A 72,089-nucleotide genomic window follows, 5' to 3' on the forward strand; every position below is an offset into this window, starting at 1 on the left:
CTAGGGAGGTTGAAGAGCGACCTAGTGTGGGCCATTTTAATATTCGAGGCCATTTGGGTAGTCAAACGAGCGAAACGACATGATATGGCATTTTCGAGCAAAGTTGGTGTGCTATATCCAGTAGTTCTGAGGGTGGGCCTGGGATTCGGGAATTTCACATAGGCTGAGTAGCAGTCTAGTGTGGGCCGTTTCAATATTTAAGGCCATTTGGGTGGTCAAATGAGCGAAACGACGCGAACAAGACATTTTTGAGCCAAATTGGTGTGCTATAACCCATAGTTCTATGGATGGGCCTGGGGTCCGAGCGTGATGTGGGCCAAAAATCAATCGATGCATGCCAGGTAGCTGAGGAGCATCCTAATGTAGGCCGTTTCAATATTCAAGGCCATTTTGGTGGTCAGACGGGCGAAGCGGCGCGAACAGAGTATTTTTGGGCCAAATTAGTGTGCTATAGCCCACAGTTCTGGGGGTGGGATGATACAAGTGCGACTGAAGATCAATGTGTGTACAAGTGCAGTAAATGATCATCCTAGAAAGTGCAATGTTGAGACGTGAGAAGGATCAAAGATACACCAAAGCCGCCCCATTTGCTCATTTGTTACACTAGAGGGGCGCCCCTTTTTCATTAAGGGTCTTTTGGGCATTTCATCGTTTATGTAATAAGGAGACTATATATAGTTTAGTATTAGAGATTTTCATTACTTAGTTGATTATTATAGTAAGTATTGACATTTGAAACACCAAAGTCCTATCTCTGCTTGAGGTAAATCAAAACTTGTAACTAGGATAGCAATTCAAGGGTGGAATCTCTTGTGATTGCTTGTTTTTAAGAAACCTTGGCGCTTGAGTGGTGGAATCCTCTCTTGTGTCATTGTAAGAGTTAGGTGATCGCGTGTGGAGGTGTTAGGGGTCTAAGAGTTTAATGTACTCTTTGGTTACTAGGATTTACACCACCTTTGTCTATCTATCCCTTTACTTTTGTTGCCATCTTGTAGTAGTTGTGTCTTGTCCTCTTGTAATCGTTGGTTGTTGTTATTGGAAGCTTATTGTTCATCACATTAATGTAGTGCTGTTGTTGTTTTGGTGTGGTTATACATGTTATTATCTCTCCATTGTTGAAGCATTCTCGGATTTTCTTTTCATTCTTGTGTTGTCATTCTTGGCCGAGAGTTGGTTCCTTGGGCTCTCGGTTTGTGGTGTGTTTTGTGATGTTTTTGGGGGTTGTTTTGTGTCTTCTTGGGGTTGTAAGGTATCATTTGGTATCAAAGTTAAGGCTGGTTGTGTTCCTACACTACCAATCTTGGGCTCTCTTAGTCAAAAAAATAAAAATAAAAAAATAGTGTTGAAGTGTTCTTGTTCTTGGCCGGGTGTTCTTCTTGTTGTTGTTGTATTTGGCCGAGATTGGTGTCTAGATTTGAGTATGTTTTGTTGTATTAGTTTGTTTCTAGTGTTGGTTATCTTTCTCCTCAACACTTATTGAGTCTACAACCCAAGTTCTTGAGCAAGATTCTTGTTGTGTTGTGGTGTTAAGTGGACGGTTTCTTGTTGGTGGTGGTGGTGTTCATCTTGTGTTGTGTTGAAGAAGTTGTTGTTTGATCTTGAAGAGAGAAAAGCAGTATAAGACTTTGTGTTTGTCTTGAAAATAATCCAAGACAACACCAAAGTAGAAAAATAAAAAGAGTCCTCCAAAAACCAAGTTACCATAAAGGAATAAGGCATTTTGCAAACTTAGACAAAAAAGGAAAGAGACAAAACTACCCCAAAACGTTGTCTTGCCAAAAGAGTGCAAGTTTGTAGAAAGTTGGTGGAAAGCTTTTGAATCTTGAAAAGAGAGTCTCAAGTCTTGTAAGCCTATACCATAGCCGAAATATCTTCCTCAAAGGTGTATTATTGAACGTCAAATTCTTGGAACAAATTCTCTTCAACAACAAAGTGTGTTTTTGTCTTGTAAACTTGTTTAGTTTTCTTGTTGCCATTTGTGTGGTGTTTTTGCTTGTGGTTCAAAGACTTGAACCTTTGTTGGTGTGTTGTGTGTAAAATTGTGGACTGTTTTTGGTACAATGGAACCCGAGACCTCACAATCTCAACCCACAGGGGAACACAATGCTACTAGTATTATTTTGGCTCGCCCTGAAGCTATGTCCCAAGACATGGCTAGGATGACCGAGGGTATTGAAAAACTAGACTCGGATGTGTTATCAATGAAGGGTGAAGTGTCAATTATGGGTGGGAGATTGGAGAGAGTGGAAAGCCAAAGAAGCCGACCTTCTACCCCTCGACATATTTCACCAACTAGTACTCCCGAGGTCATGCACCAAATATTATATCCATCTATTGCCACAAATCAAACCAACCCTTACTCCCAAATTCGAGATCATGATAGACCAAGCCACCCTCCACTTCACCAAGTCCAATAAAAAGGACTTGGAACCCAAATACCACCACCAAACCCAAGCCCTCCCATCCAAACTCTACTTGACCAAAGACCTCACTATCCAAATCCAATCCCACCGCTACAAGCTCCACTTAACCCAAATAGACCTGTCCATGTTGAGGAGTATGGTAGAGGAGAAAAACATGTTGGTTATGGACCTTATGATGATGTTTACATAAGAATGGAGGAGATGAGGGGTAGGCAAGGTGATCCAAGGGAAGTTCACAGCCGAGAAGGAAGAGTTGGTCTTTGGAACCAACAAGGGAACCAAAACCGTGATGTAGGTCTAAATACCATCAAGGTGGGGCTTCCAACATTCAAAGGTGAGAGTGATCCAGAATATTTTCTAGATTTGGAGTCCGCTTGTGAGAGAATCTTTCAAGTTAATGACCTTACCGAGGAGAAAAAAAGTTGTTATGAAATTAGACATTTTGAGGGTTATGCTACTATGTGGTGGGAGTATGTGAAGCGATTTGGCAATTTTTTTACTGAGGGGCAGCCCCCTCCTTGGTTTAGGTTAAGGTACCTCATAAGACAAAGGTACTTACCCGAGAATTACCATCAAGAGCTCCTTGCTAAGTTGTATAACTTGAGGCAAGGGAACAAAAACGTCGTGGCTTACTATGATGAATTCCAACAACTCATTTTGAAACTTGATCACCGAGGAGAGCAAGTTAGCCATGACATCATTCGATTCAAGGTGGTGTTGAATAGGGACATTGCCTCACGGTTGACACTTCACAACTTTGACACCATTGATGCCATCTTCCAAGCCACCTTTGAAGTTAAGAAGGAATTATGGGAGAAACCGAGTGTCAAGCTCAAAGGGAAATCTCCCTCGGGTTGGCACAAGGACAAAAATGACCCATCTAATATGGATAAAATCGAGGACAAGGCTACCCAAGCTGAAAACAAGGCTCACCAAAGGTACCCTCCTAGAAATGAAGGTAAACCGCATTCTTTTTCTAGTTCTAAGGGCTTTCAATGTTTTAAATGCCAAGGTTGGGGACACAAGGCTAACGAGTGTCCAAATAGGAAAAATATGATCCTAAAGGACGAAAAATTATACTTTTTTGGGGAGGATATAGGACTTGAACCGAAGGATATTGATGATCAATCTCAAGATGGAGAGAAGGTAGAACCCGAAAAGCCAAATGAGTGGGATGAGAAAAATGTTTAGCTGTGTGAAGGTGAGATTATAGTGCCTATGTATATGGCAAGGAAAGTCATTCTTAGTGAGGGTATATAAGAAGAAGCCGAAAGTGAGGAGGATGAAGAAGGAGAGAAGCCGAGAGTTGGGATTGTGGGACTTGCCCACAAGGACTCTTTGTTGATTACTAACCGAGATACTAGCACTTTGCCTAGTATCAAATCTTCTTATGTGCAGGTTACAGAACATATAAATCCAAGGAGAATTCTTGATGATCTCATGGGACCCTTGTTTGAACATCCAAACCTTAGGAAGAGAAATACAGATATGATGCAAAGAGGAGAGCTTGTCGGTGATGATTGCTTGAATTTGAGGGCAAATTCCTCTCAATATGGAGAGAATGATACAAGTGTGAATATGAAGATCAACGTGTGTACAAGTGCAGCAAAGTACCATCCTACTAAGTGCAATGTTGAGACGTGAGAAGGATCAAAGACACACCAAAGCTGTCCTATTTGCTCATTTGTTACACTAGAGGGGCGCCCCTTTTTCATTAAGGGTCTTTTGGGCATTTCATCTTTTATGTAATAAGGAGACTATATATAGTTTAGTATTAGGTATTTTCATTACTTAGTTAATAATTATTGTAAGTATTGACATTTGAAACACCAAAGTCCTCTCTCTACTTGAGGCAAACCGAAACTTGTAACTAGGATAGCAATTCAAGGGTGGAATCTCTTGTGATTGCTTGTTTTTAAGAAACCTTGGCGCTTGAGTGGTGGAATCCCCTCTTGTGTCATCGTAAGAGTTAGGTGATCGCGTGTGGAGGTGTTAGGGGTCTTAGAGTTTAATGTACTATTTGGTTACTAGGATTTACACCACTTTTGTCTAACTATCTATCCCTTTACTTTTATTGTCATCTTGTAGTAGTTGTTTCTTGTCCTCTTGTAATCGTTGGTTGTTGTTACTTTAAGCTTATTGTTTATCACATTAATGTAGTGTTGTTGTTTTGGTATGGTCATACACGTTATTATCTCTCCATTGTTGAAGAATTCTCGGATTTTCTTTTTATTCTTATGTTGTCATTCTTGGCCGAGAGTTGGTTCCTTGGGCTCTCAGTATGTGGTGTGTTCTGTGGTGTTTTTGGGGGATGTTTTGTGTCTTCTTGGGGTTGTAAGGTATCATGGGCTCGGGGTTCGGGTATCCTGTTGGCCAAAAATCGTCTAGGGCGTGCCAGGAAGGCTAGAAAGCAACCTAGTGTGGGCCATTTCAATATTCGAGGCCATTTGTGTGGTCAAACGGGCAGAACGACGCGTACGGGGCATTTTCAAGATAAACTAGTGTGCGATAGCCCACAGATCCGGGGGTGGACCTGGGGTCCGGGCTTGCTGTGGGCCAAAAATCGATCGAGGTGTGTCAGGGAGGCTGGGGAGCTGCCTTATGTGGGTCGTTTCAATATTCGAGGCTATTTGGGTGGTCAAACGGGTGAAACGGTGCGAACGGGACATCTTTAGGCCAAATCGGTATGCTATAGCCCACGGTTCCAGGGGTAAGCCTGAAGTTCGGGCGCGCTATAGGGAAAAAATTGATCGGGGAATGCCAGGGAGGTGGGGAGCGGCCTCGTATGGGTCATTTCAATATTTGAGGCCATTTGTGTGGTCAAATGAGTGAAACGGCACGAACGGGGTATTTTCAAGCCAAATCAGTGTGTTATAGCCCACAGTTTCAAGGGTAGGCCCAGGGTCTGGGTGTGCTGTGGGCCAAAAATTGATCGGGGAGCGGCCTAGTATGGGTCGTTTCAATATTTGAGGCTATTTGGATGGTCAAACGGGTCAAATGGCACGAACAGACAATTTTTGGGCTAAATCGATGTGCTATAGCCCAAGGTTCTGGGGGTGGGCACGGGATCCGGGCGTGCTGTGGGTCAAAAATCGATCGGGGCGTACTAGGAGGCTGGAAAGTAGCCTAGTGTGGGCCGTTTCAATATTCGAGGTAATTGGGGTGGTCAAACGGCCGAAATGGCGTAAATGTGGCAGTTTTGGGCCAAATCGGTGTGCTATAGCCCACGGTTCCAAGGGTGAAACTGGGATCTGGGTATGTTGTGTGCCAAAAATTGACTGAGGAGTGCCAGAGAGGCTGGAAAGTGGCCTAGTATGGGTCGTTTCAATATTCGAGGCCACTGGGGTGGTCAAACGGGAGAAACGGCGCGAACTGGATGTTTTTCAGCCAAATCTGTGTGCTATAGCCCACGGCTCCGGGGGTGGGCTCGGGATCTGAGTATACTGTGGGCCAAAAATTGATTGGGGCATGCCAGGGAGGCTGGAGAGCAGCCTAGTGTGGGCCGTTTCAATATTCGAGGCCACTTGGGTGGCAAACTAGCAAAACAGCGCGAACGGGACATTTTCAGGCCAAATCAGTTTGCTATAGCCCACGGTTCCGGGGGCAGGCCCGGGCTCTGGGCATGATGTTGGCCGAAAATCGATCGGGGCCTGCCAGGAAGGCTAAGGTGTGTCCTAGTGTGGGTTGCAGGGGTGGGCGGGGCCATTTGAGTGGTCAAACGGGCGAAACAGCGTGAATAAGGCATTTTCGAGCAAAATCAGTGTGTTATAGCCCACGGTTCCGAGGGTGGGCCTGGGATCTAGGCATGATGTGGGCCAAAAATCGACCGGAGCATACCAGGGAGGCTTGGGAGCGGCCTAGTGTGGGCCGTTGGGGTGGTTGGGGCCTTTTGGGTTTACAAACGGGCGAGTGAAGTATATTAACAAGGAATCAAAAATACAAGAACATTATTCATAATGAGGGTTGCCGATTATCGATTGCTTGATCCTCATCATCTCGACTCATCGATTTACAACGAGGGTTTAGTTTGTGATTTGTGAATACTGAATAGTCAATAGTGAATATCTTTTGCAATGCTATTTTAAAGTATTAACTTAATACTTTGTGAATAGTGAGTAACATAAACATATATAATATGAATATGTAATATAAATATTTTTATATATAATATATATAGGGATAAAACAGTAATTTAGAGTATCATATTGGGTTATCGATTTAACCGATAACCCAATAAGCTAAAATCAAAAACAAATCGATTACCTAATAAAAATTTTTATCAATAAAAAAATGTTAACCCAATATTAATAGCCCAATAGCATTTTTATCGGTTCAGTTTATCGGTCGATTCGATTTTTGCATACCCCTAGCCAACAGTTTCGGGTATGGGCTCGGGGCCCGGGCGTGTTTTGGGCCGAATATCAATTGGATGCTCCCAAACAGGCTGAGGAGCAGGAGAGTGTGAGTCTTTGGGATCGACGAGGTCGTTTGAGTGGTCAACGAAAAAAGGGCGAAACGGCATGAACGGGTCATTTTTGGGACAAATTAGTGTGCTATAGCCGACGGTTCCAGGGATGAGCCCGGAGTTCGGCGCAGCCATAAGTCCTCGGTAAGGAATCATTCTGATGCACCTATTTCGTAAAATTTATTGGCTAACACCTCGTAATAATCCATAATTCCTTTTTTTTCGCTCGTTTATCCTAAAACAGGCTACGTCCTCCTCTGCGAAGCAACCATTATCGTTTAATAGGTCGTTACAAACGCATAAAATCATTCTAACGCACAACACACGCAAAAAAAAACAAAATAATCCAAAATTCCTTTTTTGCTCGTTTGTTCTGAAATGAGCCTCATCCGCCTCTTCCAAGCAGCCCTTATCATTTAATAGAAGATCGTCACAGAATCATCCATGAGTTTTCGGCAAAAAATATTCCGACGCATCTATCCCCCGAAATTCATAGGCTAACACACATGAAAGAAAAAACGCAATAATCCGTAATTCTTGGTGCATATTAGAACATGAATATTCCAAAAAGTATTGACTGATGGTCCCAAAAAATTTTCATTAAGATGTATGATCTCAAAAATAATGTTGAAAACTAAGCCTCATAAGTTTTCTATATTCTAAATTGAAAAAAAAAAAATTGAACTAAATGGGCAGTTGAAGTTGCACTATAAGGGATCTGTACATTTGGTAAAATTACCTCAAGCTGCTTCAAGAATGCCCTCAACAGATTGATTGAGGGTCAAGACATGCAACTTAGACAAAAAAAAGCATGGAGGATCACTGGAGTTCTCTTCTGGGGTAATGCCATCCAAGCATACCGCGTGAAAAGAATGACCGCATGACAAAACAGCAACATTTGGGAGAACTAACGGTACAAAATCATCATAATATTCGTCTTCAAATTCATCTGCATAGTCATCAGGCATGTCGTACAGATCATTTTCGCATAGCGGGCAAGTGATTCCGGAGGAGGAATGAAATGTTTCATCTGGACCTTCCCAAACAATATGATGGATGGGCTCTTCATGTTCTACGCATCTCTCTCTACTTCTTGAAGGCTCCTTGGTACTTGTGGATGATTTAGACTGCCTAATGGGGGTCGGAATCCTTGTCTTTCCTGACAAAGCCTGTGGAGCAACTGATGTTTTCTGGGTTCCAGACCTTCTAACATACTGTTTAGATGGCTCAGACTGACTTAGAGAATTCTGGTTGCGGATCCTTTTCTGCGAAGGCTGTGAAGTTGGAGACTCTAGAATTCTGGATTGAAGGAGGGAAGCCTTGCTCTGCATCTTTTGATGAGAAAGCTTAGATGACGTCTTCTGAAGTTCAGAGCTCTTTGTATGTGGAGCTGTTGGTTGTGATGGATGGATACACGTCTCAATTGGCGTTATTATTTCCTTTAAGACCTGCGGTGGAGCTGAATTCTTAATCTTCTTTGTATCTTTCGGTGGGCTTGTCTTGATTGCTTCTGATGCCGAATCTTTTTTTAACCTTGGCGTGGTTTGCTGGACTTGGACTGCATGACCTGTCGGTAGCAATCAATGTTAGAAATCTCATGAAGCAATAGTTGGAACGAAAAGTATATGGCGACTCTTAAATGAGGGAAACAAGTATTTTCATGCCGATCCTACAAAAGCTATTTTTAGGGATAACACAGCATTTATATTCCGAAAAAGTACATGTTTCCAAATGTGTTATGTAGATATCATCAGTAAACTTAAAATCTCGGAGGCAGTATAAGTCCTTGGGGTAACTTAAAATATTTCCAAATAATCTCATCCCTAGTTTGGCGCCCCATATTCATTCATGTGGCCCCCTCAATGTATGTTGCCAGGCGCCAGACATGAACATTCCGTAGACTCCAAGGGATGAAAAAGGAACATAAATCAAGACTGGATTATGTGAATGTCTGTGTTTATCATTCCTATCGAGAAAAAAAGGACTCTATGTTAACTTGCGGAGGCTAAAATAAGGGGAAAATTGTTCATATAGGCCATTTTACACTGAAATGCTCACAAACTCTGATGTAGGTCTTACTGGAATCTCTTATACACAAAATGAGTATGTGCCTTTTCCGCTCATCTAGTTGGCTAGTGGCTAGCACATGGAAATTAGCGAAGAAACAAGATGGTCAAGACAGTAAAACCATGAGGAAAATGTAAGAGCACATCCAAAATCAGAATATTTAATAAAGAAAACTAACCCGATTATCAACAAAAGCAAAGGGCAGCCCGGTGCACTAAAGCTCCCGTTATGCGCAGGGTCTGGGGGAGGGCCCCACCACAAGGGTGTGTTGTACGCAGCCTTACCTCACATTTCTGCCAGAGGCTGTTTCCAAGACTTGAACCCGTGACCTCCTAGTCGCATGGCAGCAACCTTACTAGTTACTCCTAGGCTCCCTTCAAACTAACCAGATTATCATGAATGCCTATTTCATTAATTTTTTTTCTCTGAGCAGAGGGTCTCCCGAAAACAATCTATCTACCTCAGTGGTAGGGGTGACAAACTAGATGCAACACGAAATGCTAGTACGGAAACTAGCACCCAATACGATGGTGTGATTATAAAATTTCAGCTGATTTCAACAGATAATATATTCATGTAACCTAGAGCACTACACAGAGTCAATTAGAAAAAAACGAGAAGATGTCATCTCGAATGATACAGGAAAGCTTCATGAGAAAATGAACAAATAAGTAAATCTGAAAAAAAATAAAAGAAGTCGTGCTTTATCAAAGTATATTGTTCTCCATCCAATATGAAAGAAAAGAAAGGAAATTTACTCTTACCTTTTTGCGTTTCTGTATTAATTTTTCCAGAAGAACTAATTGTCAGAGAGGAAAATGAACTTCTATTCCTTGTCTCGGTACTCCTCGACTTAGGTGTACTTTCAGTTCGTTTTCCACGCAAAACTTTTATGCTTAAAGCATGTGATGAATTCTCCTTTAAAATTTGGGCGTCCTTCTTGCTACATTTCCGACCTAAAGGGCTGCCAACCATGTTTGACGGTCAGATGATCTTGAAATTGCTTCGTTCAACAAAGCAGCTAACGTAAGCTACAAACCACGGTCCGCCAAGAGTGTATGGACAAGATGGATCCACAACAGACGTATTTCTTGCTACTGCATTAACCACAACAACAGGTCACATTTTGCTGGAATGTAAAACCATGATAGCATCTACAACTCATGCATATTATTCATTACTAGACAAATTAATTGTCCATAAAAGATAGTAAGTTTTTCACTCTGTTAACTTCACTCACACTCGGTGGTTACACCAAGTCAATAGATTCAGCACTAAACGGCATTAATTAACATGCATTTTCATCTCACTAAATCATGTAACTATAGTATGTGTATATGGTAAGTATTTACCCTTCTTTTTCCTAGTTTATTACATCTAAAACTGACGGCAATAACCAAAAGGATCACTGTGAAAACCTATGAGAATTAAACAGGACCTATCTGGCTGTCTCCGTTAACTATATCCACCAATTACTCTTATTCTTAGTTCATTACACTTAATCCACAAATAACCAATAGGTTCACAAACAAAAACCATTCCCATGTCGTAACGTTATAATATATGATTCAAAGTAATATACAATTGATAACAACTACGAATAAAACTAAATAACAACTTGATTATAGAAACTACAGTAACAAACCTTAAAACACAGAAATCCTATTCTCTTAAACTGCACATAGAAAAAACTTCAACAAAGCCATATAGGTGTCTAGAAAATACCATAACAACAAACTCAGTGTAGTCCCACAAAGTGGCGTCCGGGTGTTGCCTTGGGAGGGATGAGTGTACGCAGACCTTAACCCCAACCTCAGAGGTAGAGAGGTAGTTTTCAATAGACCCTCAGCTCAAGAAAAACAATTCAAAAAAACAAGTAACGGAAGAAACAAACAACAAACAATTACAAAATAGCAGATAGTAACAGAAAAGAAACTACAACAAAACCATACAATAATTGAGGTAAGGAAACAACATAGTAAACTCAAATACCCAGATCACAACACTCGACAAATTCTCAGATAAAGTAAACCCCATAACAGAAAACTACCAATATCAACAGCGCAATCAGTTAATTATCAATAAAAACAGTATAATCAGTTCATAAGTCACCTAAAATATTCAAAAAAAAAAAATTAAGAAAAACAAACCACGAAAAGTCAAAAAGCTCTAATACCCAGAACACAATACACAACAAATTTCCAGATAAAGTAAACCCCACAACAGAAAAATACCAAAATCAACAGCATAATCAGTTCTTGATTAATCTAAAAATTTCAAAAAAAGAAAGCACCTTTTTGCAGACTATTAATAAAGGGACTGCAAAGAGTAACTAGGAGACACTAATAAATGCATTAAATATGAAATCATCTACATATTATACATACATGATACATCCGTCAGATACTTTTAGTTTAACCAGTTGCGTGGACGGCTATTTAGGTTAATTCTCCAAAAATTAAGAAAGACATATGGGCGTCAGAAAAAGTAAACCCCATAAAAGAATAATACCAATATCAACAGCATAATCAGTTCTTGATTAATCTAGAACTTTAAGGGGCCGTTTGGCTGGTAAACTAGTTATCCTGAGAATAACTATCCCATCCAAAAAATACCACAAAAAGTCAAAAACCCAAACACCACAACCCAATACTCAACAAATTAATCATATAAAGTAAACCCCACAACAGAAAAATACCAAAATCAACAGCAAAATCAGTTCTTGATTAATCTAAAAATTTCAAAAATTTCAAAAAAGGAAAGCACCTTTTTACAAAGTGTTAATAAAGGGACTGCAAAGAGTAACTAGGAGACCATAATAAAAGCATTAAATATGAATCTTGAATTGCCAAATTGCCAGAACAAGTAAACCCCACAACACTACAATACCCATATCAACACCATAATCAGGTAAAAACATTCAAGAAAATGCCATATGGGTATCCAAAAATCACCACAAAGCATCAAGAATTCAAATACCCACAACCCAATACTCAACAAATTAATCATATAAAGTAAACCCCACAACAGAAAAATACCAAACTCAACATCAAAATCAGTTCTTGATTAATCTAAGAATTTCAAGAAAGCACCTTTTTGCAGACTGTTAATAAAGGGACAGCAAAGGGTAACTAGGAGACCCTAATAAAAGCATTAAATATGAATCTTGAATTGCCAAATTGACAGAATAAGTAAAATACAGCATAATCAGTTAAAAACATTCAAGAAAATGCCATATGTGTATGCAAAAATAACCACAAAACATCAAGAATTCAAATACCCACAACCTAATACTCAACAAATTAATCATATAAAGTAAACCCCACACCAGAAAAATACCAAAATCAACAGTATAATCAGTTCTTGATTAATCTAAAAAATTCAAAGAGAAAGCACCTTTTTGCAGACTGTTAATAAAGGGACAGCAAAGAGTAACTAGCAGACCCTAATAAAAGTATTAAATATGTATCTTGAATTCCCAAATTGCCAGAACAAGTAAACCCCATAACACTACAATACCAATATAAACATCATAATCAGTTAAAAAAATCAAGAAAATACCATATGTGTATCCAAAAATTACCACAAAACACCAAAATTCAAACACCCACAACCCAAAACTCAACAAATTAATCATATAAGTAAACCCCACAACAGAAAAATACCAAAATCAACAGCATAATCAGTTCTTGATTAATCTATAAAATTCAATATACATGCATACATACATATATATACACACATATATACATATAAGATATAGATATATATTATAAAAAAAAATTAAAAAGGTACCTTTTTGCAGACTGTTAATAAAGGGCGGTGGATTGGGAAGAAGGAAAGAGAAAGGGTTTATTTTTGGGGAAAAATTTGGCTTATAAAGGTTTTGGTTGTGGGCTCCATTTTGTCCTTTTTTTTTAAGGGGGTTAGGGATTTTATTTTATGTGAAAAGGTATTTTCTATAATTAAGTTAACCTAATCAATAAAAAGAAAATAAAAAATAAAATTAATGAATTTCGAACACAACTTGTAGGCATAAAATAAAAGTAATTTAATTTAGCTTGTAAGAAAATATTGAATACTGAGTGAGAAACAAAGATAAAACAACTAGAATTTCTCTTTTTTGTTCCTTCAAAAATGATTTATTTTTTATTGTTGAAACGGAATGAAAAGGTTCAACAAAAAAAATAAAAGGGAGTATAGGTCACATAGAACTAGGGTTGAGACGTTCGGTATTCGGTTCGGTATTCTCAAAAGGTAAATTCAATAACCGGTAATTGAAAGTAGATATCAATGGCATATTTTTAAGTTTCGATTCAATAGTTCGACTAGGTATTTAATAGTACCAATATTAAAGTTGGACCAACTTCATGGCAAAAAATAATTAAAAATAATCCTCATTAAGGTTATAATAAGACAGTTCGATATTTGGTATTCATATGTAAACCTTCGTAGCAAAATATTGCTTTCTGACGCACATTCAAATTATTCGGGTTTTAAAACAGCATCAAATATCGAGTAGAAAGCTAGAAAAAATAGATCAACAAGTCTCTCACAACAGAGTCTAACAGACACAGAAGGTAAAGACATCAATCATCACGGAGTACGACGGAACAGAGACACTCTCTCGCAGGAAGCGCTTCCCCTTCACTAGGCTCTATAAGTCGCGTATCCAGACTAGGCAAACCAATAAGTCTCGAACACCAAATGCACTGCCCCCAAAGTATTACTTGATGCAAATTCAGATTAATCGAGTCTTAATGCAGCATCTAGCATCGAGTGGAAAGCCAGAAAAAATAACTCAACCAGAGATTTAACTGTCAATCACCAAGGAGTATGGCAGAATAGAGACACTCCTCGCAGGAAGCGCTTCCCATTTAACAGGCTCTATACGTCGCATATCCAAACTAGGCAAACCAATAAATCTCGAACACCAAATGCACTGCCCCCAAAGTACTACTCAACACAAATTCAGATTAATCGAGTTCCAAAGCAATATCGAGCATCGAGTGGAAAGCCAAAACAAATAACTCAGCCAGAGATTAAGACTGTCAATCACCAAGGAGTATAGCAGAATAGAGAAACTCCTGGCAGGAAGCACTTCCCCTTTACTAGGCGCTCTACACGCCGCATATCCAGACAAGGCAGACCTAAGTAGCTCGGAATCTCCAATATTATTGCCTTACCCGCATCGGATCCTTCAAAAATACACTATTTTTGAAATATCCGACATCCACCTGTCAACATTTACACGCCACGTATCCAGACAAGGCAGACCTAAGTCGCTCGGAATCTCCAAAATTGTTGCCTTACCCGCGTCACATCCTTCAAAAATACACTATTTTTGAAAGATCCAACATCCACCTGTCGACATTTACACGTAGGCAGACCTAAGTCACTCGGAGTCTCCAAAACTGTTGCCTTACCCCTGTCGGAACCTTCAAAAACACAATATTTCTGGAAGATCCGACACACCTGTTGACATGTTTGAAGAGTTCAAGCAGCATAGAGGCGGCAGACTAATAAATTTCAAACACCAAATACATTAAAAAGAGAGATCAAGAAAACCATGAACTATCATCAAACATGTGATCAAGAAACTAATAAAAGAAAGATGAATATTCACAGAATTTTACAAGTCTATAAGAAAAAAGGCATTATATACACAAAGAGGAACAAGTCTGATTGATTTGCATCATCAGCTGTACAATAGGAAGAAAGAGTACTAGTACTAGTTAAAACTATATAAAATCATTCTGTACATTTTCGATTTCTTCCCTCATTTCTTTGTTTTTACCATTCATGAGATCAGGAAGGTGGTGGTGAATGAATAGTAGTATCAGGTAACATGGCTACAGTCACGACGAAGTATTCACAGCCAACAGGGAGACCATATGGGTTCGTCGTAGTTGATCCTGAATTCAAGGACAAACGACTGGTTCCTGTGTCGGAAGTCAGTATATCTAAAAGATCTCTATCATGGTCAGCTCGAACTGATGTTGTTGTTGTTGTTGAGGGTGTCGACGACCTCACAGTCTGTCGTTCAATATGCACAACCAGCCCTACGATATAGCTTGGACGACTTGGAAGATGGTCGGTGAATAGAGCAACAGATTCTGCAGAGAGGTAGTAATGAGGGCAGTTTCGATTTATAGCTTCATAATTTCCACTGGAATTGAGAACAAATGCTGCAATCTCGTGGACTTCTAAACGCCCGAATGATATCTTCTCTTTGTTTGTCTGATGAACAAATAGAAAAGAATAAGTAGAGCATAAATAAGGTAATGAGGGCCTTGGCGTAACTAGTAAAGGTTGCGAGTTCAAGACGTGGAAAATAGCCTCTTGTAGAAAGGCAGTGTAAGGCTGAATACAACAGACCATTGTGGTCCCGGCCCTTCCACGAACCCCGCGCATAGCATGAGTTTTAGTGCACGAGCTGCTATATAAACTAAAGATCAATCAAAGAGGGAACACACTTAACAAAACAACAATCAATCCAAAGGAAGAACATGAACACTAAGTTCGTAAAAGATATCAAAATAAAAAGAGATCCATCGCATTTCCAAAACCGTTGCTTTAACTTAAAGTAATTCAGGTGTTAATGAAACTGAAAAGCGCAAACATAGACCAACCAAATAAACATTCAGCACTCTAACTTTACGGGTAATGCTTTACCCCCCTTAAACTAGTTTCAAGTGAATTTAAATGCTCCCTTTGACATGGCAAAGAAAGTGAGACTACTCTCCTATACGGGCGCGATGAATGAAAAATATAAAAAGAAACATTCCAACTACACACATGGCATATTTTAAATGGACTTTATTAATTACTTACCTTAGTGGGACCCCTTCTCTTTCATTTTTTTTTTTCCCTTTTTTTCTCGTTCTTCTTCGTTCTTTCTTTTCCCCCAAAGTGTACATATCCACCAAATTTTCACTTGAACAGAAGAATTACCAGACATTTTTTCCAGTGAACTTCTCGATTTAATTTGCTTCATATTTACTTTTGTCATCCATAATTTCAAAATCAAATAAAGATGCTTTCTTATTCTAAAAAGCAAATCACCATTAATATCATCTAAATCTCTCACCAAATTCACCACTGTAATAACAAATTCTGACCTTCACTGGAAAAATCTTTGGCAGCGTAAGGGGAGGAGGTAATGAAACAACAAATTAAAATGTATGAAATATGTGGAGAAAGAAGCCATAGGTGCAATCTTTGACGGCAAATAAGAAAGGAACAAACAGACGGTCGGTGAAATGGATATTTGGTAGCAATGGCGAAATTTCTGTTAAAAAAGGTATGAAATTTATGGAGAACTTTGATATTTTGGTCATCAATGGTGAAATCACTGGAGCAAAGATGGGCATCCTTCACGGAAAATCTCAATTTCTCTAATGTTTCATTCTTCAGAGCATAAATTTCGAGGCAAACCCAGTTATGGGTTTTCCGATCCTAAAAGGGCTATTAAGGCTTCAAGTTTGTTTACTAGGACAAAACCTAAGGGACGCTGCCATGGTTGTATACTGTACTTGAACATAGCATCATATGCAAGTCTCACACGCCCTATGTTTCAAGAATGGTGGAAGAAAAAGAAGTAAGATTTTACACGGGGAGGTGCATGTAAAACACCTTCCACCATAAGCATGATTCTCTACTTTTATGGGGATATTAAAGTAACTTAAAACGAGTTTTTGGTAGGTGGGGAGAGTTAAAGAATTACCCATAAAATTAGGGAGCTAAAGTAAGTTTGGTCGAGAAGTTTAGAGGGAAATTTATGTATTTTCTCTAGAAACAAATAACATTTCAGAAATGGTACCATGTATATGACCAAAATACAAGAAGCTAGATCGTTTACCTGCTTCTCGTGTTGATGCTTTTTGTAGAGAGTGTTAACCAATTCTTTCTTTTCTTCCAACTCCTTTGATACCTGCTTATTTGCAGCATCGAATTTGGAACATTTATCAGCCAGCTCTGCTCGATGCCTTGATAAAGCACCAACTTTATCAGCAAGTACCCGGATGCATTCGCGAAATTCAGCTGCGCCATCCTCCTCTTTTTCATTAGTTGAACTAAAAACAAACCATTTTTTCATCAGCCGGTGTTAGCGAAAAGAACGCATAATTTACAATCATAACAGTTGATTTTCTTTTCACTCCACCAGCAAACCAACAGACTTAACTGTTGATTTTACCGAAAAAATGATAATCATTGTCCTAATACTAAATCTTTTATCAATCCAAGAAAGAAATGAACTTGAAGAAACCAATATGTCATAATATCAGCAATTGTTCCCTAGTTATATTTAGTTCTCTCTTTTTAAGGGCGACGATAATTGTTGAATTTATTCACATTCTAGCTCCACTTGCAACTTGTACTCTAGAAAAGCAAACATGAAGAACAGACCTTGAGATGATAACTCCAATTGCTAAAGCGGCAAGGAGTGTATGATGTCCGTTAATTAAACAAGTTCATGGATTAATCACTTTATCATTGTGAAGAAACTGTGTCAAGATTCTTGAATAAGAAAAAAGAGATAATACCCTATTACCCCTGAACTATACCCAAAACAGCAGACACACCTCAACTTAAAGGGGGGTTCTGTTACCCCTGAACTAATTAAAAGTGTAATTTTGACACCCTTAGTGCCTACGTGGCACATACGTGGCACAACACACTGAAGTGTACACGTAGGCACACGTGTGTGCCACGTATGTGCCACGTAAGCACTAGGGGTGTCAAAATTACACTTTTATTTAGTTCAGCGGTTAATAGGACCCTTTTTAAGTTGAGGTGTGTCACAGTCGTTTTGGATATAGTTCAGGGGGGTAATAGGGTATTTTCTCAAGAAAAAATAATAAGTACTCAAGGTGTTAAGACGTCTAAATTTAAGTACTCAAGGTGTTGACGTCTAAATAAGTATTCAAGGTGTTCATGACGGCCAAATCTAAGTATTCAAGGTGTTAAGACGTCTAAATCTGAATGATTAAGATGTTGTCTCTAGATCTGAACACGGAATGATTAAGACGATTCGCTTTTCAACATCTGAATGTGCAAAATTAATTTATTTGTAAGCATAATAAATACACATTTAAATAGAAAACAATTAAATATTAGAAAAAATATAAATTAATACGATAAAATCATTATTTGATAAGAATAAAACATTTAGGTCCGCCGTGATAGTGGAGATCTAAGTTGCTTGGACTAGGCTGCGGGTGTCCAATACGGGTGCAGATCTAGAGGTCAAATCCTTCATGATCTCACTTTTAAGATTCGGGAATATGGATCCATGTATGAATATGAGTGAGGAGATTCAGCTAAAAATAATTCAAATATCTAGAAATACAAGTATAAAACCTAAAATATGCCAACGAGGGCATGGTTGAGCGGTTGGGAAATGGGTTTCCCATGTAGGAGAACAACAGGAATCAAATCCAGCCTTCGTCTGTTACTCAGCCACGAGCTCATCGCAAGGGTTTGCCTAATGTAGTTTACATCTCTTATGTGGTTTGCGAGTTATTGCAAAGTGAGCAGTGAGCAGGTCACCACAAAGTGATCACCCGAAGGGCAGAGGCTGTTGCAGAGGTATGAGATATTATATGGGAAACTTGAGGAGAAAATACTGATAAAGAGAGAATCCTGAAAGGAGATTAAAGGAAAAGGCGAAACATAGAAATTTCTATATATGAGGTATTCCATTTTTTTCAATTTCACATTAGCTTTTGCTTCGATTACAAAAATCATTATATATGTCCGGACTTGCCCCATCAATTTTGGTCAAAGTACCAAAAATCGATTGACCTGACCAGATAGGGTACGAATCCCACATCCATACCCATGTTGTGTCGACATGGGCGGCACTGAAAGTAAAGAGCCCGAATAACTTAGGTGGAGATGGTTCGCAATGGGGGGAATGGTTAGTGTTAATGGCTAGTAATGATGGTAGTGATAGTTGTGACGGTGAAGCTGCTTGGTGTTGCCATGACTAACAAGGTGGTGGCGATTGAAAGTAGCGGTGGTGGTGATTGCGATGGTGAAGTTGATTGATATTGGTAGTTTGTGGTGTTTGATCGTAGTGGCTAAAGAACCTGTGGTAATTGACGATGTGTTGATGGTACCTGAAGATGCATTGAGGTAGTTGGCGGTGGTGCTAGTTGTGACGGTGGAGGTAATTGTAATATAGATTAGCCGCAACAGTGGTAGTGGTTGATAGTGATAGTGGAGGCGGTGGACATAATTATAATGATGGAGGTGGTAGAGACTGACAATAGTGGTTACACAGCGTGAAAGAGGCACTCTCTGGTTGAAAATTTAGAAGGAAGTGTACTCGAACAGCATAGGATGTTACCTCATTAACACTCAAGATAAAGTAGATAGAAAGAAATAGGAGAGCTTTCGAAAGGTTAGAGAATGACGATATACATTTGAGGAACAACCCTCTCATTCCTAATTCCTCTTTTATGCATTCGTAAGGTTTTAGTGTGTATAGAAGATTGGATGTCGGTTATCAAAAGAAAATTGGATGTCGTTTCTAGAAAATCATTGTGTTGTAGATTCTTTACTTTTTGGTGTATTATAAGAGATTTTTCTCATTACTAATAAAATTATTACCTTACCAAAAAAGATATTTGCAACAGAATACTTCAGTCTTTGCATGACAAATTATAATATAACAAAGTTGATAGGGTTAATATAATTAGCGTGCAGCACATACTTCGTAAAGGAAAGGCGAGAGAACGTTGGAAAAATTACGAGTTTTCGATGATCTAACGCATTTGTCCCAGAACTCAAATTTATGAACATGGACAATTAGAAAGTATTATACAACTAAGTTTTTGTCATGCATCGCAAAATGAAGCGTCAAGTAGGGTGAACATATTATGCCAATAGCTTACTTGGCTAAAGATTGAGATAATCCACGCAAGGACTCTGCCAAACCAGCCACACCACCTGACAAGATACTTGCCCTCAATCTTTCAAAGAGGCTGCGCATTTTGACTGCAGAAGCACGCAATGCGCTATACTCCGAGGCCCTTCTATCAGCTGCACATAGATGGGTTTGAGCTTCCTCTCTTGCTTCATGAAGGCAATTCTCTAGATGAGCACAATTCATCTGCAAATCAATTATGGAAAAGGAAAAAAACATTACAGAAATTAGCATATCATGAGATAACAATTGCAGCGACACAACTGATCATACCACTAATCAAACAGGCCTAATAGCTAATAAATTACTCTACATGTAGGAACCTTCACCATGCATGAAACATACCAGACAATCCTATTTCCTAATAAATTACTCTACTTGTAAGAGTCTTCACCATGCATGAAAATTCCATGGATTCCACCTTCTAAGATATGGTGCTCAGAATCTTCAAAAATGCCAATGGCTACGTGTCGGATTCTTCAAAGGTAGTGTGTTTTTGGAGAATCCGACACGGGCGTGGCATCGAAAGTGAAGAGTCAATGCAACTTAGCTTTTAAGTCCTTTTCCAACTCTACAGTACGGTAAGATAGAGCTAATTCACTCATGCCCCAAAATAATTCTAATTTCTTTGTTTAACTCTCATATTCTGTCCACTAATCCTCTTTCAGTAATTTAGAAAATTATGTAAATAGAAGCGACAAGAAGAAGACCCACGACAAAGAGGCATAAGCACATTTTCTGCTTTTATTCTACGAAAGAATTACATGGCTTATAACTTTCAATATCGTGCACTACTAGGTGCTATGCATATTTACAAAGCTGCTACTAGGTGATATGCATATTTAAAAAGCTGCAATACTTACAACTCTTTGCATTTCCATACACTATTGGTAAAACGCAACGGAAAACTAAGCTGCAATTCTTACAACTCCTTTACATTTCCATACACTAATGGTAAAATGCAGCGGAAAACTCAATGTAGGAGGAAGAGAGCCACACTACATCCAAAGAACTATGTCCGCACTAAGGAGACTTTTCTTTGGAAATGCCAAATCACAGGTCAATGGGTAAACAAAGAAGAAATCGGTCGCATTCTCACTGAGCATTACTGTACCTTCAATGTTTTTTTCAAACTGGATATGATGAATAACAAGGTTGTTTTTCGAAACTTTCGGAGCCAATTTGATTTCAGCTGATTAGGAATGATCTAGATTATTTATTGGGGATGAAATAGAAATCATCGGGATTTTATAGCTTTACAATTTGTTTGATGTAGACACTAATTTGATTTGTACATATCACTAGGTAATTCACCAACAATCAATTTAAAGCTCGCTTTATTTGCTGTACAAGAAAACATAATTCCAGCATAAAACTCTTCAGTGTAGAGAACTCTGCACTAACAACAATACATTTTTTTCTGGTAAGGTACTTATCCAAAATTTAGCTTTCGAGCAAAATCCTGTGTGACTAACACATGCAGAATCTTTGTATTATTTATACCATATAAACTATCAACATGCATTAGCAATGCTCGGATAAAGCTAATTCTTGACTTGCAGATCGCAATCCCTGCATAACAATCCATGTATTATGATTCATCACATAACAACCAATCATTATTTTCCACGGTATAATAATCTATGTATTAAAACTCCAAAGTAAATATTCCCTGAAGCAAACAACCACTTACAATTCATATAAGCACATATATTACGTCTTTTTTTAAGCAAAAGTAGGGAAAATCTCCGAGGCAAGTGGTGCACGGTTCATACTCGAGAAATCTCCAAGGCAAGTGGCGTACAGTTTGGAACTCGATGGACAATGATCTCAACCCCTCCACCCTTCTCCACTTAAATGTCATGCTTTGTCTATGACATCGTTTAAACTAGTGAGGTACACCTAACCGACATATCACATGTTGCTTTTACCATTAGACCAAAGCCTGGGCGCATAGCACATAAAATACTTGACATTCCCATAATGTGTACAATTTTGTAGTAAAAATACTTTTAGTCCATCATGAACCATGATAGGGTTTGAAGCTTGAATAAAACAAATACACCCCTAGCCTGATGATATACCTTTCGGGTTTAAGAGATCACATTAGTTTTCTTGGCAATGGCCTCATCAATTGCAATCCACATCTTCGAGACCCCATGTAATCTTGAGTTTGACCAAAAATGCATATATTCACTTGAAACTTAGGACTAGTACACTGGACTATAGTCACATCCATCAAATTTAGATTAACCAACTTACCAAATTAACAAATTCTACTAATTACAGAAATATATCTTATTTTTGAGAAAGGTAACTATGTATTTATCAGAACCAAAGTGGTCCTGGCTATAAGGGTAGTTACAAAAGAAAAAGTGTATCTAAAGAGCTACTGCTATTTTCAAAACACCTACTGTTCCTTCATTTCCATATACATATCTTATTCTAGTGAAGCTTCTGCTGCTACCAAATTAGAATTACTATTCAAGAGAAGTCCATTTCGAAGATATTCCATGTGCATTGTTACCAAGACAAAGAAAGAGATTGCATGAACATACTCCATGGCTATCAGAAGCAAACGGAGAGCAACATTCAAGCACTTTACTGAGCCAAACCCATAAATCACAAGGACATCCATTTAGCATCGATGCATAAATGTTTCTGGAGCACCAGTTTAGCTAGATAACTTAATTCCTTAGCACTAATTTTGGAAATAGATCCATAAATTTATCCATAACCACAAGGTCTCAGGCTTAAATGTCAACGGAGGCAACATTAGGTGATTCTTCCTATCTCTCAAAGCTTTTGTGGATAGAGTTACCAATACCTATGCTGGTGGGAGGTACCAGGAAATCTGTTCTTGCACAAGAAGACACCACTAGTTACTTTGATCCTCCTACCAACGTCTCTAGAGGAAGTTATGACCCAAAAAGTTACAAATTATATGGAAGACAAGCTATGCAAGCTATAACTCTGTATGAGCAACATGATTATGGAAATTCTCTGGAGATCATGATAATTCCAGTTACCAGAAATTTAAATGTTCACGAAACTAAAGAATACCTGAGATTCATCAAGAAGCTTTCCTCTGACCTCCAACTCCCTCACCAGCTTGGATATCTCCTCAGTCAAGGATTTCACCTTGCTTTCGCTTTCATCCAGTAGCTTCGATTTATCAGCCAGGGCACCTTGCAACTCCAGGAGAAGATCCTCTTTAGCTTTAGCAGCCAAACCTTGTTCAGCAGTTACTTCAGAAGGCACGTCCATGGAAATTGTCGCAAGTGTCATATCTCTACCAGCCAATGCAGCATCTTTCTTGTCCTTCACGGGAAGGTTTTCATGCTCTTCATCACGATGTGGATCTAGCATAGATGAATCCAACTGAGGGTTTACCATAGCAGATGAATCAGTCATATTGTCATCTAAGCCTTCCTGTTCCTTGATCTGTTTAAAGCCAGGTTTGATAATTGATGAACTAGAGGCACAAGAAATCTCATCCATGACTTCAGCAGGCATACAAGGCATGTGAGCTTCGCCAACACCTGAAACATCTGACTTGCTGCCATCATTCTTCACAGCTGAATCAGTTAAGTTAGATACACCCTCATCAGCAGAATGTGTGTGCCCTTGCGAGTAATGATCAGACAATTTCTGTTCCAACTCCTGAATCCGTTTTTCATAAGATTCACATTGAATTTGCTTCGCCTTAAGCATAGAATGAAGGTGTTTTTCATATTCTTCTTTCTCATGTAGAGCCTCAGAGGTTTTCTCTCGTGCTTCTTTTAGTAAACTATCAATTTTACTGTCATCAAGTGATTCATAATCAAATTCAGGAAAGATAGAACATATAAAGGCTATTTTAGAAGCAAGCTCAGCCCTCAATTTTGCATTTTCCACTTCCATTTTGCTAGTTCCAGCAATATCCAGAACCTCTGAGCCCGGAAACAATTCCTCACAATCAATTTTCTCATTGAAGTCATTTATCTCAGTTTCCGCTAAATGAGAACCATCAGTAGACATGGAAAGTGGACTCTTTAAGGTCCCATGTTTTTCACTCCTGGAAGAGAGTCCCAATAGATACTCAGGAGCATAGTGATCTATGTCTGGGATATCAACGTCGAGCAATTTAGTGTCAAAAGGAGTTATATTGACATCACAGTGGTTAGGGGTATCATACAGTCCCATAGAAGCCAAAATATCCCGGGGAATGTATGTACTATTTATCCTCAGAAACTCCTCTCTCCTACGAACTTCCGCCTCCCTCCTGGTTGCAAGCCGTTCAGCTAATTGTCCAGCCATTCCCATATACAGTTTCATTGCAGCTTTTCTTCTTACCACTTCAGCAAGGCATGCCCGGTATGCAGGACCAATTCCTCGGATCACTTTTAAGTGCTCAAATAAATCACTTTGACGCCTCAAAGCTTCCTGGAAAACAGCAAATTTGCATCGTATATCTTTGATGGTGTACTGGATATATGCTACCTTTTGCATGTAATTATGAACAAGAATATTCATTTCATTCTTTTTATCCTTGCAGAACTCAACCAGTTTGGAGATTTCACCATCACAAGCCTGCATCTTGGGAAGATAACTTTTCTCATGGCATTCATACATAGGTCCCAACGCTGAAACAGCATCATGTGGACGGAGTGCAGCGGCTAACTGATTGGTCAAACAGTCATCCACAAGATTTTTGACCATATTAACATCCTTGCTGCATATAGAGTAACAGAGATATCAATCATTAAAAGGCAGATAAACAGCACTTTAAAAGTGGATTCTGAAGTCATTCCTATCCATGTAAAAAGACAATGAAGATATCCAGGTAAAGTGACGGATGTACTTAAAGCAAATAATTCAGTAAAAAAATCCTATAATCTTTAAGACTTCACCGTTAAAAATGACCAAATATTTTGTAAATATCCTGAACACCTTCTTACATGTTCCAAATTGCTGGATATAGACAACCCAGAAAGAAAAACAGAACCACAGATGTATTTTAACAAATTGTTCAAGGAGTTGTCATATATCAATTACCTTCACATCTGAAACCTGTGGACCGTGACTCGCTGAGAAAAAATTCCTTTGGTAAAACTAATGATCAGACTAATATTTCAGCTTAAATAAGGAAAATGGTTCAATGTACTAAAAATCTGAGACCTCGTTCATAGAAGGTCAAAGTTGGAACTCAAACAAGAAAAATAACTACGAATGAGAGTGCTCAAGAACTTTCAAATCAGATTTTCACCCCTTTTCTTCACATGCGACTTCAGCTTTAGCTCATTTGAGCTATCAGCATAAGCAGTATGACATCATCAAGTAACTAGCATAGATTGTATAAACCCCGATAAAGCACAGGAATGGAGGTCCTTACTACTTGGAACAGAATGTTATGACTAAATTCCTTTCTCGCCTACTAGACCGCTGTTACTAAAGAAGTGAATCTATTATTACAAAGGTAATTGTGTTGAACTAAAAGTAGTTAAGTTTCGGAGATGCCTTTAACTCCAAAGACTAGCAAGGGTGTTAAACAGCCAAAGGAAATATCACTTATTTTAAATATTAATACAACATTTTTATAGAGAGATCATCCGTGAGCAAAAACGACTTTAGATGCATTACAAGGAGTTTCTTTTTCTACAAGTATAATTCATCACCATAACCTACACAAAGCAAATAGAAAACTGTCCCAAGCAAAGCCCCTAAATCAGTAGATTTGCACTGCAGACAGGCACAACATGGATATATCGGCAGGTGTGCAACACAGGTAAATTAATAAGCTTTATGGATACACATGCTAAGGTTGAGGTAGGGAACAAACCTCAAAGCCTGCATTATGCTTTTCTGCTCACTGACATACTTCTGATGGTCTCTGATAGCTAGTTCCACTTCCCTTATAAGATGTGAACCTTTGGTAGAAAACAAATGCTTAGCATTGTGCTCTAGCTCTCCAAACTCAAGCTTAAATTCGGACACTTTATTCTCGAACTGCCTGTGGGAACCATGACAATCGTCTGCCAACTTCCGAAGGTTCTCCTCTTTCACGAAATCCAGCAAACACTTGCGGTTCACAGTCTGCAAAGCAGGATGAAGTTTGCAAGCCTTCAACTTATCTATATCCCTTCCAAAATTATTAAGCAAGTTAGAATGGCTACGATATTGCTGGGAGTAACACCTTAAAAAGTCATTATAATTTTGATGTATCATCCCATAGAAGTGATCAAGATTGCCCCTAGCAATCCCTAACGCCCGCTCTTGCACTTTTTGCTCTCTCAAAAGCCTCTCACAAGTATCAATTCTCATTTGGGAACGGCTGTAAATGACATGACCACGTTGGAAGTGGAACCTGAATTGCCTCTCGTACGAAGGCAAGGCTTTTAGCGCAGGGTCTATCGCATCATCCAAAGCGTGGGGATCATGAGAGGGCGATGATAAAACAGGATCAGGAATATCGATTATATCAACTTGCTCGGGTAATGGAGGTGGCGCATTGCTTCTCATTCTAGCTTTATTAAACAAGATAACTTCTCGATCATCCGATGGGAGCTTGTAACTAGAAAGTGGACAATGCAATTCAAGTTTCACATCTAAGCACAAAAGAAGCTGATCACCAACAGGAATCCCAGAAACAGACTCTAGATATTGCTGAACAGCATCAACAAGAGTATATTCATCGCAATTCAGTTCATACGATTGCCCATTCTCAGCAATAAGAACCAAAAGCTTCCCTACTTGTGCAACACCAGATGAAGAATTTGAACTCATTTTATCCCTTAAAAGCTCAACCAAATAACCTTCAAAGTTCCCAAATCACAACCTCAACACCCAAATCCTCAAGAATTCACCCAGCAAATCTTACAAACAGATGTCAAAATGCCATAAAAACTCAACCAAACAACCCTCAAAAGCTCCCAAAACCACAACTTCAACGCCCAAATCCGCAAGAATTCACACAGCAAATCCAATCTAAGCAACCCAAAAGGGATCTCTATCTCCCCAACACAACCCAATCTACTAAAACCCCTTCCAGATACCCCCAAAACAAAAACACCCCACTAAATAGTTCACCAACAAGACCCCAAAGTCTCAATCTTTTCCACCAAAAAACACAATTTTCAGCAGACCCACAAAGCAATCCTTCACTGGAACTCCAAAATTTCAACCTTTTCCTCCAAGAAACACAAATTTCACCACACCCACAAAGCAAATCCTCAACAAGACCCCAAAGTTACAATCTTTTCCACCAAAAATCACAATTTTCAGCAGACCTAAAACCCAATTCAGCAAAAAAAAAAAACTCCAAAGTTCCAATCTTTTACCCCCAAAAACAAAAATTTTCAGCAGACCCAAAACCCAATTCAGCAATTAAACTCCAAAGTTTCAATCTTTACCCCTTTAAAAAAAAAAATTCAGCCAATTTTCAGCAAACCCACAAAGCAATTCAGCAATAAAACTCCAAGATTTCAACACCCCACTTAACAATTCTTCACAAACATCAAGATTTCACACTCCCTATCAGCAAAAATCACATTAAAATCCCAACTTTCCAAACCCCACACACCAAAAACTCCAAATTCACAAAAACCCCAAAAAGAAAAATCTTAAACAAACAAAAAAAAAAAAAAAAGCCCCCCACTGTACAAAATACCAAAATCAAGATTTAAGAAAAAACTAAACTATATAACAAGTTCAACATAAAGGGGTTATCTAGGTTGCTTGGTTCTATCTTTTCTTGTTCTTCTAGGTAAGTACTTTTAATGTTTTGCTCAATTAATTTTTTTTTTTCCTACAACAAATTGAAACAAAAGAATAATTAAAAAATGTGGGTAATTTTTTTAATGATGGAAAATCAAGAATCTTTCAAAAAAAGAAGAAGTGTTGGAAAGCAAGATGAAGTTGATGTGCTGTGTTGTTCTTCAAGAAAGATTTATATATATAGAAGAAGAAAAAATGAAGAGTCCTCGTGAAGAATGAAGAGGTAAATTTCAGCTGTATTATAATTTATTTATATTTTAAAAGAAAAAAAAATGATGTTTTGCGTATACTCCCTCCGTTTCATTTTATTTTTTACTATTTAAATTTATATATTTATTAAAAAAATAATTAATAACATAACTAATTTATCATAATATTTTTATTAAATAATATTTATACTGTATTAAATTAGAAAAAAATAATTAATGCTAAAAATAAAAGGAAAAAGGAAAAAAAAACTATATATCAAAAATAATAAATAAAAGTAGAAATTTAATTAGGAAATTATTGACCAGTAAAAAGCGAAAGAAGAATGAAGAGGTTCGAGCCCTGAATATGATAAAATTCTTGGTAGGAAGTGCTACTCTGAATAGGGTCCTACCCGGTGCAAATCTAAATTAGTCGTGCTCCAAAAGAAGAATGAAGAGGTTCGAGCCCTGGATATGATAAAATTCTTGGTAGGAAGTGCTACTTCGAATAGGGTCCTATCCGGTGCAAATCTAAATTAGTCGTGCTCCAATTCAAGTACCGAATAAAAAAAATGAAGAGGTAAACTTCAACTGTATTTTAATTTATTTATATTTTATTAAAAAAAAAAGGAAAGATTATGTTATTTTTATATGTATATGAAGGAAAAAAAATGAAGAGTTCTTGTTAAGAATGAAGAGGTCAATTTCAGCTGTATTATAATTTATTTATATATTTAAAAAAAAATTATGTTATTTTGTATGTATATAGAAGAAGAAAAAATGAAGAGTCATCGTAAAGAATGATAATTTTTTTATATTTTAAAAAAAGAAAAAAATGATGTTATTTTGTGTATATTCCCTCCGTTTCATTTTATTTGTTACTTTTTAAATTGATATATTTATTAAGAAAATAATTAATAACATAACTAATTTATCATAATATTTTATACTGTATCTTAAAATTAATTTGGAGAAAAAGCAATCAATGCTAAGAATAAAATAGAAAAGGAAAAAATATTTTTTTATACATCAAAAATAATAAATAAAAGTAGAAATTTAATTAGGAAATTATTGAATAGTAAAAAGCGAAAGAAGAATGAAGAGGTTCAAGCCCTGGGTATGAAAAAATTCTTGATAGGAAGTGCTACTCCGAATGAGGTCCTATCCGGCGCAAATCTAAATTAGTCGTGCTCCAATTCAAGTACCGAATAAAAAAAATGAAGAGGTAAATTTCAGTTGTATTTTAATTTATTTATATTTTATTAAAAAAAAAAGAAAGAAAGATTATGTTATTTTGTATGTATATGAAGGAAAAAAAATGAAGAGTTCTTGTTAAGAATGAAGAGATCAACTTCACCTGTATTATAATTTATTTATATATTTTTTTTAAAAAATGATGTTATTTTGTATGTATATAGAAGAAAAAAATGAAGAGTCATTGTAAAGAATGATAATTTTTTTATATTTAAAAAAAAAAAAGAAAATGATGTTATTTTGTATGTATATAAGAAAGTAGGATCTATGAGTAATTGTGTTGTATAGGTGGTATAAAATAGGAGTGATACAAGTAATACAGGTAATTTTTTATTTATTTTTAAATAATAATATAAAAAAATTGACCTTCAATAATTGTGGAGCTTGAATTTACTTTTATACCCTTGTTGTTGTGGTTTTTATAGGTTTTGGACTTTGGGATATCCATCCTTATAAGGTTTTGTACCATGAAATATTCTTCTTTTAATTTTGGAAAAAGAGTCAAATTTAACTCTTTATTTTAAGAAAATATATACTTTTTATCGTATTTTGGGGTCAAATTTATTCGTATTGTCATATTTTGGGTGCAAACTGACTAAGTATTTTATGGTCATATTTTATAGTCAAATTTATCCTCAATATCATAGTTTGAAGCCAAAGTAGAGAGGTAAATTTACTTTCGACATTAAAAATACTGAATTTTGAGTCGTGAATCTATCATGAACAAATTTTCTACCTCGCAAAGACACAAAGATAAGAATAGAATTTGCGAATATCCGATTCTTTCGAAATATTATCTGGAATCAATGGTGGATCCACCTTATATTCAAGGGTATTCGAACCCCCTTCGACGAAAAATTATATTATTTTTATACTATTTTTACACGGTCAACAATATTTTTATGTATATATAATAGATGTTGAACCTCTTAGACTAGTCTGTATATGAAATATGTTATTATCGTTATTAAAGATGGTATTTACTTTATTTCTTACTTAAACTTAATATTAACTTTTTTTTTTATTTTTGATATACCTTTTTATTTTATCTAATAATTGGTGATTTTATTATTTTTCTTAAGATGTTTATCAAGCAAAATTAATCATTGGTGTTTTTATTTTTTCTGTTAAAAATTCTATGATGTTAACACAATATTTGAAAAGACTTAAAGATCCCAAAAGATCTACAAAAATTGATGATAAGAAATAAAAGAAAAAGTTGATGAATTGACTTGAGATATTAGATGACTTGGTGATCAAGTTTTAATTACTTTTTTTCTTTGAAAATACCCTAAATTCTCTACAAATAATTTAAAATTCCAAAATATACAGAATCAAATTTCTATATAATGGCATTATTTATTGGGATATTTCATGATTGCTATAAAAAAAATTATTAATATAAAGAATATATAATATTAATATAAAAGACTTGGTTAAGAAAGGAAAAGACTTATCGTTATACTGAAATGTTGTGTTATAGAGAATGGTTATTATAAAAAACAAAGTTAGAATTATTTTGAGAGTTTTAATTCTTTTAAGTTGATGAATTTTAATTAATAATTTATATATATCGAACAAATTATTTTTTAAAATAAATACAAAATTTAGACTAAAATTATTGAGTTGAATCGTTTTACGACTTCTTTTTTGACTTTTTTTTTTTTGTTTTGTTTTGTTTTGTTTTTTTTCCAATGTATATACTTTTGATGGCCCATGGTGTTGGTGTGAAATTTCTTCACCATTTCCAAATAAAATCTAAGAAATGAGTAATAATAATGTACAATACTTGCACCAGGGCGGCTCAAGCATATTCGTGGTCTAAGGCGAAAATTAAATGGATGTCTTCATTTTTAAAAAAAAAAAACCTTTTTTAATAAACTCTTTTTTTTTAATTATATAATCAATTTTTTTAATTAGTCTTTTTAAAGTAATAATATAATCAATGCATTTAATCTTTCTTGAAATATAGTACTCTATATATGAACTTCTTCTAATAATTCTTTCCTTTTATATTAAAAAATAATTTTTTCTACAAATAACATGTAATTTTTAAAAAAAAATTATAGTAATATATTATCCATTAAAAATGAGGCCCCTCAAATTTGGGGGCCTAAGGCGGCCGCCTATTTCTTTGTGAGGTTGAGCCGCCCTTGACTTGCACAACGAGGTCGTTTGGTTGAAAACAAGTTATCTCAAAATTAGTCATATCATCATCAAGGTGGGATAAAAATAGTTACAATTTCGAAATGAGTTATCTAATGTATTTTATCCAACGAAACATGGGATAAGTTCATCCTAAAATTAACCCCGAAATTAGTTATTTCTTATCACTCGTACCAAACGAGCCCTACCAATAGCAGACATTTGAGGCTTGTTTAAGTGATTGAACATCGCCATTATTAATTAATAGATTGAGAGTTCAAATCATGTTCAAGAGTAAGTAAAAACATTATTAATGAAACGACAACAACATACTCAGTGTATGTCCACAAAGTGGGGTCTGAGAGGGGTAACATATACGCAGTTCATATTACTATCTCAGATAAAATAGAGAAATTGTTTCTGATAAACTCCCGACTCGTGAAAAATAACAATATACTAAGCAGAGAACATGAAAACAAACAACAAAATATGATTACAAACATCCCCAAACATCACGAATAAGAAACTACAAGACACATTCACAACACTATGCCTACAGGTAAATCGATAAACAAAGCACTCGTACCTACTAGTAAGGACGTACTCTTACCCACTAACCCTTTATATTAATCCACGTCCTCCACTCATATCCTCTGCACATTGTAACTACTCCATGTCATGCCTAATAACTTCCATCCAATATTTCTTCGTCCTACCTCTACTCCGTCTGAAACTATCCATAGCAAGCCTCTCACACCTTCATACTGGGGTATCTGTTCACCGCTTCATCACATGTCCAAACTATCTCAAGCTCACTTCATGCATCTCGACTTCCACCGAAGCCACACCTACCTTCTCTCGAATAATTTCATTTCTAACCCTATCCTTCCTAGTAAGTCCGCACATCCATCTCAATATTTTCATCTCCTCGATGTTCAACTTTTGGATATGAAAGTTCTTAACTGGCCAACACTCCGCTTCATACAACATAACTAGTCGAACCGTCACTCTGTAGAACTTACTTTTAAGCTTATGAGGCACCTTCTTATCACACAAGATTCCTGAAGCTAACCTCCATTTCAACCACCCTGCAACAATACAATGCATAGCATCCTCATCAATTTCTCTATTCTCCTAAATCATAGAATCAAAATACTTAAAACTATTTCTCTTTCGAATGACCAGAGAATCCAACTTCACTATCATGTCAGTCTCATGCGTCAAATCACTGAACCTGGGTGTAATCAAAATATACACAAGTGAGGTATGAGAAGGATAAAACGCGAGTTTTATCCTTCGCTTGTGAAATAAAGATATTATTTTCGATAAATCTCTGAACACAACGAAAAAAGTATCCAAGAAAGACACCTTAAAAGAAACAACTAATTAACTTGAACTAATCAATGTTTTGGAATAAATATTTGTTTAATTTGTGCTTGAAGTTTTGATATAGTTAACACGTATCTTCTTGGAATTTCAATGTCATTATTATAACGTGCACCCAATTATATATAATTAATTACTTAAAAACCAAATTAAACTTTTGTTAATTACATGTTTGAAACCTTATGATTCACTACATCATCAACATGTGGTGACATATGATGAATGTTTTTCTAGTAGTTTAATTTGTCTATAATATTTTTTTTTTTTTTAAATATTTGATTATGTTGTAAGCATATTTGGAATTATTGGAGGATAAAAACAAGAATACACTTAAGAAAATATCTATCATAAAAAAAATAATTGTAAAAGTCGATAGGACAGAGTTATACAATATTTATGATGAAAAATAACAGATATTTCATAAAATTAATCGAGATATATATAAATTGGTATAGATACTTTTTGTCATGTTATACTAAAACGTATGAAAAATTGAGTATTTCACTACTCAATTACTCATGTGTTATGCTAAGTTTGTATAATTACTTAATTTTTTAACACTTATAATATAGCTTTATAAATAGTTAAATATAATACACGTTTTAATTACTAAAAAGGGACAATAAGTTAAGTGATATATTACATGTTCTTTTCTTTAAAATTGATTTACAATCATGAACGTGTCCCATGCATTAAAATATTTAATTAAAATATTAAATCACTTTTCAAAAGTTTAATTAACACTATTAATTTCAGAGGTAGGTATCATTAAAGTAACTTATGTTAATTGTGCTTAATTAATATAGCATATCACATGGTGAAAATTGTTAATTACACGTGGAAAAAAGTTAATTGATGTTACCCTTAATGTAATACTCTATGCTCAATTTATTTATTATATTTTACTTTTCGAGTGCTAATTTAACTATTTTTTGAAATAAATTAGATTAGATCAATAATATTTTAAAATTAAAGTATATATGTTCAAAAATGGTATGAAGGTATTACGAATTGCAATTTTTCTCACGTTAATATAATGACGACGACTAAATTAAAATGGTGATTAAGATCACTATAATTTGACTCTCGTAAAACATGACAACTAATTTGAAACAAAGAAAATATAAAGGTTGAATTAAAGAACACGAGATATTTCTTTTTTAAATTAAGCTGGTAATTTTAATGCTTCAATATCTCGGTAAAGGCTATTTCTTATTCCGTTTTACCCCTTTTTGTCCATTTACAATACCGTTTCAGCCAAATAAATAAAAACGTACTCGTACGGAATACATACGTCGAATCAAACAATCGAACATTAATAGTTGAGAATCAAACGATACCACGTACATTGCTCAGATAGGTGATGTTGTATTATGCATCATTGGCAGACTCGACTATCAATCCATTCGTTACAGACGTTTCAATCTATTCGTGACAAATGTTTCAATTCGTTCATTATAAATGTTTCAATCTATTCGTCATAAATGTTCCAATTCGTTCGTTACAAATGTTTCAATCCATTCGTTACAAATGTTTCAATTAGTTCGCTACAAATGTTTTTTGTCGATACGTTGAACCAAGATTCGTGTCAATTGTGCAAGTAAAATAGTTTTACTACTTTGATTATTTTCTTTATAATTATTCGAGATTCACTGATTTGACTTAGTCAAAATCACACTGCGTAGGATTTAAAAAGACGACCCCCAACAATACCAACAACATACTCAGTATAATCTCTCAAGACTTTTTACATCCCTAAGCTCAAAGCAAAATGTTTAATTAACGATATTTCATTCACTCCACCACATCCTTTTCGTAAATTTTTACCACCTAATTGATATTTACAACTTGTACAACAATAATAATATATTCGGTGTATTCTCACTTAATGAAATCTAAGACGGGTAAATATACGCTGTCCATATCACTACCTCCGAAGAAGTAGAGAGTTTGTTCTTGATAGACCCTCAGCTCAGGACAAGAAAACAGTAAACCAACTCGTAATAAAATATAAAATAAAATAAAATAATAAAAATAAAATACCCACAAAATAGTACTATTTACAACTTGTAATATCAAAAAAGGAAAAAAAGAGTTATAAAGAAAAAATGAAGAATCTTTAAAAGTAACTATCATTGAGTAAAGATAAAATAAAATGGCTGCTAACTCACATGGGAATATCAAATATGGAAAATTGTTGAAGCCAAGCATTAAAAACGAGAAAGGGACATAAATCTCCTTTTATTTTATATTTTCGTTCGATGTTCGATATTTAGTTTTTAAAAATTTAATTAGTTTATATTTGTCTACATTGTGTAAGATCTATTAAAAGAATAAATACTTCTTATCACGATTTTTTGATTCTCAAGAGAGGAGGAATCCCATACGTCCTGCGATGAACCTATTAAAGGTACAAAATCTTTTTTTACTTTTTCTTTTGAACTTCATTTGATATTTGATATTTGTCTTGAAATTCTAATTAATTTAAATTTTTCTCATGTAAAGTTCAACAAAAAAGAAAAACGTCCCCTATCATGATCTTTTTTTTTTTTTTCTCTCAAGAGTCGAACTATAAATGTCTAACAGAAGCAGGAATTCTATTTATATTGTCATAACCCTTTTAGTGAGACGAAAAATTTATTGATATTTTTTTAGATTTATTTTTTATTGTCAAAACTCGAATTTGCGAGTTCTTATTAAAAACGAAAGATTCCTATCCATTTCTCTGCGATCCTTTTACGTTGAAAGCCACTCTTTGTAGTATTTGTTTTTTGTTTCTAGTCGTTCGGTGTTTGAAATTCGCTTTCGAGCTTCAATTAACCAGGATTTCAAATTCATAAAATTTATTAAATAATAAAAACATGTTTTTATTTTTTTAAAAATTATATTTACAAGACTCGAATTTAATATATCTAATTAAAAATTAAAATAATTTTACTCTTTTTATCAAGATCATTTTCATATTTTGTCTCACACTAAAAAATCATCCAAACTAAAGAATCCTAGTGGATCCATATATAATGGATCTGGAATCTTAATTAAATTTTTATAAATTTTTTAACCTTATATTAAAGGAGACATAAAAGGATTAAAAAAATATATAATCTCAAATTTCCTTTAAATTAGAGTGAGTTGTAATATTATATAATTCTTGGTTTCCCAAATATTAGATTATCATTTATGCATCACAAAAATTGTGCTTTTATTATTTTTAATTGCTAACTAATATAAATAATAATTAATTTCTTCAATAGTGAATTGGAGTCCTATTTTGTTTCTATATTTATTGAAAAAAAATTTGGAATGGAATGTTTCAATTAAGAAACATTATGAATTCATTTTTGTATGTGTCATTAATTAGGTTAACAAGTGCAAGTTTAGTTTCATTTCTGTTGTTTAATCATTTGATATCTAATATATATATAGATTATATCGATATTTTGTTAGTTTCATACCTCAACAATTTATCGATATTTTGTTAGTTTCATACCTCAACAATTTATCATTTCATTTACGTCCTTATATTATTACTCTTTTTTGTATTAAAACATACCTCGATTTAAATTTTTTGTATTAAAACACACCTCGATGTTGAGTTGGACTATATAGATGCGTCTGTTGTCGAGTGAAAATAATATCAAATTAACTCAACATCGAGATGTATTTTGATGAAAAGAAAGCGACGTTTTAAAGGTAAAGAGAACAATGAATAGTTAATGTATGCAACTCGCATAATAATAATAATTTAGATAAATTTTTATTATTAACTCATTATATGATTTATTATGCTACATATACTTTTCAACATTGGAAAGGTCATAGTACTTCATGCAATAAATTCTATTAAAACAATAACCATAAAATATTCTCACATGGTAAATTGTAGATTCATTAATTAAACTGAAAAATGGTAAAGAAATTTCATACAGATCATTTATGAGTCATCAGTAGTATACTTCTGACCATAAATGAATAAATAAAGTCTTCTTTTTTTAATAAATAAAAGTCTAGAGTTAGGTGGCTAGGAAAAGATACTTAATTTGGACTTATCGATAAAGTTGTTGTCAAGTAATTTGGATGTTACGAGTTTAAGTCGTAGAAATGATCTCTTGCAGGAATGCAAGGTAATACTGAGTATAATAAATAATGACGAACTCAAGATTTAGGGGTCGTGGGTGCCCGAGAGGTCCGAACACACATATAACATCCAAAGCTTTAACGTTCCGCCAGGAAACTAAAACACCCGTCTGTCTTTTTAGTTTACTGAGTATATTTTTTAATTCTTATGTCAATTTTTATACATTTTTTTTATATAATTATACCTAATTTGCGTCGGATTTAATGAGTGCCGAAACACCTCAAAATTGATGTTAGATCCGCCCCTAACAATAAATGTCCTTGTGTTTGACCTTTTTCCAGACTCCGAAAATAACTTTAGTGTCGGACTGCCTACGAAGAATTTTTTTATTTTTTTTGGAAATTCCAGGAAAACCCACAGCCACTACACCCTTCGGATGTGCGCATTAGGTAAACTCCTGTGCACAGCCTGCAAGTAACATCAGGGGTTTTTAATCGCACTAGACAAATCCGGTGCAACAGGCTCGACTCAAAGGCCCTACCTAGGAATCAATCCCAGATAGCTGTGATAGGTTTTCAACCTCCCGACTAGTGAACCAAACCATAAGGCTGCGCCTACGAAGAAATTGATTGAAGTTTTCTAAGAAAATAGTTATGAAATACATGCAGAACTTGCTCTCTAAGAAATCTCAAATTAATTTTCCACAACATATATTTTTATTAAAATAATATTTTTTTCCAATAGTAGTATCTAATTATATATATTGTTTATAAATGAATAAAAACTTTATCAAATTCCAATAATTATGTTGATTCTACTTTGAGACATTGTAAGTTATAAAGAGCATCCTATTTCGAATTATTAAATTAAAAGTAAAGCATTTTGTATCCACATGAATTATGATTAAATTTGCTACGACACACTCTAACTTTTTACAGGGGTCCTATCACATCTCCGAACTTAATTTTAGCGTATTTTTATCATCCTTTTGTGATTATGTGGCATCTAACATGACACCTTTGATGCGGGCTCCATTTTACGTAATAAAAGTGTCACGTCAGCACAAAAGAGTGACAAAAGTTCGCTAAAATTGAGTTCGAGGGTAATAGGCCCCCTGTGAAATTGACGCGTGTCGTAACAAATTTGGTCATAAATCGAGGAGGTATTAGATGTTTATCTCTTTAATTAACTAACTTTTTGTAGAAAAAAAATATTTATTGCAAAAATAATTTATATTAAAATGTGGTTTGGAAGCGAACATATTTACTCGAGGAAGTCGCTAACTAGCGATGGTGTTGGCAATATGCATGTCAATGTTCTTTTAAAGCACTGACGCTTGTTAGATTCGAAGGACAAATGTTATTTTGCATGACAATATTTCGACAAGTGTTTAGACACCTATCAACATGTTATGTTTATTAAGCCACTTTCTGTTTATATCAGTTAATGGTTTTGATTATTCTTTTAGTAAATCTTTCGTTTAACGTGTTGATATTTGTATTAATAATTTGTCAATTTCTGTATCCAATGATTTTGATAGTGCAAATTTCAAATCGAGTCGAGGCAGATAAACTTTAAAAACTTCATAAATTTTCGATTATTCTCTCTAAATAGTAAAGTAATCAATTTTGTTTAGGCCCATTGGGCTCAATCACATAGTTGGGCCACCCATGCATATAGCCCAAGCAAAACCACAACTTTTGTATGGGCCTATACTAAATATAGATGTTTTAATTTACTTCTTCATTTTTATAAATCAGGAAAGTTAATTATTATCAAATAGATATATAAACTAGTAACAGCCAAATTTAGAGTTTCAAAACATCATTAATAAAATTATCTTAGTAAAATATACGTATAACTAAAATTTTCTTAAGGAGAGTGCCAATCCATAGAGGTCAAATAAAATAAAGGAAAAAGGATACTCTATAGCACTTTTTAAAATAAATATCACAAGTTTGAAAACTTTTCAAAAAGTGGCTAGTCGATATACTATTTTCGCTTTATAGCCATTTCCTAATTTGGGTCATTTTGACCTACGTAGTCCATATACAATACTGATACAGTTTATATACAATACTGATATAGTATTCAACTTGAGCAATTCGATCATTTTAAAAATATTTCAATATTTTTTTCCTATAAATTTTTTAACTGATCAAATATTCAACTTTTTTTTTATTGTTTAGAAATAATAATTAAATTATATAAAACGATATAATTGTTAAATAGAATATGTATCTATATAAGATATATGTATAGAAATTATATAGTTCTAACAAACATGTATATGTATAAAATATATATAAAAAATATATAGAAAATGTATGAAAATTATATAATTGTCGCATAAAATGTGTAAAAAATAATGTACAGTTATTGTATAAATTGTGTATCAAAACTGTATAATTTTCGTATAGAATATTTAGATGTATAAGATTTGTATAGAAACTGTATAGAAGGTGGGTAGAAACGATATAGAACAAGCCAGTAAATTGAAATGGCTAGAAAATGGAATTTAAATTCCATGATCATTTTCATGGAAATAGTTTAATTTGAAGTGTCGTTTCTGTCCTTTCCCCTAAAATAAAACGTGGGTAGTAATTATTATTGTTTTCGTCCATTTTTACTTATCCATTATACTAAAAATAGATTTTCAACAATACTTGTCCAGTTTGGAAAATCAATGAATGATTTATTGATTTCTATCTAATTTAACCTTAATTATTAATTTCAGTCACAACCCAATACATTTCTCAAAGCATCGAAATAATGATATTCAAAAGGTGATATGATAAAAATACCTGTATTATTTACTGTGTTTTTTAATATGTATGTCGAGTCAATAGTAAACAACTATTGATGAAAACAAAGTTGATTATTTCTCAATAATTATGAGAATGATTTAAGGAAGAAACACAAATGTATTATTTGTAATCCTAGGAAATGAGTTGACAAAATTGCAACTTGCAATTAGTAAAATTGTTGCTTAAATTCTTTTTGTTTGGCAACCAATAATATCCCAATAATATTCACATTAATAATTTTAGGATAAATAATATAAATTCCGACAGTTTCGAGCTTAATTTAAAAAATTTTGATATTTTATATAGTTATTGAAAATCCCAAATTTGAGTCTGTCGACATACACATTTAGCTCCTGATACATTCAACAAAGATACATTTTTTGTTGTAAAGATACATTATTAGCTCCTGATACATTTTTTTGATTTTGAGTCTGTCGAGATATATAATACATCCAACGAAGATACATTTTTTCCTTTGTAAAGATACATAATTAGCTCTGGATACATTTTTTCTCGATTCTTGGTTTGTCGAGTTACATAATTAGCGTTCGATACATCCATTGAAGATACATAATTACTTGAGCTTTTTGTAACTACTTTATACGGGTGGAAATTTGTGTAAATATGATACGTTAAGGTGTATGTTTATGTTATTTTTCCTTAATATTATCAACTATGATTTACTTCGTACACGAAATATCTTATATTCAATAGCAAATAACGAGTGAGATCTACTTTAGCGATAGAGCATATTACATTCAGAGTCGTACATGAAATATGTTATGTTCAATGAAAAAAATAACGAGTTAGGTAAGCTTCAGAGATGGAGCGTATTACGGTAGAGTCGTACTCGTATACAAAAGATAATATTCAATTCAAATAACAAGTGAGGTCTGCTTTAATGACAGAACACGTTATATCTGAGTTATATGTTGATGTTATCACTCATATTCATTAAGATTTGTATGAATGAGACTTTTTAGGTGAATGAACTACCAAATTTATTATTGTCAAAGTCAAAAACTCTAATTCATCACTACACCTATTTTTTTTTTTTTTGATAACCACGCCGTTCGTGTCAGCTTGCATGTACCTCGACTAGTTCTGCATGTTATACCTGCTACTCCCTCGTTTCAACCTGTTTGCCTTACATTCCTTTTTAGTCCATCATAGAAAGAATGTTTCTTTTCGTTTTTAACAACTCTTTCATTTCAACTGTCCATGTGACATGTTTAAGCATGTATGCAAGGAGTGCCTCCGCCAGTGCAGGTACTAGTTAACTCTGTACACCAATGTTTCAACTTCTATGTCTATAAATGACAAAGAGATTGTCCCTACTAGCTCAATCACAACAAGCAAATATGGAGAGCAAATCATTTCAACTTATCTTTCTCATATTGTTTGTTCAACTTTTCTATTTCACTTGCATAGAGTATCACTTTGTTTCCACTGCTGGTACCTCTAATGTGGGGACTTGCATTGAGAATGAGAAGAAAGCACTGCTAAAACTTAAAGAAAATCTCACAGATTCTTCAGGCAGGCTATCTTCTTGGACTGATCAAGAAGATTGCTGTCAAAGGCATGGTGTAACCTGTGACAACAAGACAGGAAGCGTCGTAACGCTTGACCTCAGAAACAATGGATTGGGAGGTGAGATCAGTCCATCTTTAGTTGAGTTGAAAGAGTTGAGAATACTTAGACTTGAGTATATTCCTGAGCCGGAGATCTATTGAAAGTAACCTCTCTACTTCTTCGGTGGTAGTGGTATGGACTATGTATATTTTACCCTCCCCATACCGCACTAGGTGGGAATACACTGAGTATGTTGTTGGAAACAGTCTCTCTACTTCTTCGAAGGTAGTGGTATGGACTGCGTACATTTTACCCTCCCCAGACCGCACTAGGTGGGAATACACTGAATACGTTGTTGGAAACAGTTTCTCTACTTCTTCGAAGGTAGTGGTATGGACTGCGTACATTTTACCCTCCCCAGACCCCACTAGGTGGGAACACACTAAGTATATTGTTGCTGTTGTTGATTTGAGTATGTTCCTGAGCCGGTGTCTACTGAAAACAACCCATCTACTTCTTTGGAGGTAGTGGTATGGGCTGCGTACATTTTACCCTCCCCAGACCGCACTAGGTGGGAACACTAACCCCCACACTTACAGCCACAAATAAGCATTGAGATTCCCTCCAGTAAGGGGTCCTTCAATCTTGCTCGATGCATATCCAGATGACTGACACACTTATTGGATATGCATTGAGCAATATCAGAAACCAATTTTCAACAAACAACGAATTGGGTGTTGAGATTAGTCCATCTTTAGTTGAGTTGAAAGAGTTGAGATACTTGGACTTGAGTATGAACAGTTTTGGAGGAATCAAAGTACCTGAATTCATCGGTCGCCTTACAGAGTTGAGGTATCTCGCATCTTTTTCTGGTTCAGTAACTTCTTTTCTTGGAAACCTATTGAATTTGCAAGTTCTTGATTTGAGTTTCTACTCCGAAAAGCCAGCTGAGAATGATCTCGAATGGCTAAGAGGACTTTCTTTTCTTGAACATTTGAGTTTCGGAGGTTTGGATCTTAGCAAAGTCGCTGATTCTTGGCTTCACACCGTCAACAGTCATAGTCCTTCTCTCCCCGAGTTGGATTTGCCTGAGTGTCAACTTTTAGACCTTCTGTCTTCTCTTCCTTCCCTTAGTCTTCTCTTTTGGTACTCGGATCTTTCCAACAATGCTTTCAACTCGAGTACTTTCCCTGAATGGATTTTCGAACTCAGTAACCTTTGTGCATCTTGACTTAAAAACTCCAACAAATATCGTTAGTGAACTGCCTGATGAGTTTGCAAAGCTCACTTCCCTTGAATATCTTGATGTATCGTCTAATTAGGGTATTAAAGGTCCACTGAAGAGAAGCTTGGGGAAATTATGCAGTTTGAAGACTTTGATCCTCTCTTAACAGCATCAGCGGCGACCTTACTGATTTTGTCGATGCCTTATCTGAATGCGAATTTCAATGAACTGAGTGGCAATCTTCCTGTATAGTATTCAATACCGCGGGGATTTCAGATGTTTTACCAGATTGGTTTGTCGACATGGCTTACAACAACTTGTCAGGGAATGTTCCCGACAAATTTAAATTCGACTTTCTAGCCAACGTGGACTTAATCTCCAATCGCTTCGAGGGACCTCTCCCACTATGGTCTTCTAACATTACATCATTGTATCTGAGGGACAACTTGTTTTCAGGACCTATTCCTGTAAACATTTGTGAAGCACTTCCCAATCTAACGTTGGCATTTGTACTTAGGTGCCCAGTAAATTTTGTACCAATCATGAACAAAAAAACGCTACTGGATAAATAATTATTTAATTCTTAACACATTTCTAAATAGAGAAAAACTGACCTGCAAAAGATTTCTTATATTTTATTTTCAGTTTTCTTACGCGTGATGGATTTAGTAAGCAAACATTTTCATTCACTTCTCTTTTTAGTTAATATTTGAGGAAAACACATAAATTAGTAAGAAGACAATAACAACGTTGCGCAAGAAGACCAACATTGCTCAGTGTAATCCCATAAGTTGAATATTACCGCCAGCAGAGTATGATTCACCCGTAATACAGAGCCTCTAGGCATAAACTTTCGCTTAATGCTAGAATCAAGAATTGAAACATAGCATCTGAGGTTGCATTAATCAAGGATACACGATAGAAGAAATTGTTCGATTTCCAAACTTCACCTTCAAAAAGCATAGATTTTTTTTATTTTTTTTTCAAAAATTTTCTCGAGCGGCAGGATCAAGGATGTAAGCGAACTTCACCTCCTACCTACCTTTTGAGTAGAAAGATTGTTAGATCTTCAGCTCAAAAGAAGTAACGAAAATAGGATTAAAGTGACACATTAGTAAGAAGACAATTGATAATATTTCAATTGAGCTTCTATTTTTCTTGTTGAGAGCAGCAAATATATTCTCAGAGTATCAAATTTTTATGTACACAAGCAGACTGATATTTCTTTTTTTCTCCTGGCAACTCAAGATATCTATCTATCTATCCTAGAATGTACTTACATGTGTTTTTAAATCCGAGGATCGACATCTCCAAACTTCACTGCCTCTTTACTAAAGTCTTCTTAAGTCCTTTCACAATCTTCCAGAACCAAACCAAGTTCATCACAGTAAGTATCAATGGCACAACAGATAATAGGAAAATCGCAAATGAAGGCAGATGCTTAACCTGTTTCAATCCAAACGACGAACAAAGCACACAATTAATTCGTTTCCTTAAGCACATTTTTTTTTTTTGACTTGCATCGGGTGTCCGAGACTCTTCGAGCCCCGACTAATCCCGGGGGTGCACAGGCCCTCGGCAAGGAGCTTCCCGCAAGTGCACCACGGGTAATTCAAGGTTTCACCCAGTCCGATGGTCCTCAGAAATTGTTTGCACCCAGTGGATATCGAACTTGAGACCTTGAAAGAGAGCACCCCAAATCTCAAGCCAATTACCACCAGGCCAACCCCTAAGGGTTCATTTGTTTTTTTTTTACAAACAAAGATAGATGGTTTGAGTGCTTTGCGCAATTAACTTTGATGACTAAGATCATTTCGAAAGAAATATAGCAAACTAGCAAATGAAAATTTTTTTGTTGCAGATTTTTGCGAATATACCTCTTCATAGTGGATGTAGACGTGGTAAAACAAGTAAATGAATAACAAAATTCTGGCAACCTGCAATTAACCATCTATTATATAGCATTTCATCAAAGACAGAACAAAACTTGATAAAAGGTCTACTCAGTCGTGACATACCAGCCAAGCAAACACCATCATGAAACCATTTACGAGGTATGCTTTCGACTTTTTCATTCCAGCTACATCAAGATACCTATGCAGACATAAAGGATCGATCAAGAAAATGGAATGTGGGGAAAAATAACTCACAAAGAAGCAAGGCGGGGTTTGATATTTCTATAGGTACCGTACCATCTCAAGTTGATCCCGGGGGTAGTTGCCTCAGAAACTAAAACCATGAACACGTAAAGCTGCCCCTTACCGGTCAACATTGCATATGTCACTGCTACCATAGAGAGAAGGTGATGAACCAGCTGCGAGCATGAAGGGTATGTCAATCGCCAAAAGAAGCTAGACAAGAAAAATTGAAGGAAAACAAGATGCACTTACGTATTCTAGTCCACCTAAAGAAGGATAAAACCAAAGGATCATGGCAAGATCAGTGAGAAAATATCCCATAGAAACCTATGAAGAAGACATTAAAACCGATTACAAGAAAACACATAAATGACGATGAAAATAAATATAAGTTACAAATAATAAATTTTTACAAGATTCCAAAACATATAGCAACAAACATACAGCACCAGTTTGAAATTAACATTCTCTGATGAATTACATCTTTGATACAATCTGCGTCATTAGCTTTACACCTCATCTAAATGTTCTATCTGAAGCTACTACGTTTCTTGCACAGGTTAGGTACACGGAGATCTAAACTGCCACAGAAGAATTGCTATGGCACCTGCTAATATCTTATTGGAAACTCACACTCATACGAATCCCACCGATAACCAGAATACCGTAGAAGATACAGAATCAGTTTGGTTATTTTTTAGTCGAACAAAGACATCATAGCAGCTACTGCTCTTCACTAATAAAAGATTACGACATGTACACTGGTCCTCAAAGCATGCATAATAACTTTCCACTTTTTGAAATTATGTGGTCAAGGATTGATGCTAATGGCTTTCGAGTTTTGTTAATTCTTCGACCAATTAACTTATCTTTTCTCTTTTCTTTGTACGTCAAATCACTGAAGGGAAAAACAAAGTAACCTGCTGATTAAACCATGAGTTCTGGCTGATTCTGACGGTGATAATATACAAAGTAAGTTGGCGCAAAGTTATCAATGCGATAACCAAAAGAGGTACTTTGACCAGAAATTAGATAAAAACACGATGAAGAATTACTTTCACTGGCTTAAGTGTCTCAGCCTTTAAGAGAAAATTAATTAGATGCAGAGGATAAACAAGGGGAGAGGATGCAAAGATCCACAGTTGGACAGTTCATTTTACAATGAACAACAGTCACGTTTTTAAAGGGCAGTCCGGTGCACTAAAGCTACCGCTATGCGCGGTGTCCGGGGAAGGGCCTCACCGCAAGGGTGTATCGTACGCAGCACTACCTTGCATTTTTGCCAGAGGCTGTTTCCAAGGCTTGAACCCGTGACTTCCTGGTCACAACAGTCAAGTTTTTCCTAGGTACGTAAATTTCTTCATCCTATACTATTGAGGAGATGATCCCTGGCCATTGTTTCTGGTGTTAGAGAAGAAAGCCGAACATGCGATACATGGTGGGCACCTAGCAAAGGAGCATCGTCCAAAGCAGAGAAAAAAGCAGCCAAATTACCTCTTTAAACCTTTGACAACCTACTTGTTAAGAAATCCATGCAAGCGCGAGAATTGAACCAAATATAACAACCTCCAGCGATACATGTTCTAGAAAGAACGCTTACTGGAACTATTAGAAATTTCAGCAATGTAAGTAACAGAAGTACGGATGGATAACGTGAACTAAGATCACAGCTCAGCGAAGCTCAAGAAGGCCTAACAAACAAATGATATATATTAATGTAACCAAGTCGAACCCAACTTGAGATTATACATTCTTTGGAAACAGCCTCTGGTAGAAATGCAAGGTAAGGCTGCGTACGATACACCCTTGTGGTGGGGCCCTTCCCCGGACACCGCGCATAGCGGTAGCTTTAGTGCACCGGGCTGTTCTTTTTTTAAAATTAACAATCACTACTCACCATTTTTACAACACGATCCCTTATAGTCTATGCAACCAATAGCGACAGGTAAACAAGAACATGAGTGAATAATAAATGGCTTACCCCCAAGACAAAGGTTGATAATGTGGAACTCCGCATAATGACAGGGCCAGACAGCTGATTATCAGAGAAAAGATCGGACCAGAATGCCAAGTACAGTGACATGGTTGTAACGAGTATCGCATGAACGGTAGATACGGACCTACACCATAAGTGAACCTTATATTTACTTGACAATGACAAGGAATAGTAAAAATGAGGAGAAAAGGATGACTAATTACCGGTTATTCCATTCAACTTGTTGAGATTTTGAGAGCTTAGCATAACACTTAAAGTAAATAGAGGTGAATATCTGGCTAAGATCGTAAACCTGAAACATCCAGATATTTAAGAAACAACTAGTAATACAAAACAAATAGCACACAAATCTTCAAGAGGATTGAGCACAGTAAACATAAAAAGGGCAGCCCAGTGCACTAAAGTTAGAGCTATGCGCGGTGTCCGGGGAAGGGCCCCACCACAGTGGTGTATCGTACGCAGCCTTACTTTACATTTCTGCTAGAGGCTGTTTCCAAGGCTTGAACCCGTGACCTCCTGGTCACTTGGAAGCAACTTTACCCGTTACTCCAAGGCTCCCCTTCAAATCAAGCGCAGAAATGCAAAATACTACTCCATTAGAAGTTGAGATTCGAACAAAGCTATCATCTTGAAGTAGTCATTATAATAAGGAACCAAGGTATACCAATTTGCATGCGAAAATGCCACCAATAACAGATGAGTAGATAACGAAAGAATCTGAAAGCATGTAGTTTCGAAGAAGCAGCTCAGCGCGAGTTTGGTATCCGCTGATTTCCATCAGAGCTGTAGCAGAAGAAATAATAGAGCTTTTCCTTTCCCCCCTAAAAAGTTTGTACTCCGTGTAAACGTACTTTGACTTTTGTCCGTACTTTATTTCTCCTGAAAATAATGAAAGGAAAGATGAAACATTAACTACATCAATTTCATAAATATGCTAGCTATCAGCTTCAAGACACGCAGGTGGTCTCACATGACAATCACACCAACAAAAACACCATAAGCAGTTTTAACTTATGTTTAGATACTTCTCTATCTTTGACTACAAACTCAAAAGATTGCATGAGTTTAAACCCCATGTAAACACTAGACCACATTTCAACTGTAAATATTCAGGGCTTTCAAATATATAGTAGAGATTTCGAGATCTATGGTAATAAACTTTGAGGAATCAGGTATATAAAAAAGAAATTACGTCTATCCAGTTGGTTTTAGAAAGATGCAATGAAAACCATTTGATCATAAATTTATTTTTGGAATAACTCTTTGAGATCCCTTTCCTTAATCCTTATACGAAGCATTTTCATGGAATCATGTACATCAGTTGATATTTCTACTTGATGCAGTAGTTCCGTATCAGACGCAAAAAGGAATCATTTTCTAGTGTTTGGTTACTTTGAACTGCTGCATTGTTTTCCTTATGAGTAACTCAACACTCACACAGTATCCGTTCCTTCAACCAGTATTTATATGAAATTGTCAACCTTTACTTCTCAAAAGATTTCATGACGATACTATCCTCATGCCCATGCTACACCTTGTAGGATTCTCATATGCCAACCTATTTTCTACCTAATCTAACTCTAGAAAATGGTCCAAAATTTTAGTTTTCAGTATAAGACATTCCACGGAAAACATCTTCCTTCACACTAAATGGCACCCCTTATGGGAAAAAATAACGGTAGAAAGAAAGCATAAGGAAAAATGCAGTAAGAGGATGCATAGAAAGATAGTGTAAAGTGGAGAAAAGCCTGGAACTCAATCTAAATAAGCAACAGTACAGAAGAAAAGATGCCAACACCTAAGAGTCCATTTCTCTTCGAGTTTTCCCATTTTCCTTTAGTTTCTTTGCTTCATATTATTTCAACGAGGTTCCAGTTGAGTTTTTTTAATCAAGACAACAACAACAACAACAACATACCTAGTGTATTCCCACAAAGTGGGGTCTGGGGAGCGTAAAGTGTACGTAGGCTGCATTTGTTTATTTTAAGATTCAGACGTCTGAATCTGAATGTACATCTGAATGATTAAGATGTTGTCTCTAGATCTGAAAACTGAATGATTAAGACTGTTTGTTTTTCAACATCTGAATGTGCAAATTTTTTTTATTTATATATATAATAGAATAAAAAATACAATTTAAATAAAAAATTAATTATATATTAAAAATATGTAATTTAATGCAACAAAATTATTATTTAATTGAGAAAAAATATTTATGTTTGTTAGTGATAGTGGAGATGGTTTATAATGGTGGTTGAGGGGTCAATGATTGATATTCGTGATTAATAATGTTAGTGGTAATAGTTGTGGTAGTTGATATTGTAGTGACTGTTATGATGGTGGTGGTGGTTGTGATGTGACGTTGCTTGATGTTAGTAGTTTGAGGTGTTGATTGTGTTGGCTGAAACATGAATGCATGATGGTTGATGATCTGTTGGTGCTAGTTGGTAGTTGGAAAAGTTGTTTGTTGTGATGGTGGAGATGATTGTTAGTGGAGATAAATTGTAGCGATGGTAGTGGTTGAAGTGGTGGTAGATGTGGCGTTACTAGTGACAATGGTGATGACGGCCAAAGAATGTGTGGAGGTTGTGATGTATTAGTGGTAGTTAGTGGTGGTGCTAGTTGTGATAGATGAGTTAGTCGGTAGTAGGGATTGGCCGATAGTGGTTGATGATGGTGGTAATGTTGATAGCGGTGAATATAATTAGAATAATAGAGTTAGTAGGTGTGGTAACGGTTGACAATAGTTGTTGTCGATGGTGGTTGTGATGGTGGAGGTGGTTGGTGGTGATTGGCGGTGGTTGACAATAATGGCGGTGGCAGAGGTGGTTAGTGGTGGTGACTGATGATTATGAATAGAGTGGTGAATATTATCCAACACCAGAATATCTCTTCAGACCTATTAAGACTTGGTTCTAGATCTGAATGATTAAGACCTATTCAGACCTATTAAGAGCTAAAGTTTTAATAAAAAACAAATGCACTTAACGGTCTGAAGTCTGAACCATTCAGATTCAGACCTCCATTAAGTGCAAACAAATGAGGCCGTATAGTCCATAACACTACCTCAGATATATGTCCCTTTGACCGTTAGTAGTTTATAAGTTTTAGACGAGATAATTCACAAAATACATCATGGAACCACACCAAGGAAACATCTGAATTCCATTTGTTTTCGAGTTTCACCACTGGTGATCAACAAAAGGACATATTGCAAGATGCCCTTTGTAACAACTTAAGTTTCTGTTAAGGCAGTTCAAATAACACGACTCTTGTTTCCATTAATTTATTTCATAAGGACAACATGAAAATGCAATAAGTAGAATCTACCAACTATATGATGAATCAAACCAAATACATCAATTTACAATCCTAAGATCTTATTAGAGACCTTCCCAAAATGTATTAGGATCAATGGATAGTTAGACATTACAACAACAACAACAACAACAATAACAACAAACCCAGTGTATTCCCACAAAGTGTGGTCTGGGGAGGGTAAAATGTACGCAGTCCATACCGCTACCTCCGAAGAAGTAGAGAGGTTGTATTCGAAAGACCCCCGGCTCAGGATAGAGAATAGTACACAAGGTCGTAGTGAAACATGAAGCAGGATGGATGACATAACAAAAATAAGGAATAAGAAATAATAAAATAGATATGAGAGAAATACGAAATACGAGCAATTCAAAATAAGAAATAAGAAATAGGACACGCACCTTGTAGTAATATACACTCACAAACCAAAGACACCCACCATACAGAAAACAGAAACAATCATAAAATACAGAAGAAAACAGACAGAAAAGAAATGATGCCATTTGACAATCACAACTATCTGCTCATCTTTCCCTGGCCATTATATTAAGGGGCAAATTATAGCAGCCTCATCAGCGGCAGAAATTTTGCAGCCTATAGCCAGTGGCTCTTTTAATCATGCAACTCATAGGCATTAAAACAATATAGTCTAGCGCGATAAAATTCAGCAACAATCAAAAAAAATTTATTTTGTTCTACATATTTCAACAATCACGAACGGGTACCTAGAATCAGAGGCGGAGCTACTCTTTGCTGAGGGCGAAAAATTATGTTATATATGCATGGTTAAAATTATTTTTTATGTATATATATATTTGATGTTGAACCCCTTCCGTTATTTTCACTTACCCCTTAGTAAATATCCTGCCGTCACTGCCTAGAATTCAACAAGATCACACTGAATTATATTGTTCGAAGAGGAAACCAAAAAGCAGAGTAAAATTCGACCTATTTCATATTTGTTCTAATCTTTGGTGCTCCCAAAATCAATCCACAAACAAATGCAGCAGAAAAAATGCACAGAGAAACAAAAGGAAAATTGATAAAAGCAAATCAGATACAACAGAAACCTTGCATACACAGTCTATCCAGTTGTACCCTTCGATTCTTCAGCAATACAGAAACAAAATTAATAACATTTATTAAAAAAAAAAAAAAAAGAGGACTAGTTTTGACTTACCCGCCAAGAAAAGGAAGGGAATATATGAAAAGGAAAGCAATAAAGGTCGCCTTTATTATTTGGAATGAAAAGGCCTCTTATATATATATATATATATATGCTATACTTGTTTGCTGGTTTATCTGTTTGGAAGATGAAAAGAGAAGAATGTGAGACTTGGACGACACGTCCCGTTCCCTCCTCCTCCTTTTCCCTATCTTAAATAAAATATAAATTTATTGGGATAATAAATACAAAAATAATTTAATTTTGATTGGATTTTTAGTTGAACATATTGAATTTTGCAAGGACCTAGACTTTTTCTTTCTTCATATTTTAATGACATATATCTGCTCACTTGAATACGTATAAATATAAGGTTGGCGCGTGTATTACACGCGCTAATATCAAAACTGGGTATAGAGTTTTGGGAAAAATTAAATCTATTTTAAAAAGTTTAGAGGTAATAAAATCCCCCGTAAAATTCAGTATACTCAACTAAAAATTCGATAAAAATTCAGATATTTTTGTGAGTATTATTCCAAATTTATTCTAGAATCTACTTTATCTTATTTCATATGTGGCATCAAATGATTCCTCATATATCTTGTTAGTACTAATCATTCTCACATGGCATTATTAGTACTAGTTTTTTCAACTTTTCATATATTTCCTCTTTCACTATTTGCACCATCATAATACTATCCTTTATCCCTTTAGTTTTTAACTACTCACCATTTTATATTATCTTATCTTGTAATAGTGGTGGAGTCAGAATTTTTACTAAGGACACAAGTGAACATACGAATTAATCGAAGGGGGTTCGACATCTACTCTATATATATAAAAAATAATTTTAACTATGTATATATAATATAATTTTTCGCCGAACCTCCTATTTGAAGGATAGCTCCGCTCATGCTTGTAAACTTAGGTATACTTCTAAACAAAATTAATTAGAGATATATTTTACTAGAGTAATTTTATTAATGATGTGCTTTGAAGCTCTAGATTTTACTATAGTACTTATATTGTTATTTAATATTAAAGATTAAAATAAACAAAAATAAAAACTTTTTTTAATTTTATAAATTAAATAACTAAATTGAGATAACTTTTTTTAAGTATGGATCGAATAATATAAAACGACAATAGTACTCCCTCCGTTTTATATTATCAGACACATAGTGACCAAACAACTCTTAATATTTTAATTAGAAATGTATATTATTAAATTGACACTTTTAATGATACTTTAAAACCTTAAAGTTGATTACTGTCATTTTATATTGTTATCTAATAGTAATGATATTATGAAAAAAAAAAATAGTACTATAAAATTATCTTAATTTGATAAAAAAGACAAGTATAGAATACACAACTATTTTTAGTTTAATAACAAATAAAATAAGTATTTCTTTTTCTAAAATTCACAAATTCAAATCAACAATTTATTCTTTTTATCGAAGCTAGCAATCAAAAGCGGATTGACCAACATGACTTAACTCATTGTTGTCACGTTACTGAATTCTATACTTCAATTCATTCAATTCTTTATTGAAAAAGAACCTTCAAAATATTGCATAATCCAGATTCCAATAATTATCCTTGACTGGTTTGTTTTTTAGTTCTTTTCTATAAATTCTCATATTAATAACTCATTCCTTCTGTCCAAGCTAGCAGTCTGAGAGGATTGGTCAATAGTGCACAACTCATTTTATCAGGCTATAAAATTCTACTCCCTCCATCTCATTCTCATTTTATGTGTCATCATTTCCTTTTTAGTCCGTCCAAAAAAAGAATATCATCTTTCCTTATTTGACAATTATTTAAAGATAGAATTTCACTTTTATCCTTATTGGTCCAACTTAATTAAAACAAAGACACTAGCACATTTTTTGATAAAGGACAATTTGGTAAACATTACCAAGTCTTCATTTATTTTTTAAACTCCGTACCCGGTCAAATGGCGACACATAAAATAAGACGAAAGTATTATACATCTGACTCTAATGCTAGCATCAGTACTAAGCTAGTGACTAGGTGGGCCAAAACCGCATAGTGGAGTATAATTAAACTCATGAATTAGCGATCAGATTTTGTAACATCTCTCTTAGAAAATGAGCCTTAAACATTTAAAGAAGCGATGACGTCTTCAGACTCATTCTTTTGGAAAGAAGCCGTCAGTAGTGAGATTGATTCAATCTTAAGCAACCATACGTGAGAGTTGGTTGATGTTCCTCCAGGAAATAAAACTTTAGGTTCTAAATGGATCTTCAAAAGGAAAATGAAAGCAGATAGTACTATTGACAAATACAATGCAGGACTTGTAGTAAAAGACTTTAAACAGAAGGAAGACCTTGATTACTTTGATACATACTCGCCTGTAACGAGGATAACATCAATTCGGATGTTAATTGCCTTGGCGGCGGTATATGGTTTTGAAATCTATTAAATGAATGTGAAAACAACATTCCTAAATGGAGAATTGGAGGAAGAAATTTACATGGAATAGTTTGAGGATTTTGTGGTTCCAAGTAAAAAAAAAAGGTGTGTAAACTTGTTAAGTCGCTTTATGGACTAAAACAAGCACCTAAATAGTGGCATGCGAAGTTTGACTAAACCATGTTGGCAAATGGGCTTAAGATAAACGAATGTGATAAATGTGTTTATATGCATTGAGCAATACCGGAGGATCCCTTACCGGAGGGGATCCCATAGCTTAATGAGATGATATAAAACCATACAATATCTAGGATTTGTTTTAAGTTTCAAAAGTTTTACTTGCACTCTAAAACTCCGTGTCCAGTCAAATACCATTACATAAATTGATATGGAGAAAACATTTAGATATGAATTCTTAGTAATTTATCAGACAGAACTGATATATTTGGTAATAATGTAACTTAAACTTCTCTTTTTTACCTCGATGAGCTAGGTGATTTGAAGTCACACAAATATCTACAATTTGTTTTAGACCACAAATTCCATAATTCTTACTCTCATTCGTGAACTCCGTATCTAGTCAAACACCATCACATAAATTAGAACAGAAGAAATATTAGATATTAATTACTAGTAATTAATCAAGAAAATCTGATTATTTCTCCTTAATTATTGCCAATGATTTAAGAAGCACAAATGTATTATTTATAATTCCAGGAATCTTTGGTAAACTAGAAAATGAGTTGACAAAGGTGGCTGCATCAGAGTGCGCGTACCTGGACTAATTCTACGGTCATACCTGCTACTTCGTCTGTTTCAATTTGTTTGTCTTACTTTCTATTTCAAACAAAATATCTCATTCTTTTTTACATTTTAATACATTCTACATATCTTTAGTTTAAGATGACAAGAATCAAAGTAGTGTAATCTTCTTGGATTGATCACGAAAATTGCTGTCAATGGCTTGGCGTACGTAAGCTGTGACAACAAGACAGGAAACATCGTAAAGCTTGATCTCAGAAACCAATTTTCAACGAACAACGAATTGGGAGTTGAGATTAATCCATCTTTACTTGAGCTGAAAAAAGTTTAGATACTTAGACCAAGTGTAATTGCACAAGTAAGGTCTGGGGAGGGTGGTGTATATGCACACTTACCTAACCTTACCTTGTGAAGGTAGAAAAACTGTTTTCGATAGATCCTCATCTCTGCTACGAGAATCATATCTATAAATACCCAAAACTCCCATCAATTATTTTTTAGGGTTTAGATATTGTTATTTTTCTTGACCTAAAGTGTTGTATATTATTTTGTCTATTATAGCCCTACGTTATGGCTTTCAATGTAGAAAGAACCAATCCCTCTACTGTTTTACCTGTTTCATCCAATGAACAAAATGATTGTAATTATTTTTTCAATAAGCATCCTGTAATAGGAACTATTTTAGTGGTTTTCCTTATTATTGGGTTTATATCTATAATTTTGTTTATTGATTTGCCTGAAGATAAATCTTTGCCCAAATTTACTGTTGAAGCAATCACATCTTCTAATATTAGTTTTTCACCATGGCCTGATTCATCTCTAGCAGCTCAAAACTTGACTATCGATTTCGTGGTTGAAAATCGTGCCCTTGATGATAAAGTTAAATATAAAAACATGGAGGCTTCGATTTCTTACAAGAGAAATATTGTCTGGTTGAACACGTTAGGCCTTTATCATCAACATAAAGGAGAGCGTTCGTCGATACGAGTGACTTTTGATGATTTTTCAGCCAAGATAATGGATGACTACGTTGCTTATAGAATAAGTAAAGAAAATAGGACAAGTGGATTTGTGATTTTTACGGTGGAGTTAAAAGGGAAATTATGAATCTCAAGGTATGAAAGTTTCTTGTGGGGATATGAGGCTCAAGTTTTCATCAATTAAACAAGAGACAAGATTAATACAAAAATGTTCCACTCCAGTGTTTTGATTGTTATTTAAATTTTAGATTGCGAAAAATTTCTTTTAATGTTATTTTTTTTTCCTTATTTGTCTTATCTTACGACTTTTGTTATTTCTCGTTATTTTAGTGTGCTTCAGTTATTACTTTAGTTGATTATGGTTGTTGCTACTCTTTGGTATGTTATGTTATTATTTAACTATGATTAAGTAAAAGTTTTAGATAAGAATGTGTAACCTATTATTCTCCATGCCCTTTTTACTTTAATATTGTTCTATTAGCTACTCTGATGTTTGTTATTCGAATCGAGTTTATCTTGGAAATAACCTCTCTACCTTTTTAAAGTAGCGATAAGGCTCGTTGTTGTTGTTGTTACATCATTACCCTTTTTAGGGGCTAATGTTTAGTACTTATTTCATGAGTTAGAAAGTTGCTCACCCAAATGCAACAACAATACACCAAGTGTAATCGTACAAGTGGGGTTTGGGGAGGGTGGTGTATATGCGGTTGTTTCCGATAGATCCTCATTTTCGCTACGAGAGAATGTAGTATTGACCACATTGAAATAGACTATGTTATAGTATTTTAATACATGTCATCAATGATTTGAGTATGTTCCTGAACCGGGGGCCTATCGGAAACAGTCTCTTTACTTCTTCGGAGGTAAGGTGTGGACTGTGTACATTTTACCTTCCCCAGACCGCACTAGGTGAGAATACACTGAGTATGTTGTTGTTTTTGTTGTTGATTTGAGTATGTTCCTGAGCCGGGGGTCTATAAAAAACAACCTCTCTACTTCTTCGGAGGTAGTGATATGGACTACGTACATTTTACCCTCCTCAGACCGCACTATGTGGGAATACACTAAGTATGTTGTTGTTGTTGTTGATTTGAGTATGTTCCTGAGCCGGGGGTCTATCGAAAACAGTCTCTTTACTTCTTCGGAGGTAGTGGTGTGGATTGCGTACATTTTACCCTCCCCAGACCGCACTAGGTGAGAATACACTGAGTATATGTTGTTGTTGTTGTTGATTTGAGTATGTTCCTGAGGCGGGGGTCAATCGAAAACAGCCTATCTACTTCTTCGGAGGTAGTGGTGGGACTGCGTGCATTTTACCCTCCCCAGGCCGCACTAAGTGGGAATACATTGAGTAAGCCAACTGAGAATGATCTTGAATGGCTAAGAGGACTTTCTTTTCTTGAACATTTCAGATCTTAGCAATCATATTCCTTCTCAGCACCCTTCAATACTACCACCTCGGAAATCATGTTACTCATCCCCGCAAGTCATAAACAAGTAAAATTAACAAAATCATGACTCGGAGGATCGTTACATCATTCATCACGAAAAGATCTGAAAAGGTCATTTTCTTCGAGATCATTTCCTTCAGCTAAGCCAAACAGGGGACAGCTGCGGCTTCATTTTCATCTCTTTTTCGTTTCTCCCCCTTGGCTTGGCCTCCATCTTCATTGCTTCTGTCAAAACGTCCAAAACATCCTTCATCGTTGGCCTTTCTTCTAAACAAGAATACTGTGTGTAAGTATACATAGCTCAAAATAATACTCTTCTTACACATGCGTATTAAATCTTGAACATCCTTAGCTAAATAGAGCCGCGTGTTCTTCCTCAATGAGCTTTTTTAAAACTAAAACAAATTAATAGTGGTGTTCTTCAATTTATTCCAACAACAAATCCAAATCATTTCATTTGGCAGGCCGGTGCACTGAAGCTCCCGTTACACGTGGGGTCCGAGAAAAAGCTGGACCACAAGGGTCTTATATATTCTACGCAACCTTACCTTGCATTTCTGCACGAGACTGTTCCCACGGCTTGCATGCATTCAGTGGAACAATAACCCCCACACTTACAATTACAAATAAGCATTGAGAAGGAGGATAATGATCAAGCAATGGAATTCGCTCCGGTAAGGGATCCTCCAATCTCGCTCAATGCATATCCAGACGAATGGCACGTTTACTGGATATGCATTGAGCAATACCGGAAGATCCCTTACCAGAGGCCGGGATCAGATCCCATCCCTTGATGAGATGATCTAAAGCCTTAAAATATCTATCATTTGGTAATAATGTAACTTTTTTTTAATTTTAATTGCCACATAAGAAAAATAATAATACTATGAAATGAACTTTCTGAGAAATTAGAATTTATGTAAAATAATATTACTATGAAACGAACTTTCTGAGAAACGAATCCCAAAGGTTTATGTTAAATAAATTTATCTATAAATACATAAAACTCCATCAATTGTTTTTAGGGTTTTGATATTGTTATTTTTCTTGACCTAAGTGTTTTATATTATTTTGTGTTAGCCCTAAGTTATGGCTTTGGAGGAAGAAAGAACCAATCCCTCTATTGTTATTGATGTTTCATCCAATGAACAAAATGATAATAACTTTTTTAAAAAGCATCCTTTACTAGGAATTATTTTATTGGTTTTCGGCCCTATTATTTTGTTTCTGTCTATGATTTTGTTTATTGGTTTGTCTAATCTTTGCCCAAATTTACTATTGAAGCAATCACATCTTCTGATATTAGTTTTTCACCATGGCCTTATTCATCCCTACATGCTCAGAACTTGACTATCGATTTCGTGGTCGAAAATTGTGCCTTTGAGGATGAAGTTGAATATAACAACATGGAGGCTTCGATTTCGTACAAGGGAAAGATTGTCTTGTTGAATACGTTAGGTCTTTATCGTCAGAAAAAAGGTGAGCGTTCGTCGATACAGGTGACTTTTGGTGATTTTCCGGTCAAGATAATGGATGACAATGATACTTATGCTCTCACTAACGAAAATATAGGACAAGTGAATTTGTGGTTTTTACAGTGGAGGTAAAAGGTGGTTATGAATCTGTATGTATGAAATTTAATTGTGGGAAGGTGAGGCTCAAATTTTCACAAGTTCAACAAGAAGTTAGATTGCTACAAAAATGTTTCAATGGTAAAAAATGTCCCCTTTATTACTAGTCTGGCTCCACCTCTGGGGACCGTAGATCTAGAAACCGCACCATACATCCTTACTGTTGATTTCATCGTTAAGTAAGGATGAAAAGTTTCTTTTTATGTAACGGCAGATTTGGTGTTATTGACTCATTGTGCTTCAGTTATTACTTTAGTTGTTATGCTATGTTATGTTTTTCTTATTATTTTCTATGTTCTTTTTACTTTTGTATTGTTCTATTAGCTACTTTGATGTTTGTTGCTTGAGCCGAGAGTCTTTTTGAAACAGCCCTTCACCTTCACAAAGTAGGGGTCAGGTTTGTGTATACTCCTTACCCCTAACAATCTTTCTCATGTCATATAAATCCAACATAACTTTGATTGCATTGTTATCTTATATAATTTTTTTTTTCATTTTTTCTTGTAGGTTTATACTTTAAATTGTTATTTTATGACATTAGGTAATGACGACGTAAAACAATAGAATCTATATGGGCATTGTATTTGGATGGTCGTCACACATTGTTTCATTAATGTATTGTATTATACTATATTATTTTAATAAATATTGTGTTTGAATAAATTATCCCGTTTTTTATCATTGCACAATGTCACACATCAACTACTCCAAGGATACTTTTAATAATTTATCCTTTTAATATATTTCTATATGCACTCTATTTGTGTAGTATAGCCTCAATTAACAGTGGGATAACTTCTTGGAGCTTTACAATATTTGTATTTTCAAAAAAAATATATATATATAAAGAGCAAGGGCAACATGGAAATTTTTCAATAAATTGTATATTGATTTTGTTTAAAAAAAAAAAACATATTTTTGTGAAAGTCCCTCAAAGAATCCTACCTTAAATAGGATTAGAATTGAATTGAATTTATCCTATTTTGGGGGTTTGTTATTTTTCTTGACCAAAGTGTCCTATAATTTTGTTAGATTGGATCGATACATATTGACGGCTCTATCTATATCCCTTGATAGTTGATATTACATGTTACTTGTAGTTTAATTAACTTAAAAGTTTCAACTTTTATCATATATTATTTTAGGGTTTTGTTATTTTTGTTGACCTAAGTGTCTTATATGGCTTCCAAAGAAGAAAGAACATCCTATGAACAAGACCATGATTATCAATGTTGTGGTTGTCCAAACAATTATTTTTGTCATCTCATATTTGATAAGTATCCTAAAATAGGAGTTACTATATTATTTCTCCCTATTTTATTGTTAATTTCTTTGATTTTTTTTGGTCTTTGGTCTGACAGCCAAACAATACCTAAATTTTCTGTTGAAGCAATCACATCTAATATTAGTTTTTCACGATGGCCTTATTCATTTCTACATGCTCAAAACTTGACTATCGATTTCGTCGTTGAAAATCGTGCACCGCATGAAGTTGAGTACGAAAACATGGTGGTTTATATTTCCTACGAGGAGAATATCGTCTGGTTGAATATGTTAGACCTTTATCATCAGCAGAAAAGTGAGCGTTCGTCGATACAGGTGACTTTTGGTAATTTTTCAGTGAAGATAATGGAAGACTACGTTGCTAATAGAATAAGTAAAGAAAATAGGACAAATGAATTTGTGGTTTTTAGAGTGAAGTTGAAGGAGGTAAAGGATAGTAGATATGAATCTCATCATATGGAAGTTTTTTGTAGGGATGTGAAGCTCAAGTTTTCATCAGTTAAACAAGAGACAAGATTGCTCCAAAAATGTTCCACCGTATGGTTTTGATTGTTACTTAAATTTTATTGTATCGTCTGAATCTTAATTTCCTTTTGTAAGGAGGAAAAGTTTTTTTTATGTAACGACTGATTTGGTGTTAGTTGGCTATGTTTGTTGGTCGAGTCGAGGGTCTTTCCAAAATAGCCCTTATTTCACCTTCCTTGCTTTTTATTTTGAGATTAGCATCCAGTACCCCTGAACTATGACCAAAGGTGCTACGATACACTCCAACTTCACAGGAGTTCTATTACCCCATGAACTCAATTTTAGGGTATTTTTGTCGCCCTCTTGTGCTGACATAGCACCTTTATTACATAAAATGGAATCCACGTCAAAGGTGTCATGTTAGCTAAAAAGGTTGACAAAAGATATGCTAACAAGACCCCCGTGAAGTTGGAGTGTGTCGTAGCAAATTTAGTCATAATTAAGGAGGGTACTAGATGCTTTGCTATTCTATTTTTGTCTTACATTTCACCATAGCACAATAATCCTTTCAAAGAAAAGGCCAGAGCCTTAACGTAACTGGTAAAGTTGTTGTTATGTGACCATGAGGTCACAAGAAAAAAACAACCTATCTGACCCCGTGCATAGCAGAAGTTTAGTGCACCGAACAGGAATCCACCACTACTTTTCACCCTCACCATGCAGAATTCTAAGAGTCACTAATTTGTTCCGAACTAGGCATAGATGTTCCTGCTAAGAATGACTAGACAAGAGTGAGAGCTTGCTTCGGTCTATGTAGAGCAACTTCATGTCATGACCGGCACCTCTTACCGTAACAAATGTCAGCCCTTTGTACTCCTGTGTCCATCCTCCGACCTGTTTTACTCATTAATCATAGTGTGATAGTGGTTCGTCAGGATCAGAATTGATACCAAATCGAGAAAAAAACAACTGCAGGGCTATAGACAGATCGAATTTGAGCTATAGAAAGAGATGTTTATAAATTAGAGAGAAGTTAGCTACTTGTATGCCGATAAATGACATGAGATTTTCCTTCCTAGTTCAATCACAACAAGCAAATACGAAGAGCAACTCAAATTTGCAAGTTGTTGATTTGAGTATGTTCCTGAGACGGGAGTCTACCGAAAACAGCCTATCTACTTCTTCGGAGGTAGTGGTATGGGCTGCGAACATTTTACCCTCCCAGACCGCACTAGGTGGGAATACACTGAGTATGTATTCTGAAAAGCCAGCTGAGAATAATGTTGAATGGCTAAGAGGACTTTCTTTTCTTGATCATTTCAGATCTTAGCAAAGTTACAGATTCTTGGCTTCACACAATCAACAATCATATTCCTTCTCAACAACCATCAATACTACCACCTCGGAAATCATGTTACTCATCCCCGCAAGTCATAAACAAGTAAAATCAACAAAATCATGACTCGGAGGATCGTTACATCATTCATCGCTAAAAAGTAGTTGAGGGTATCTGGTCTTGCATTAGAATTAAACCCTATGGTTCGATCACCACATTGACAGCAACTGCAGAAGGTGTATGTGTAAGGCCCTCTGCAAGGAATTACAAATGGTTCATACATACACGTAAAAGATCTGAAAAGGTCATTTTCTTCGAGATCATTTCCTTCAGCTAAGCCAAGCAGGGGACAGCTGCGGCTTCATTTTCATCTCTTTTTCGTTCCTCCATCTTCATTGCTTCTGTCAAAACGTCTAAAACATCCTTCATCGTTGGCCTTTCTTCTGGTTTCCTTTCTGTGCAGATGTACGTCAGGCTTGCCATCCTTACTTCTTTGAAGCTTTCATCAACCACATTCTTTTTGCCGCCTTCTTTTGTATAGAAAAATGAATGATCAAACTCCTTTTTGGCTATCAGCTTGATACGGGAACGATCTACGAAGTGCTAAAACAGTCCACAACACAAGGAGAAACCGAGAGCAAGATAGAGACAAGTCACGACAGCAACGCAAATACATGAGATAAAGAAGATAAGGGATAGGCAAGATGACATAAAATCTTACGAAACAATGAGAACCAACACATGTATTGAATGAAGAGACCCTCAAAGTCGCAATAATCAAACACCAATCTTCTTACGGTGACCGCTAAGGGAATCAACTCACCTCAAGAACCACCGTTTCTAAGCTAATGTCAATATTGGCTTTTCCAAACCCTAAACTACTATAGCTTTTCCAAGCCCTAACTAAGACTACACTAAGGTGTTCTACTCTCAAAGAGACATTACATATCATTGCATTACACAGACAACTATAATGAAGCCTGAGCAAACATGCCTCCTCTATCGAACCAATGCAATATATAACTCATTAAAAACGTACTCAAATATATAAATTTGAGAGAAATAGGAGGCTCAAACTCAACCTTATCTTGTATCATAAAATAATGCATGATGCAGTAACACTGCCTAATATAACATCCTTTTCATGCAAGGATAGTAAGAGATTTGCAAGTTGAACTGCCACTTTTAACAGATTGTACCACCCAAAGTCATCTAGCAAACAACGGAAACAATAAGGAGTGTCGTTAAAACTAGATCGGATAGTAAAAGGGTAGCTCGATGCACTAAGCTCCCACTATGTGTAGGGTCGAGGGAAGGGCCCGATCAAAAGGATTTATTATATTGTACGCATGCAGCCTCACATTACATTTCTGTAAGGGGCTGTTTCCAAGGCTTGAACCCGTGACCAGCAACTTTACCGGTTACTCCAAGTGGATAGTCCTTTGACAAAATACTTGAGATGACTTAAATACCTTTGACAAGCACATCAGACAAGACTCTGGTAACATTTTCATCATAGACAGCAGCAAGCCTTGTGTCTCAACAGATGCCACACAACTTTGCCAATTTTGGATTCGTTTTTACTTTATGTAACAACACAAACCCATACGAATGTTGTATTTATTAAAACAATATAGTACGATACATCAAAAACCTTTGGTATCGATCGCATTCATGAGTAAAGTCCAGTAGAGATTGTTGCAGAAAGTCATAGTTTTATCTTTATGTGACCATTTTTATGTCATTTTTGACACAAACACATATTTAAAATGGGGGAAAGCACAGAACGACACTTTAAATTAAACTACTTCTATGAAAATGACCATGAAATTTAAATTCCACTTTCTAGCCATTTCAATTTACTGGTTTGTTCTATACCGTTTCTACACACACATATAAATATTCTATACGAAAATTATACAGTTTTGATAAACAATTTATACAATAACTGTACATTTTTTTTCCACGTTTTATACAACAATTATATAATTTTCATACACTTTCTATATACTTTTTATATATATATTTTATACATATACATATTTGATAGAACTATAAAATTTTTATACATATATAATATATAGATATTCTGTTTAACAATTATATCATTTTTCTATAATTTAATTATTATTTTTAAACAATAAAAAAATAGCAGAATATTTGATCAATTAAAAAATTTATAAAAAAAAAATATTGAAATATTTTTAAAGGGGTCGAATTTCCAAAGTTGAATATTGTATCAGTATTGTGTAATATAGACTATATCAGTATTGTATATGGACTGTATATGGACTACGTAGGCCAAAATGATCCAAATTAGGAAATGACTATAAAGAGAAAATAGTATATCCGACTTGCCACTTTTTGAAAAGTTTTCAAATTTCGGCTATTTATTTTAAAAAGTGCTATAGAGTATCATTTTCCCTTTAAAATAAGCTATTTTTAAAATTAATTGACCAAAGTAATACTTACGTTTTTTTAAAACTTTACAAAACTAGTATAAACGTTGTTGACAACAACGTATTAGGTTTTAAAAAAGTTAACAACCAAATTGGAGTTCAATCGTTACTGACAGTAGCGTTTTTAGCATAAAACATTACCGATAATAATGAGACTCTGCATCTCTACCACACTCTAATGTTCATCATCTCTATGCCCTTATCCACTTTCTTGTCTTTTCATGGTTTCCATCTTCATCATCCTTGTTTTTTTTTTTTAAAATGTGTCATAATTTGATCGGACATGGAGTTTAAGAAATAAGAAAAGACTTGATGATTTTTACCTAATTGTCCTTTATTAAGTAATGTACTATATATTGTTATATTTAATTAAACGAGAACTTATAAGTAGGATGAATAGGGATAAAAGTAGAATTGTGTCTTTAAATAATTACCAAATAAGAAAAGGTGATATTCTTTTTGGGACATATCAAAATGAAAATAGCGACACATAAAATGGAACGGAGGGAGTATGTTTTTGGAAACTTAAAAAAAATAAATTAGTATAAACATTGTTGACAGTGACGTATTACATTTTAAAAAGTTAACAAAGCAAAATGAACAGTATCTTTTAGAGACTATCCTCTACAATAGTACCTACGTGGAATTCATCTGATTAAAGTCAAACTCTCAACCATTCCGCTATTCTTGTTCTAAAGCAAGGGAATCATTTCGTTTAATTCTTCTTTTCTTTTCACGAAAAAAATGATAATTTAAATGTGTTTTTAAAAATCCAAACACGATTAATTAACCCACTAGATCCACCTTCCCCTATGCTCAAGATTCGAAGAAGGATCCACCACAAAAGTATACTATACGCAGCCTGACTTTATATTTCTGTCAGAAGCTGCTTCTAAGGTTTGAACCCATTAAGTTGTTGCTTAGTTATAAAAATATGTATAGCACAACCAAATCATGCATAAAAAAAATGGGTAAGTACTATAATAACAAAAATTCATTTATTTTGGAATGAGTGAGTACTACAATAACAATAATAATAACGTATTTAGCAGAATGTCAGAAAATAAAATCTCGAAAGAGTACTAAAGTATATGCACACCTTATAACTATCTTAGAGATAGAGAGATTATTTTTGATAGATTTTTAATTCAACAAAAAATCTGTCCAAAAAAAAGTAAAAGACAATAAAAGTACAATAAAACATACTTCTCAACAACACAATAAAATAATACGATAAATGAAATGCAAGAGACAACAAAAACCAACAAAAATCGAATGACAAGAAACATGTTGGGAGCCACCTTAGGCGAAGGGGTGTCTCGGTGCACATCCTTTTTCAATTATGTGTGCACGTTTAATTTTGCACAATTTTAATATAACCGAGAAGAAAATTTACATTCTTCGTCAAAAGTTCAAGCTCCGCCATTGAATAAAAAATTACAAATAAAATAAAATAATATCGGACTACTACTACTTCTAAGCAAACAATTGCACCATAAATATTTCCTTCATACATAGGATAGGGTAGGTTGCAACAATTATTGCAATACTAGTTATTTTTTGTCTGTTAGATAGTCAATTATTAAAATAATTTAAATTTTTAATTATTGTGATTTTTAATAGTTTTTCTTCTATTTCAATTTAAGTGAAGCTGATATAATAATTGTGGCACTAATATAGTTTTGAGAGTCAACCAAATTTTTTATGTTGACATATCATTTTGTATCTATTTTACCTTTTTATGAAATATTATTAATTTTTTAATGCTTAGATGACTATAATAATTAACTAGGGGCGATACAATAAAATTACGATTGAAGCAACGAAACAGACATGACTTAAATGACTTATAATAACTAATAAGAAGTGATATAACAAAATTACCATAAAACATACTTGTAGAAATTTTTTAAGTGAGCCTCATATAAGAACTCAACTTAATTTAAAATATCAAGAGTTAAGTTATCATTTTATGTCCATTTTATTTTTTGTTATATATTGTTAGTTTTTTTATGCTTAGATGTCTTATAATAATTAATTAGGAATGATATAGTAGAATTGTGGTTGAAGCAGCTGAAGCAGATATGTCATAAATGACTATTTTTTTTTAATTAAATATGTTTAATGTTCTAATACGTAAATAACTTATAATAATAATTAATTAGGAGTGATATAGTAAAATTACGGTTGAAGCAGACATGTCAAAAATATCTATTTTACTTTTTTAATTAAATATTATTAATTTTCTAATATCTAATGACTTATAATAATTAATTAGGGGTGATATAATAAAGCACGATTGAAGCAGGCAACACAAGCAGGCATGCCGACCTAATCACGATACTTTTTCTTCTATTTCAATTTAGGTGACACTGATTAACTGATATAGTTTCGAGAGTCAGCCAAATATTTTATATCTTTTAGTTCTTTTAAGTTGTTAATTATTGTGATTTATAAAATTATTATACATATTTGTTTGAAATATATAACAGATTAAACAAAAAAATTATGACATTGATAGCAATTATTTTTTTTTTTAAATAATCTAATAATTTTTAGGTATTGTGATTTATAATTCTTATATTAAAACTTAAGTGATATTGATATAATTTTAATAGTCGGTTAAATATTTTAAATTTTTAAGTTATTAATTATTGTGATTTATAATTTATAATATTTTTTACATATTTTAAAAATATATAATAAATTAAAAAATAAAAAAATAAATTAAATAAAAAGAAAATGACCAATAAAGAAGTGCCAACGCACGCAGCAAGTCAACATGTCTGCTTTGCCACTACTGCATTGGGCCTTTGCCCTTTATTATTAGGTAGAATAAAAGCAACATACTTTTTTAACCATCATAACAAACAAAAACATGAAGCATATGCTCAACACTGACAAGTGACAACACTAACCTTCTTGTTAAAGTATACTATGAATAATTAAGAAAATGGTCAAAAAATCCCTCAAATTATACATTTATATTTTGCGGAGGTTCTACTAAACTATTTTAAAGTGAAATAATTATTCCCAGAACTATTTTAAAGTGGAATTATTACCCCCAAAAATTGACAACCAGTCATTTAGAATGTGGTGTGATGCACACGCTGCCACGTCATTACCACATCAATTTTTCTTTTCTAATCTAAAAAAATTAATTATTTAACTTTATTATTTCCTTTTTTCTTCCTCATTTTCCATTTTTCTCCATTTTCTTCTTCAACCAATTTCATCTTCTTGGGTTAAAAATAGAATTCTTGGGGGAAAAAAATGACGGATTAATGAAGTTCTTGAATAGTGGGTTAATGAAGTTCTTGAATGACGGATTAATGAAGTTCTTCAACCCAATTTCATCTCTTTTTGCTCAAGATCGCCATTAATGGCGAATTCTTCCCCATTATGGAAATTCAAAACTTTGAGCTCGCCATTAATGACGGATCTTGAGCAAAAATAGAGAAAATTGGAGAAATGGGTTGAAAATTATACGTGGGTTATGTTGAAAATTATATATGGCATTATGGAAATTCAAAGCTTTGAGCTCGCCATTAATGGCGATCTTGAGGAAAAAGAGAGGAAATCGAAGTTCTCCATCTTCCTCATTCAAGAATTCATTAATCGGAAAAATCTTATTGTTTCCTTAGTTCAAGTGTTTCTTGGTTTCGGTTTCGAAGTAAAAAGAATTTCTTGATTACGGAGAAATCCATTAATGAGGAAGATGAGGAACTCCATTAATGTGTTCTTGAATTTTTGTTTTGAAAAAGAGAAGAAGAAGACATGATGTGGCAATTAGAATTCATTAAGAAAAATTAATAATTAAAATATTTATTATATTATTAAAAATAGTGACATGACAATCAGAAAATAAAAAATTTAAAGTGAAATGGAGTCAATTGACGCGCCTATGGGCGGGTGTAGTCACGTCCAGTGATAGGTTAGCAACTGAGGTAATAAATTCGATAAAAATAAGTTTATGGGTAATAGGTCACTTTTAACGATTGAGTGTGTAGTTGGAATTTCGACTAAAAGTTGAGGGGGTAATAGACCATTTTCTCAATAATTATTAATGTTATGCTAAGGGTAAAAAGAGAATGACATAACAAAAAATTCTTAGTTTTACAATTTAAATAAGTAAATTAAAATATATTTAACTTATAAAAATTAATTAAAATAAAGTTGAGTGTTAAAAGAATTATAAAAGAGAAATGTGACAAATAATTTAAATCGAGATGATAATGCTTAGTACAATTTGATGTGTTATAGTTTCTAGAATGGGAAAAATGTGTGAAAAATACTTGTATTTAGGCGAAATTTGCAGTTACGCACCTAAACTTTGCGGGGGTCTTATGACTCCCTACACTATTTTTTTACTGTATTTAACTGACATATGTTTGCTTCTTATCAAATATTTTTTTCTTACACGTTCAATGTACTTGGAATACACACAGTGATCCAAGTGTCAAATATATGCTAGTTAAATACGGTAAAAAATAGTTTAGGCTCCCACAAAATTCAGGATGCGTAACTGCAAATTTCGTCAAAGTATAGATATTTTTCGCATTTTTTTCTCTTCTGGAATTTGATTAAATTTCTGTGATATGATGATTTTATTTTTTTAATTTTCATACTCCCTCCGTTCTTTTTTTATATGACATAATTTTTTTTATCTTTTTTAAAAAGAATATCACTTTATTATAATTATAAATAATTCTACTTAATTTTTTTTTATTTTTAGTGAAATAATTTACAATCAAATAAATATTGAAGAATTATTTTAAATCATAATTAAAAAAATAATCTAAAATACCATATCAGTTTAAATAATGTCACATAAAATAAGACGAAAAAAAATATAAAATTACATCCAACTACATGCTTAATACCGATTGTGCTTTTGAAATCTCATCTATAAATCAACATCAACTCGGCCTAGGTGGTGTGTTCAGGAGCTATAAAGGGGAATGGGTATTAGGCTTTCATGGAACCTGCACTACTACAGATGTTCTGGAAGGAGAAACTCACGCTCTGTTATTAGGACTCCAACTTGCTTATCAGAACAACCTTTTTCCACTAGAAATTAGGATAGACTCTCAACAATTAGTCCGGCTACTTGATTCTAATACATATCATAATACAATTTTGATATCTGACTCAACTTTAATATCTGATTGCAGGTACCTCTTGGGCGCACTGAATAATCCTCAGTTGCACCATTTTTTCAGGGAGTAGAATAGGCTAACTGACGGATTAACAAGATTACCTAGTACAACCTTTATTACTTGGACTTCACCATAGTCACTCAGTCACATTTTATATGCCGATATGAATGGAGTATTATTAGTTTGGCGGATGAACAATTTATGTGTTCACCCAAGTGTGCAATATGCATTAGAATCAAGTGCAATATCTCTACTGTGCAATATGATTGATTCAAAAGACATTGAAGAGAAAATCGATCTTGAATTATCTATATAAATAACCATCCTCGAACTAACTGCGTCATACCAAAGAATTCTTCTCATGTATAATGAAAAAAAAAATATTTTTAAAATGCTTGTATAAATTCATATAGTATGACTCGGTCGAAGCAAAATGTGACAAATAAAAGAAACGTGAATGAAAGTCAATATACCCTCCTCATTAATGTTCCTTAAGGGGCGTAAAAGAAATACATGATGAATAATACCGTCTAAGTTCAATTCCCAACACAGATAAATTAAATTCTAGGGGATTTCCTTTAATATGTTTTAGCCTTGATGGATAAAATTATCAAAATAATTATCAGAAAAAGACAAAACAAATAATTTCAAATAGAATGATTACTTGATACTTATTGCTGATGAGAGATGTCAGGTATTTGGTAGAATTAAACTACGTGCAAGCTGGTTTGAATACCATGATTATTAAAAAAATATAACAAATAATTTAAGACAGGATAATTATCTGGTAATTGTTGGTGGTGGAAGGTGTCAGGTACCTAGTAGCTTATCCAAACACGATTATAAAAAAAAAAAAGACAAATAATTTAAGAAGGGATAAAAGTATATTCTGTCAGTCCAATGATCTAAAAGGTCTGCTCGATGCACTAAAGCTATCGCTATGTGCGGTATCCGAGAAAGAGCCCACCAACAAAGTATATTATACGCAGCCTTATCTTGCATTTCTGTCCGTCCAACAATCTACTTTTCTTATTAGTTGGTTTTAGAAAAATCTTTCTTTTCTTTGATAACAATTTAATTCCAACATACTATGTAAGGCTCGAATCTTGTACAACAATAATCGTTACATTAACAAAAGTCATAATTGACACCCATATTCTTGGGCTTTTCCCCATATTTTACAATCTTTATATACCCCCTTAACCTCCATTTTTCTACAAGTTGATAAAATTACCAACCAAGAAAATGTTAAATGTGATGTGGGGTTGTCTTGTTCTTGTTTTATTTTTCATTTCTGGTAGTTTTTGTATAAACCCAAATGCAGAAAAAGAATTGGACAAAGTTACTAAGCTACCTGGTCAGGGATTTAATGTGAATTTTGCACATTATTCTGGATATGTTACTGTTAATGAAGAATCTGAAAGAGCTCTTTTTTATTGGTTCTTTGAAGCTGTTGATGATCCTTCTTCAAAGCCTCTTGTTCTTTGGCTCAATGGAGGTTCAAAGTTTTGATCTTTCTTTTGTTTCATTGCATTCCTGTTACATTTTCTTTATTCTTGTTAGGTTGGTTTTTGTTGTTTTGTTTGATTCTTTTGTTGCATATAACAAAAATAGGTTGAATAAAGAGGGGATTTTCTTGTTTGATTCAATGGAGGTTTTGCCTTTTGCTTTTGTTTGATTGCATTCTTGTTACATTTTCTTGTTCTCTTTTAGCTTGTGTTAGGTTGGTTTTTGTTGTTTCATTTGGTGTTATTGATTATGAGGGTCTATCGGAAATAGTCTTTTTTATGTCCACGAGGTAGGGGTAAGGTCTGCATATACTAACATGCTGAGACCCCAATTTTGTGATTACAATGGATTGTTGTTGTTGTTGTTATTGTTGTAGTCTTGGTGTTGGCTCAATGGAGGTTTTGTAACTCATCCCAAAGTTTTGTCCTTTCTTTTGTTTGGTTGCATTTTCTTGCTACATTTTCTTGTTTTCTATTATCTTGTGTTTGGTTGGTTTTTGTTATTTCATTGGATGTCATTGATTCCGAGGTAGGAGTAAGGTCTGGGTACAATGTATCCTCCCTGGACCCTACTTGTGTGATTACATTGTATATGTTGTTGTTGTAGTATTGGTGTTCTTGAGCTGAGGGCCTATCGGAAGTAACCTTTCTATCTCTACGAGGAAGAGGTAAGGTCTGCGTATAGTATTGTGATTGTAGAATTGGTGTTTTTGTGCTGAGGGTCTATCAAAAATAACCTCAATGGAGGTGCAAGTTTTGACCTTTCTTTTGTTTCATTGTATTCTTGTTACATTTTCTTTATTCTTGTTAGGTTGGTTTGTGTTGTTTCATTTGGTGTCGTTGATTCTGAGGGTCTATCGAAAATAGTCTTTTTATGTCTACGAGGTAGGGGTAAGGTCTGCATATACTAACATCCCGAGACCCCCCAATTGTGTGATTACACTGGATTGTTGTTGTTGTTGTAGTCTTGGTTTGGCTCAATGGAGGCTTTGTAACTCATCCCAAAGTTTTGTCCTTTCTTTTGTTTGGTTGCGTTTTCTTGTTTTCTTTTATCTTGTGTTTGGTTGGTTTTTGTTATTTCATTGGATGTCATTGATTCCGAGGTAGGAGTAAGGTCTGGGTACAATGTATCCTTTGTGGACCTTACTTGTGTGATTACATTGTATATGTTGTTGTTGTTGTTGTTTTTGTATTGGTGTTCTTGAGCTGAGGGTCTATTGGAAATAACCTTTCTATCTCTACGAGGTAGAGTTAAGATTTGCGTATAGTTTTTGTTGTTGTTGTTGTAGAATTGGTGTTTTTGAGTTGAGGGTCTCTCGAAAATAACCTTTCTATCTCTACGAGGTAGGGATAAGGTTTGCGTATAGTTTTTGTTGTTGTAGAATTGGTGTTTTTGAGGGAGGGTCTATCGGAAATAACCTTATTAGCTCTATGAGGTAGGGGTAAGGTATGCGTACACTTTATCCTCCCTAGACCCCACTTGTTGATTACATTGGGTATGTTGTTCTTGTAGTGTTGGTGTTTTTGAGTTGAGGATCTGTCGGAAATAGCCTTTCTATCCCTATGAGGTAGGGTAAGGTCTGTGAACATTTTTTTTTTTTGATAACCGTGGTGTCTGGGCCAGCTTGCGCGCATCTCGACTAAATCCACGGGATATCTGCCACCTCCCACTAGCAACAGGTACCAGGTAACTCTGTCCA

At 34.8% G+C, this 72,089-nt stretch overlaps 5 protein-coding genes across 8 annotated transcripts in view; 2 read left to right on the forward strand and 3 right to left on the reverse strand.

The window, feature by feature from the left end:
- Positions 1-7,466: 7,466 nt before the first annotated feature.
- LOC107854267 lies at positions 7,467-12,870 on the reverse strand. Of its 3 annotated transcripts, none has more exons than XM_016699280.2 (3): positions 12,751-12,870; positions 9,720-10,052; positions 7,467-8,455 (listed from the first exon to the last, which is right to left on the reverse strand). In XM_016699280.2, exons 2-3 carry the CDS (start codon positions 9,928-9,930, stop codon positions 7,629-7,631), a joined length of 1,038 nt encoding a protein of 345 aa, XP_016554766.1. In that variant the 5' UTR covers positions 9,931-10,052; positions 12,751-12,870; the 3' UTR covers positions 7,467-7,628. The 3 variants fall into 3 exon arrangements, with proteins under 3 accessions (XP_016554766.1, XP_016554767.1, XP_016554768.1); XM_016699281.2 differs by having other exon boundaries at positions 10,681-12,799; XM_016699282.2 differs by lacking the exon at positions 12,751-12,870 and adding an exon at positions 12,048-12,695.
- A 1,674-nt stretch (positions 12,871-14,544) lies between these two features.
- On the reverse strand, positions 14,545-27,848 carry LOC107854230 (autophagy-related protein 11). The gene is made up of 5 exons (XM_016699227.2): positions 25,710-27,848; positions 22,952-24,602; positions 19,857-20,074; positions 16,817-17,030; positions 14,545-15,195 (listed from the first exon to the last, which is right to left on the reverse strand). The coding sequence occupies exons 1-5, from the start codon at positions 26,651-26,653 to the stop codon at positions 14,764-14,766; spliced, it is 3,459 nt and encodes a 1,152-aa protein (XP_016554713.1). The 5' UTR covers positions 26,654-27,848; the 3' UTR covers positions 14,545-14,763.
- Positions 27,849-40,739: 12,891 nt separating this feature from the next.
- On the forward strand, positions 40,740-41,234 carry LOC124885539 (receptor-like protein EIX2). Its single transcript, XM_047393436.1, has 2 exons — positions 40,740-40,770; positions 40,933-41,234. Exons 1-2 carry the CDS (start codon positions 40,740-40,742, stop codon positions 41,232-41,234), a joined length of 333 nt encoding a protein of 110 aa, XP_047249392.1.
- Positions 41,235-43,413: 2,179 nt separating this feature from the next.
- On the reverse strand, positions 43,414-51,121 carry LOC107854263 (TLC domain-containing protein 4-B). 2 transcript variants are annotated; one of them, XM_016699272.2, is made up of 9 exons: positions 50,931-51,121; positions 47,097-47,311; positions 46,636-46,724; positions 46,418-46,556; positions 44,689-44,763; positions 44,491-44,612; positions 44,317-44,392; positions 44,176-44,235; positions 43,414-43,744 (listed from the first exon to the last, which is right to left on the reverse strand). In XM_016699272.2, the coding sequence occupies exons 2-9, from the start codon at positions 47,208-47,210 to the stop codon at positions 43,616-43,618; spliced, it is 804 nt and encodes a 267-aa protein (XP_016554758.1). In that variant the 5' UTR covers positions 47,211-47,311; positions 50,931-51,121; the 3' UTR covers positions 43,414-43,615. The 2 variants fall into 2 exon arrangements, with proteins under 2 accessions (XP_016554758.1, XP_016554757.1); XM_016699271.2 differs by lacking the exon at positions 50,931-51,121 and adding an exon at positions 50,821-50,905.
- Positions 51,122-69,899: 18,778 nt separating this feature from the next.
- Positions 69,900-72,089, forward strand: part of LOC107854262 (serine carboxypeptidase II-2) — a 7,358-nt gene continuing 5,168 nt past the window's right edge. Inside the window, exon 1 of the mRNA XM_016699270.2 lies at positions 69,900-70,379. Coding sequence (XP_016554756.1) covers positions 70,127-70,379 — 253 coding nt within the window. The 5' untranslated portion in view covers positions 69,900-70,126. The remainder of the gene's footprint in view (positions 70,380-72,089) is intronic.

The sequence above is a fragment of the Capsicum annuum genome, chromosome 7, assembly GCF_002878395.1.
Source record: "Capsicum annuum cultivar UCD-10X-F1 chromosome 7, UCD10Xv1.1, whole genome shotgun sequence".
Taxonomy (NCBI): Eukaryota; Viridiplantae; Streptophyta; class Magnoliopsida; order Solanales; family Solanaceae; genus Capsicum; species Capsicum annuum.

What these genes read in the sequence shown, in the direction of transcription:
- LOC107854267 (XM_016699280.2), bottom strand. Translation starts at nt 9,930, where the DNA reads ATGGTTGGCAGCCCTTTAGGTCGGAAATGTAGCAAGAAGGACGCCCAA. An exon ending in TAATACAGAAACGCAAAAAG is followed by an intron (nt 8,456 to 9,719) that starts GTAAGAGTAAAT and finishes TGCTACCGACAG; the next exon opens with GTCATGCAGTCCAAGTCCAG.
- LOC107854230 (XM_016699227.2), bottom strand. Translation starts at nt 26,653, where the DNA reads ATGAGTTCAAATTCTTCATCTGGTGTTGCACAAGTAGGGAAGCTTTTG. An exon ending in AGCATAATGCAGGCTTTGAG is followed by an intron (nt 24,603 to 25,709) that starts GTTTGTTCCCTA and finishes CTCTATATGCAG; the next exon opens with CAAGGATGTTAATATGGTCA. An exon ending in AGCTTCTTGATGAATCTCAG is followed by an intron (nt 20,075 to 22,951) that starts GTATTCTTTAGT and finishes ATTGATTTGCAG; the next exon opens with ATGAATTGTGCTCATCTAGA.
- LOC124885539 (XM_047393436.1), top strand. Translation starts at nt 40,740, where the DNA reads ATGTATGCAAGGAGTGCCTCCGCCAGTGCAG. An exon ending in GAGTGCCTCCGCCAGTGCAG is followed by an intron (nt 40,771 to 40,932) that starts GTACTAGTTAAC and finishes TCACTTGCATAG; the next exon opens with AGTATCACTTTGTTTCCACT.
- LOC107854263 (XM_016699271.2), bottom strand. An exon ending in CAAGTTGAATGGAATAACCG is followed by an intron (nt 46,557 to 46,635) that starts GTAATTAGTCAT and finishes CTTATGGTGTAG; the next exon opens with GTCCGTATCTACCGTTCATG. An exon ending in TCTACATCCACTATGAAGAG is followed by an intron (nt 43,745 to 44,175) that starts GTATATTCGCAA and finishes GGATTGAAACAG; the next exon opens with GTTAAGCATCTGCCTTCATT.